The 70,905-nt window shown below is 37.9% G+C and overlaps 1 long non-coding RNA gene across 1 annotated transcript; it reads left to right on the plus strand.

Annotated features, from left to right (window-relative positions):
* Positions 1–45,619: 45,619 nt before the first annotated feature.
* On the plus strand, positions 45,620–56,469 carry LOC106147956. Its single transcript, XR_001233000.1, has 3 exons — positions 45,620–45,708; positions 51,611–51,754; positions 56,383–56,469. It is a non-coding gene; the product is annotated as an uncharacterized LOC106147956 (long non-coding RNA).
* Positions 56,470–70,905: the final 14,436 nt, after the last annotated feature.

Genomic DNA, 70,905 nt, shown 5'->3' on the forward strand with positions numbered 1-70,905 from the left:
GATTTGAAAGATTTGTCATGCTGGATAAAAGTCAACTACCTCCTTTTCATGGAACTACAACACTGTTTTAAAGAAGCAGTAGTAATACCCATCGCTTACTTTTAAATATGAGTATGCATGCATATAATATGCATATATATAATATTTGATTATAAAAAATGGGGAGTGACCTGGTATACTAAATGCAAAGAAAGCTCTTAGGACCTTCTAATGGGAGAAATCATAGCAGAAATGTTTACCTCCTTTGCATCAGGGAAAATCTAATGAAAATAACCAGAGGTGGCCCTAATTTTAACATCCTTACTGAAGAGACAGATTTTCCATTGCAGTGGCTCTTAGAGAAAACCAAGGGTATGGGGAGAAGGACATGCTATGATTTTCCAGCCTACCCTTGGTTCTCACCTTCTGAGGGATTTTTCTCAGATGTTGCATATCCCGAGTGTGGTGTCTATGTCAGGGAGACTGATCTACATAGTGTAATGTGAAAGCAAGCAGGCATGCTCCATTTTACAGGCTGGACAGACACTAGCCAACTCTGGTGGACAGCAGCCTAGAGCATGGCCTGCGACTCCATCCACAGTGGAAGGATGAAAGAGCAGATACAGTGATTAAAACTTAGGCTCTACGTATGACAGAACTAAGACCAAGGCCGGAGTCACCATCTAACTGGCTGAGTGGCCCACAATCCTCTTCTCTGAAGTGGAAAAAAATAAATAGAATCAATCTTGGGGTAGTGTGAGTTCCTTGCACAAAAAGATCCACTACAGAGTAAGGGGAAAGCAGATGGTGGTGGTATGAAATCTAATACAAGGGAGGGAAGAAGTAGAATGAGGATACCAAGTGTTCCTTCACTGAAGTCACCCATACTTTCACAGCAGTTGAAAAAATAGGTGTACAAATATAGCCACACACATTAACCAGTTAACTGTCTTTCTACAAATGGAACTTGTGGCCAAGGTACAAGACACCACTGAACTGAACTGACTTCAATTGTCCTCCAGCAAGCTTTAATCATGAATTAAATAAAAAATGAAATAAGCCTTCCAGTTTCAAAAAGATTTCCCCCAAACATCTGGTCTGTCTCCCTTTCATGTGGCAGAAATCAAGAGTCTATAGAGAAATAATTTTCACCACCTCACTCAACAAATTTCAGCACCTAATAATCTTTACTTCAAAAAAATAAAAAATCTAGTTGGTATTTCAGTGACTATTTCAAGTGTTTAATGGAGTTCTTTTTTCTATTGGCCTTTCTTCCTTTAACCAAATACCGAGTCAGTAAATTGAATTATTAATGAGAAAAATGCATACTATTACGAGAAGTTAGAGTTCTATACAAAATATCCTATCTTGATTTGAGACTGAGGATGTGAATTTAAGTTCCAACTTTCTCATCACAGTTTAGATGACTCTCACAGAAAGGTAGTAAGGAAAGCTTCCTATTGTGTCCTCTGTGGCTCTGCTTGGCTTCCTTGTCCTCAGCCCAGCTGCACATTAGAATTACCCTGGGAGGATTTTTAAAATTCTAACGTCTGGGCCCCACCAGAGATTCTGAGTTAACTGACCTGGGGTGTGGTTTGTCATCGGTTTGTTCTTCCAAGTTCCCAGGGGACTCTAGGAGAGTTAACAATCAGTAGACTCTGTGGAATTATATATGCATAAGCCATGAAATACTCCTTTTCCTTTCTTGTCCTTTAGTTTCTCAATTTAGGAATTTTTAAAAGATTATGATTATGAGCATGATTTCTTCTGTTCAGGATTCTTAAGTGATTGCATAATTGTTCTGTCTTCTTGTTGAATGATTTTGAGAGGAGATGATATAGTGAGTCCTACATATAGTCTCATAACTGTATTTGGGAATAATTTTGTTCAGCAGCTAATGAACATTTTTTTTGCTGTCAACCAAATAAAAAGGCAAAAATTTCTAAGAAAGCAATTAATGAGCACTTTTCACCTTTCCTGGAAAGATGCCTTCTTGGTTTGCAGGGACACCACTAGTCTCCCAGGCATCTGTGCCTGAATCTCACTATCTCTACCACAGTGCCTTCAAGTGGGCGATAATGAGCTCATTTTATTTTCTGTTTATAAATGAAAATACCCCAGTTGGTAGGAGAGGAGTTGGGTAATTAATACATCCTCTCTATGCCAGTGACTAGCATCTGTGGTCAGCCCTCTCCAAGAGCCTTTGTCCCTGTTATATCTGGAATGTCCAGGTTTCTGCCTCTCCATTCTATCCACTGAAATTTCATTTAATAAATAGTCATGAGGCACTTAGCATGTACCAGGGACTGTTTTAAGACTGTGGACCTGTGGCCGGTTCTTTCTTACAGATTATACTTCAGAAACAGAGATACAGAAAACACAACAAATTAATAAAAAAGAAAATAAAAACTGAACAGAACAGAGAATTTACCATGTTGCAGTCATGAATTCCATAGGATACACTTCAGTAAATCCTGATCTATTATTTGTGTCTGAGTAAAGTTTCCTCCTCTCTGGTTTTTATAGCTCTAAAATGACTTAGCTATTATCTCCCAAGAAATAGTTCATTTCTCCCTTACCAACAAATTCCTATAGAATGAGAACTAGCCTAACAGTTTTTAGGATTTCATTTATTGCATGATTACTCAGAATATTACCTTTTTAAATTCAGTTGACAAATGTCTTCATATTTCCTATGAACCTGCTCTTGCTTGTTAAGTGTCCTCTCTTGCTTCTTTGTCACTCTCTGTCGGCTTTGACTAATTTTTTTCATATTCCAGTTTTTATACCCTCCACAAGTATTTTGCGGCTCCTTCCATTAACTTAGATATTCTTTCTCTTAACTCAGCCTCTAAATTCAGTTTGCCTTGTGTCATTTTCTTTTTCAAATTTGGGTGACAAATCTGGTGATTCCCCAAAATTAGAACTGGGGGAAAATGCTACTTTCAACTCTGCTGACACACTAAGTATCTTTCAGTCATTTCTTGAACATTTAACTGTATTCTCAGAGCTCTATAATAAACAAGCTTATAAAAACGAATGAGATATTCTCCTTTTCTAAGAAGATGACTAAGGTCTGCAGTCCATTGATTAAACAAAAAAATTCTTACAAGTGGACAATTATAAAACATAACTGAATTGTTTAAACTCTTTCAGAACTTTTACTCACCCAACTTTAGATGGAGCCCTTCTATTGAATTGCTGATTTAACTTTGCATGCTCTTTTCTGCATGGTCATAACACACCATCAATAATTTCTAGTTTTACTTTATTGAAAATAAACTGAGAATGTAACCGCACTGTGCAAAGAGCTGGGTACTGAGATCATTTAGATTTTTGTGATTTTTTTTCTCAGTCTTTCAGTTGTCTTCTAAATATCCCTTTTCACAGTACATGTTTTAGCATCTTATTTTTAGAGTATCTGCAATGTATTTGAAGTCACCCATACTGGTATTGATTTGTGCGTTTGTTTATAGGATCCTGGGGATAGAATTCAGAGCCACTGGCAGGAGAGGCAAGCACTTTACCACTCAACTACACCCCTGGCTTCAAAGTATTTAAATAAGTTTTCAAGAAACAGCAACTCTCTTTCATTCCAGTCTTAATATTTCATCCATGTAATATATTTAATTCAATTACATATTTTAGAAGATCAAGTACAGCAAAGATAATCAAGTTAGACTTATTGTGAAGAAGGACAGAGCCAACAACAGGAATATGAGAGGGAGCTCTCCTGGCCGGCTGCAGAAGTTCAGTGAGCCATTTGTGTGTCTCAGCAAGAAGCACAGGCAGTACGGAATGCTCTGGTTAACTTCTCAGGTTACTTAAGAGATCTGCTTCTATTCTATTATATTATTATAGTACAATAGAAATAGTTTAATATTGCTTATGTAAAAGTGTCACTGTATATCTCTAAGGGATCCTTTCTTGTTATCCTTGAAGATTGTTTTGCTTTGGAACCTTTTTTCTTTTTTTTTTTTTTTTTTTTTTTTTTTTGGTCCTTGGTTATTTTAACTTACATTTTAAAATAGCTAATATAATTGCACAGTTCAATATTTCTAAAGTAAAACAAACATGAAAACTATCTCTAATATGCCGATCCCTAGACATCTAGCTTCCTTTCCCAGGGGCAACTGTTACCAGGATCTCCATGTAGATGAATCCTTATAAAGACTTTTAAAACGCATATAAAAACATATAATCACATACAATCTTTTTATTCTTTTGTACAAAAGTACAAACTGCTAGTATACCAGTTTTAGGATGAGTGTTGATACACTCTTCCTTCACCCCCTGGGATAAAATTTACATCAAACAAATCAAAACTTGTCAGATGCTCTTGTTTAGCTGACTAAGCCCCCAGCAGATGGCCAGATTTGGTCCCTTGCTACAATATCTTGATTCTGTGCCAGTTTTATAACATATATCAAAAACACATCATCTGTTTCCTCTCTGAGGCCAGTTCAGCATCATTTGCTTCTTTTATCCATTTGCAAGCAGGCTAGTATAATTCTGTGGATTTCCCTAAAGGTATAGCTCTTATACTACATATATATTTATTTTCTTTCCTTTCTATGAAAATTTTAAATATTATTTATTTAGTTGGTGCATAGGATAAACTATTTCATGATAATATATCCACCAAGTCTTGGTTTTAGCACTTTAGGTTATACATATACATGCATGTTGCAGTGGGAATCATTTTATTTACAACCCATGTGCTTTACATTCATATTGGTATTTGAATTTCTGAGTAACATTTTCTGCCTTCTAATGATTTTCTCGTGGGAATCACTGAGAATCTCCTTCAGACTTACTTTTCTTTCTATGTTCTATTTATTCTCCTACAAATAAATGAACCTTATGACTTTATCTTGGAATTTATTTTGCTTCCTCTGTGTGTTCATTGTGCAGCCTTCTTGAACAGATCAGGTAATCTCTGAAAAAATACATTTGTTCTTCCTGATCTTTTAAAAATACACATTGCTTCTTCAGCGAGTCCATTATTCCAGAATATCAGGTCACAACTTAGGTATCACAGCCAGGTCATTGACATTAATTGAACTGTCAGTAGTTCCCCTCACAGAATCTTCTCTATCTTTCAAATTTCCTACTCCAGTGAAAAGAAATAACAGAAACATTACCTGCCCTCCATTATTTTCCTGCCTAGGAGTTCGAAATCCCTAGAGACATCTGTCAGTGCCTTTTTTCTGTTCAAGAATAAACAGCATGTCAATTTTCCAGCTTCAATAATCAATTTGTTAATTTATTCAACAAATATTTATGTAGTACTTGAGATATGGATTATTAAAATTAATTTCTTGATTGTTACCTAAAATGAATGACATTTTACAGTAACCTATACTGTAAATTTTACAGCAATTGAATATTCTGTGGATATCTTGTCCGTGAATTAAATTGATAACTATTACATTAAGTTATGTTATAAAGATATGTGAGGAAGATAAGTTTGATGGGTGGCAGAGTAGTGAAAGCAAGGGAAAGGTTCATAGGAAAGAAAACATGGTATATTAGAAAAAAGTAGGCACTTGCCAGGCATGCAAGGGAGAAAATACATACAAATCAGATTTAGCGTGAAAGCATGCAAGTGTGAACATATATAAAACCTAAAGCATGGCAGTATCAGTAGCAATTAAGAGGTGAATGCAGAACTGAGAGATGATTTACAGTTAGAATTTGTAAGATTTGTTGACCATTAGGATGTGCAACAAAATGAGAGCTACGTAGAATGTAAGAATGATTGAGTTCTGCTGATGGATAAATGGATGGATGGCAAGCCTGAGAAAAGCCACTGGGGCAGAGATGCCCTATGAGCTGTGAGAAATACCTTTGTGAACCTAAGGGACAAGGCTGGACAAAGCGTAAGATAAGCAATTGTTAAGGTCATTCAAGTACGGTTTGCTGTAGACTGAGACATTCCTGAGAGGTGAATAAATGAGGCAAGTTGTCTTAAAGGTTCTTCCAAATAAAAAGCAAAACTGCAAATGACTTTTTAAATCTATTCATCTGTCTTAAAAGACCAATAACAGGAAGCTATATGGCAATAGTAATAGAAAACATCAGTAGAAATAGAATAGTAATAGAAAAATAACAGAAGGACAACTAAATATAGTAATAAAAACATATATTTCAATGCCATGTAAAATGTGCTTTCAGTCAAGAACTCCAGCTCCAGTACTTGTTACCTATAATCCTTATTCTGAACCAATCTTTTCAACCCATTCTGACAATAACCCATCAGCCAGATACACTCCCTGTCCCTTAGACAAAGGCTAAAATCAATACTAAGAATCTACAGATACCTCCAACTAACCTGACCAAATCATTGCATCCACTCATTTAACTCATGGTCTGCAACTTCCAGTTAGAGCTATGGTGGTGAACTAGCAAGTGGCTACTTCAGTTGAATATTTACACTGGATATTCAAAAATACCAAAGGAAAAAATGAGAAAATATGACATGATTTTTTTCTTATTATTAACAGACTACTTAATTACCCTATAAACTGGCTGCAAAGGCTGTTATTTAGCATTTTGAGTTTTTTGCTGAATCTAATATCAACTAAGGAAGTTTAATATGTCTTCAACTTGCCATTCTGTTAGTTGGGGGGAGGACTGCTGTCTTTTCGAAATTTTAATATAACTATAAAAGTGGCCTAATTCATGAAGATGAAAACATTTTTAAGAGGCTGTCCGGAAATTGCAACATAACACCAAAACCCATATGGGGGAGAAGGAATTTAAGCAGAGCAGCATTGTGAAACGCTGTGTTGAAAGTAAACAGGTCTGGGTTTCATGAGGGAATCAGCCACAGAGGAGAGGCTGGTCTGAATGCATGCAGTTCCCTTTGGCCATGTAGGAAAATTGCCAGGGGTGTGAGTAAAGTTGAACTTTCAGATTCCTTATCCTTCTCTCCTGTTGCCATGGGCGTATTTAACCTGTTGGAACTTTTATTCATACTGTTTCTATGCCCATGCCCATTCATAAAACAAAACTGAAGACATTCTGATACAAGCTACCTAAAGGCAGTACATTAATTGAAAATTATATCACCAGTACCCAGGCCAACATCTGACTCAGTAGAGCTGATAATGTATTTGTTGGTTAAAGGAATGCATTGTGTTATCTGTGCCCAATTTGATTCAATTGCCACAGGCTTCAGCTGTCTCAAGAATTACTTTTCCACGTGCGGAGAAAATCAACAGGTGTAATAATAACAATAGTGTAATGGTTGCCTATAAGAAACGCAAGTAACCATGAGTTCCAAAAGAAGGCAGCACATGGACTGAACTTTTAATGACAAGTAGAAGTGAACCAAGAACGTAGCATGTATGAAGGCATGAAATTAGGGGAAACCATGGGATGTTGAGGGAGCTGCACATAGCACTCTAAAAGTAGATATTGACATCATGAGATGAGATCCACAGACTACACAGAGGTAAAATCATGAATGCTGTGGTACCATCCTAAAGAGCTTGACTGTCCCTTGAGTTCTCTACATGGCACTTGAAACATTCTAATATAGAATGGTATTTCCATAATATAAAAAGCTCTCCAGCAACCCAATTGAAAATACACTGAAGGGAGAGCAAGAAGAAAGGTAGAAAGGCCAGGGGAGGCTGTTGTACACGTAAGGAAGGAAACAATATCTGAACTATGGAAGACAAAGAGGAGGTTTATTTCAAAATATCCTAACCAGATAGGAGGAGATTACCACAACCCTCCAGGGAAAAATGTTTTTGTCCTGAACCAAGACTGTGGGAGCAGAGAAGAGGGGGCAAGGTCTCAGAAATTTGATCTCTCTCAATTTCTATACAGCATGCCTATTGTTTTGAATTTCTCCTTAGAATCTAAGATATATGAGTAAAAACTTGTTAGCTTTCTGGTCCCCTGAGCTGGGTAAATATTGTCTAGTGTTGTTTTCGTTTGTGGTTATCTGAGATTAAGATCTAAATATAAGCGCTTTCTTAAAAACACGTCTCTTATCAAGTGTTACCTGGAAATACATGCTTGAAAAGAAAATAATGATCCGTTTGAACCTTAGTGACTAAACCATAACTTCATGGATGAAGGCAGGTGATAGAAGAGTTTGAAGCACGATCCAGTTAGAGTTAAATCGTTTCGCTGTGCTCAGAATGCTTCTGTGCCTTCCCATCTTGCTGCGAACAGAAGTCAGTCTTTACCATGACCCACACACCCAGAACAGGCTCCAAACATTTTGACCTCAGTTCTTCCGTTCTCATGTCTTGTCCTCCTCACCAACACTGGACAGCCGTGCTGGTCTCCTGCTCCTGAGCTCCCCAGGCAGGCTCATCTTTGGGGCAGTGCTCATCTTTGGGGCAGTGCTCATCTAGTTTCCCCAGGGATGTTCCTAGCTCACTGTCTTACTTCCTTCAGGTTTTTTTTCTTCCTGTGATCACTGTATTTAGAAATAATATACCTCTCCAGCTCAATACTCTCTTCCCAGTATGTACTATTCCCTAGCACCACATGTAACAAACTACCTTTTACTTTATTATCCATCTTCCACAACTACAAAAATAAGTTCCACAAAGGCAGAAATTTGTAATGTTTTGTTATATTTCTAGTGCCTCAAACAGTGTCAGGCACCTGAAACTCGGTAACTGCTGAATGAATGAACTGCTGGTTCAGTGGGACTCAACCATATAATCATGGTGATCCAAAGACCTCGCTGACTGACCCGCAAAATCATTACCATAGAAGGAATCTTGCAGTTTGTTACTGCTTTTTTCCACCAGGAAGCCTCTGGCAAAGTCAGACATAATCTGAACTGTTTCCGTCAACACAGAATTTTGTATAAAGCATTACAATTAGGGCTTGGTATATAAGAATAATTTATACCTAGGGTTCACTGACATTGATTATTGAGTTGTGTTAAGTTCTTTAGCATAATATGGAATCTGCACCCTGCTACTGTGTCTGGTAGCATCAAAATGTACCTTGTTCATTACTGTGGAGAAAGGATTTTGTGAAAATCATTCCACTGCCTTCAGTTCTGTACTTATACATCCTAATATTCGCTTCAAGGTGACCATATCAACCAAAACAATTGTCAGAATTAGCAAAGCTAAATTATTGGGTGATGCATCCAAAGACTTTTAACTGTCTTAATTTTTGGAAGATTTTTGTTGCCATATCATTTTGTAAAACATAAATGATTGCCTCTTGTAAAAAAAAAAATGAATACATATACAGAGTTTAAAAGGACAGTTTGGCCAGTCACGGTGGTGCACACCTGTAATCCCAGCACTTGGGAGGCTGAGGCAGGAAGATTATTGCAAGTTGAAAACCAGCCGGGGCTACAAAGTGAGCTCAAGGCCAGCCTGAACTGCATAGTGAGACCCTGTCTCAAAAAGACAAAAAAATAAAAAATAAAAATAAAAGAACAGTTTTTACTTTAGCCTGCTTCCCAATTCATTCTCCACACCAAAGTTAGTAGTTTGGCATGTATTTTTTCCATCTCTCTTTCTATCAATTTATGTAAATATGAATACTTCAGTTTAAGTCCTAGAAAGTTATAATTCATATATATGCATACTTGTAAAGTACTCTCCTCATCTAATAATATGTTTTGGACTTTGTCCCACATCAGTATACACTGACTTCAGTCATCCCATATTTAGGGCTACTCTATTTTCCTGGGTTACTTATTAATAGCCCTATCTTTCACTATTAAAAGTAGCCTTGTTTAAACAGTAAATTATATAATCCCCTAAAGTAAAGCTATTGCTTAGTAAATTTACAGCAACTTAAATAATCACAACTTTTGCAATCATGTTATAAACATTTAGACAGAACCTTTTTATGATAGTGAAAACGACTGCAACAAACATGAATTTTCGTACAAGTGTATGACTGTATTTATAGGATCAATTTTGCAAGTCTTATGAGGTATATACATTTAATTTTTAAAATTACTTCCAAACTGTTCTCAATAAAGGTATACATTTTATACTTTCATTGGTAACACCAATGTCTTCATATGTTTGTAATCAACTCTAGATATCTTATATTTACTTGGCCAACTGAATGGAAAATATATCTCATTAGCATATGTAGTAAAATTGCACTGCTTACACTTGAGATTGAATATTTTTTCATATTAGTTCATCTTTTTACCCATTTTAATGTTTTTCTTATTAATTTGTAACTATTATTTTACATTAAATGTAATATGTAGGCTGTATTTCTCCTTGTATTTCACCTGCTTTTCAAATAACAAGAACTAATGTACTAATGTACTAATAGCAAAAGTACACCCACAGTTTTAATATTCACCAAAAATGGTTAAAATGCATAGCTCAAAGCAAAGTGTCAGATTTTATCTTCCAAAGTCATATATATATATAGATATGGATACCATCTCTATGAATCTATATGCACATATCTGTATCTATGTATCTATATGTATACATCTATATCTATATAGAGATAGACAGGTAGATATTACATCCCAACCATAAACAAGTATTATGATCAATAGACAGAAATAAGCTACTAGTGAATACAATGTAAATCATTTTATCTGTATAGACCATATGCCAAGATCTCTTTTTATTTTTAAATAAACATTTTATTTACAATTTTGAGTACTACAAATATTTGTTTAATGTGACTAACTCTAGCTCCTACACATAAAATATTACCTCTTCAAGAAAACAAAATTTAATCAGTTTTTTACATTTTTTATGCTTTGACAACACCTAATTTTATTACCAACAAATTTCATCAGGGTTAACTTTTGCCTCAAGGTCACAATGGATTGCACATGTGTCATCCTAGCACAGAACTGACACCTAGAGTGTTACTCATCTTATTTTTTCAATAATTCATGAAGAAAGGGAGATAACAAGCTTTCTCATCTGGAGAAAATGTTTAATGATTTCCAGAGGGATTGTGCACAAGCACTTGAAAAAAATTTATTTAACAATCTATGGACAAAAAGATTTTCCCCAAACACTTTCATAAATGAATGCATGCTCATGCTATTTGTCACAGTGGGCTGTCAAATAATTTCTTTCACTTTTTTTTTTTTTTGGTAGTATAAAAGGGTTATTTAATGAGACATCTCTTCTCTGAATAAATGCACTTTATTTATTAACAAAAATTAAAAGCAATGAGAATTACAATTAAGAAGGTAGCATTTATCTTTTAGATGCAATAGGATTTTTGCTTCATCAAAATCCCATTGCAAATAATGGGAGTTCAAATTGTATTTTGGTATTTTATAAACACCTGGTTGATATCTAATGAGGGCTCATCATTTCCGTACACAGCTCCTTTTAACCGGTGACTAAAGGCCAAATCTGCACTGTTGAAATGAAATGAGAGACCGGCAACCGGAAATAATTGATCTTTCCCTGGCTGAGGTCAAAGTAATACGCTGTGACAAACTAACAGAGCTAAAAATTTCAGACCTGTCAATTTACAGACATATTCTTGACTTCAAAACCCTTAGACGAAATAACACCTTGTTCTATCCTTTATCCACTCTTCTGTCCACCTTGCAAAAAGATCATCAGCAGTAATTTATAACATCCTTTTTATATTCCCAACATTCTCCCCAGGAGTTCACTAATGACAGTCCAAGTGTGAGGAATAAAACTCGGCTTTCCTGCCACTTGACTGTGTGCAATTGTTCTAATTCCCTGGGCTCAGATTCAAGTTGTAATTATTATATAAGATGTGGTCGGAAAGGCAATATGTTGCTAGCTCATTCTTCTGAGTATTTGAAGGCATTGTTATTTTAGCAGGAGCTGTGAACAGTAATTGGGGTCTATCTTTTAAAAAGACTTGAGTGAAAAAATTTAAAAAGCAAAGACCCCTTTTTAATCCCCTGGAATAGTGATGGTGAACCTCTTAGTGCCTCCAATGATACAAACAGCCTGCTGTGGCACACATGCCATAGGTTTGCCAGCACTGCCCTAGAGTAATAAATCATTAGTCGGGGGCTGGGGATTTAGCTCAGCGGCAAAGCGCCTGCCTGGCAAGCGCAAGGTCGTGAGTTCAGTTCCCGGTACCGGAGAAAAAGCGAAAAACAAAACAAAAACAAAACAAAAACAAAACAAAAAAAAATCATTAGTCACATCCTACCCTACCCCAATTGATAGAACTCTGCCTGTCTTCTGCCACATGTGATCACTATTTCTAGAATGCATCTAAAAAAACTTATTCACAAATTTTAAATCAAGATATTGATTCAAGGTTTTTAATAGTCTCTAATTAAGATGAAACTTTGGCATCCTTCAGTGGTTTTCTTCATACTACTTATTAATAGCTGAATATTGAAACAGGAACCAGTGGACTGGATGGCTTTTCCTACATGCCATCTGCTGATACTGAGAAAGGAAATGTCCTAATTCTGCCCTTCCTTGATGACAGTGCATGAGCCTGTTAATCATTTAGGCAAATCAGCTCACCGTCACTGCCCACAGTTCTTGCAAGGGCTTTGGAACTGGAGAAAATTGAATTAAATTAAATTTCAATTTTACTACTTATTAATTATGTGACCTGGGCAAACTTGCTCCACTCTCCAAGTCTCATAAAAAATGAGATAATAATCTTCACCCCAAAAGTTATTATGAGAATAAAATGTTAACTGTTCAGCAGAGTGCCTGTTTTTTAAGTATTCAAAAATGATACTGTTGTCTTTTCTTTCGTAGACCATTTTACAACAAATGATGGTCATCCACCATTTCTTTCAAAACTGTGGTAGAAATTTAACTTTCATACCAATTTGTGCATATGAAATTAGGAAACACTTTAAAACCCAATTAGTTAGGGGATCTTTTACAATGGAGTACTTTTACATATTATTGGTGGAAGTACATACAGGTATGCTCCTTTTGAAAAGTAACTAGGCAAAATATCTCAAGTCTTGAACATATTCATATACTTCAGATGAGTATTTCTTTTCTTAAAAATTCATATTGTTTTAATCATAAAGTTGTTGACTGGATAGTTACATATAATAATATCAAAAGTCAGAATCAACTTCTATATTCACTAGTTATGAACAATGTTTCCTAAACAGGCACAAAGAAAAGACACAGCAGTAAATTTTCTGGGTTTTTCTTTTGCTAGAAAAGCAGTAATCTGCAAGCATCAGAAGAGATCAAATGCAAAACTAAAAACAAAACCAAAAAAGCCCCTTCTTCAGCCAGTTCTCTCAAACCAAAGGACTACAAAAAGTCAGAAAACTTTCATGTATTAACCACCCAACCAAATAACACGACTAAACAGGAAAAACAGTCTCACCACTGCCAGCCCTGCCAGCAGAGGCTGAGTGGAATTAGAAGCGACAGCACATCTCGGCCAGCTTTGACAGGCACACTCCAACCAGGGAGCCAAGATGTTCATGCCTCCTTTCTCACAGTGTGATAAGAGGTCGCAGGGACGTCTGGGCTTGCACCCTCGCCTGCGGGAAATAATGAGATGAGCTCATGGGGTTGTATGAGCTTCCACTGCCATGGGGTGGTCTGAGGCAATTCCTCTCCATTACAGTGTTGGTGAGGACCAAAAGGGGAGCAGTAATGCCTGAGGAAAGGGTCCTCTCTCATAGGCGGAGTGATGTCACAGTGGCCCAGGGGGAAGCCCAAGTCCAGTTTCTACCTATGAGCTATGAGATCCCATCCCCAGGTGACAACGGAGTCTGAGTGACGAATCTAGAGGTGACCACCATCTGTCATTACGGAAGTGGCTTCTCACCCCCTTATCTTGCTGGAATAGTGTGACACAAAGTCTCCTAAACCAGATTTAAACAAGGTCCAGAGTCCCACAGTGACACACTCTAAACATCTAGGATATAATCAAAGTTGCTCACCATACAAAGAAGCAGGGAAGTCTGAACATGAATAAGAAAAACAATCGATAGATGCCAACCGTGAGATACACAAACGCTGGAAATATCTGACAAGGATTTTATAGCAGCCACCAGAAAAGGGCTCCCACAAATATGAACATGTTTAAAAAAAACTGAAAATTTTAAAAAATAGAAAGTTTCTACAAAGATGAAGAGATGTTATATAAAAGAACCAAATGGAAATTTTAGAACTGACTAACGCAGTGATCTAAAAAGAATAATGATTCAGTATATAGAATCAATGGAGATTGAAGAGTACATGAATAGTAAACCTGAAGACATAACAGTAGAAATAACCTAATCTGAACGAGAGAGAGAAAACCCTGAAAAAATAAGTAAATACATTGACTCTCTGTGAGATGATTTTAAAAGATTTAAATTTACGTCGTTAGAATACTAAAAGGTCACAGCTAAGAAAGCAGTTTTAGAAAATCTCTGAAAATCTCCCAAATTTGGTAAAGTACATACATATTCAAGACTTGGGGAAAATCTCAAATAGAAATATACAATTCCACATCCAGGCGTATCATGGTCAAACTTTTGAAAACTAAAAAATGGAACAAAATTGTAAGGTGAAAAAGAGACAAATTAAATGCTCCTTTAAAAAAAAATAATCCAGATGACAGAATTTCTCACTGGAAACAATTTAGGCTTGCAGAAAGTAGTACAACTTTTTTTAAGTACGAAAATAAAAAAAAAAAATTAAAACAAGATTTCTATGTTCAGCAAAAATATCCTTCAGTAATGAAGAACTTCAGACATCATTAGATGAAGGAAAACAAACAGAATATGTTACCAGCACACTAAATGTAGAAGAACAGCTAAAGGTAGTTCCTGAAACAGAAAGAAAGTAATAAAAGGGCTCTTGTAGCATCTGAAAGGAAGAGCAAAAGAAAGTAAAAGTAACATGCAACAGACTTTTCTTCATTTTTCTAAATTGTGTTTGACTGTTGAAGCAACAATAGTAATATTGTTTTATTCCTTTTTATTAGTACATGCTTTGTGATACATAATAAATTCATTCATTGTGGGGAATTAGTGCATATATATATTGCATCTTGATCCTTTTTACTTCCCCTTTTCCTCTTCCTCCCATTTTCCCTCCTACCCTGGTGTAAGATAGATAGATAACAGATAGATAGATAGACAGACAGACAGACAGGAAGACATAGATGAGAAAGAGAGAGAGAGATACAAAAGAATGAACAAAACTTATTTGGTGAGGTCAGTATAACCTTGACACCAAAACTCAGTGAAGATAGTGTATGAAAAATAACTGGTAACCAATAGCTTTTATGAATATAGAAATGAAAATCCTCAGCAAAACACTAACAAACCAAGTATCACAACATATCAAAAGGGATTTTATACCACGAACAGGCAGGAATGCAAAAGGTGGTCTAACAAGAAAAATAAGTGAGGTAGTAGACCATGTTAACAGAATAAAAGATAAAAATCATATCATCTCAATAGATGCATGAAAGCATTTGACAAAATCTAGCATAAAAAATTCAACAAACTAGGAATAGGAGAGAACTTCTTTAAAGTTATATAAGAGAAACCAAACACCAATATCTTAATGGTAAGATAATGCTGCTTCCCTAGGATTAGAAACAAGGTAAGCATGCCCTATCTTGCCACTTCTAGCAGTGTTCTACTGGGAATCTAGACGGCACCCTTACATAAGAAAGGAACTTAAAGAAGTGCATCTTGAAGAGGAAATAAAATATCTACAGTTCTAAAAATTTTTTTTAAATTGACCCTAAAACTCATATGGAAATGTATGGAACCCAGAAGTGTCAAACAATTTGGAACTAGAACAACAAAGTTGAAAGATTCAAACTTCTTGATTTTGAGGCTCACTACAAAGCTACATTAATCAAGACTGTGTGGTTCTCACATAAAGAGAGACATCTAGATCAATGCAAAAAAATGACAGTCTAAAACGAATTTATACAGTCAGTTATTTTTTGGCATGGGAGCCAAGACAATTCAATGGGGGAAAAAACAGTCCTTTTAACAAGTGGCGTTAAAGAACCAGATATCTACATACAAAAGAAGGAAGTTAGATGCCTTCCTCGTATACACAGAGATTAACCCCAACATGATTACAGACCTGAATTTAAGAGCTAAAACTACAAAAGTCTTAGAGAAAATACAGGAGGAGTAACTATTCATGATACTGATTTACATGAAGGCTTTTTTGATATGAACCAAAAACATATGAGAAAAAGAAAAAATAAATAAATTGGAATTCATCAAAATTAAAAACTCCTGTGCTACAGATAATGCCATCAAAAATTTAAAGGGCAATCCACAGACTTGGAGAGCATATTAACAAATAGTATACTTGCTAAAGGATTTGTATTCAGGATGTACACATATACACATATATTTGTATCTTACAACTCAATGATGAAAAGGTAAAAAAAAAATAGAAATAAGACAAGGATCTATGTAGATTTTTCTCCAAAGAACATGTAGACATGGCCAATGACTACATGAAGAGATGTGCAGCATCATTAGTCGTTACAGAAATGCAAATCAAAACAACTACACTAGGATAGCTAAAACCATAAGATGTCGTAATGATAACATCCTCATAGGTGCTATTCATTTAACAGTAAATCAACTTTCAAATAGCAGAAAATAACAAGCTGTTCATGTTTTAGAATTGAAACCTTCACACATTGTTGTGGAGAAAGTAAAATGGTACAAACAGCCGTTAGGAAAACTTTTCCAGTTCCTCAAAACAGTAAACAGAGTTACAACAAAGCCCAGCAGTTCCATTTTTAGGTATAAACTCAAGAGAAATAAAACCATACACCATCACAAAAACATGTACACAATAGCTATATAATAAAAAAGTGAAAACAATCCAACTATCAGTCAACACATAAATTGATAAATAAAATACAATATACTCATACAATGGGGTACTAGTTACTTACAAGAAGGAAGAACTGACACATGCCACAGATACATGAGCCTTGAAAACATGACGCTAAGTGAAAGAAAACAATCACAAAAAGTCATATTTTGTTGATTCCATTTATTTGAAATGTCCGTAAGAAACAAATCCAGAGAGACAGCAAAAGATTAATAGTTACATAGTGTAGAGTGGGAGAAATGCTGAAGGGAAATAAGAGAAATGGGAAGTAATTGTTAATGGGTATGGCATTTCCTTGGTGACTAAGTACTCTACTCTGATTGTGGTGACAGTTGTATAACTCTGTTAACACACTAAAAACCACTGAAATGTCTGTTTTAAGTGGATTAATTGTTTGATGTGAATTTCTCAACAAAGCTGTTAAGACTTCCATTAAAAATAAGAACAAATTTTTAATGACATAGGTAAATTATTTGTGATAATGTTAAGCAAAAGAGCTGAAGCAAAATTATCTGTGTTTGTTCACCTATATGTAAAGTATATGGACTGAAGTAACTCTGGGAAGAAATATGTCAAACTAACTGTGATTGGTTCTTTTTACACTTTTATATTCTGTCTAAAATTTCCATAAGTATAATTGCTTTAATCAAAAATAAAAATTTTAAGACAAAAATAACAATTATAGCACTTATTTTCTGAAATTTGGTTAACAGTGAATTAATTTGTCTATTAAGATATTCATTTGCATGTTTTCTATTTTTCTGTGTAATTCATCTTTTACCTTCTTAATTGGCAAGAAGAACTCCATGAGTAATACTCAATTTTTTGTTTCTCATTTCTCACATAGCATCTGCTAAGGTCACTTGTAGCTAGTGAATAATTCACAATGTTGCTAACTTATTAGACAGCAGACTCCAATATATCAAGATTTTAAGCCGGGCATGGTGGCACACGCCTGCAATCCCAGCACTTGGGAAGCTCAGGCAGGAGGATCGCTGTGAGTAGAAGACCAGCCTGGGCTACAAAGTAAATTCAAGGCCAGCCTGAACTACACAGTGAGACCCTGTCTCAAAAAGACAAAAAAAAAAAAAAAGATTTTAGAATAAGACTCACTGCATGCACTTAAGCACAGTATTTCCAATTCCATGAAATAGAGTACGGGAATAGTCAGATCCAACAATAGACTACTCAAAAAATATAGTTTTTCTATTATATTGAATTCCAGGTATTTTCATTTGTACAATTTGCATCAAATGTTATATTAGAAAAAAAAATTTACATGGGAGTACACATGATTTTTTAACTAACTTCTCTCTAGGCCAAAGATACAGTTGAGGCAGTTAGAGATCCAAGTGATATGGGAGCCTGAGAAATGACATTTAAAGAAGCTGTAATGGTAACAGTAACTAACATTAGGGAACATTTGCTCTATGGCAGACACAGTTCCAGGCACTTTGTGTTCATTCCTTCATTAAATTCTCCCAGCAATTCTGAAAGATAAGTATGACCATTAGAACCCTTTTATAGATAATATAACAGAGGCTTACAAAGTTCATGCTCACTTAATTTAAACACACAACATTAACAAATATCAGACCAAGATTCAAACCTAAATTTGTCTGATTCCAGAAACCGAACTTTTAGACCACGAAGCCCTATATCTTCATGTTGCCAAGAACATACTGTCTCTGAAAATCACACAGTTCAATCAATTCTATCCTTCCTGGAATAAAACTGCTTAAAGATTTAGAGACGTCACCCTTTGAATTACAATGACTTACAAGCAAGGGATAGCTTTCCTCCATTTTGTTGCCAATGAAAAGACACTTTGTTGCCAATGAAAAGATACATTTTGAAAAGACACTTTCCCTAAATTTCGCTATGCTTTGTGATGATGTTGGACTTGGAAAGGCAGTCCTACCCCCTCCCGGTCCGGAAGTAACCTGAACCACCTTGCTGAGCCACATTGCCCTCTAAGGAAGAGTGACCCTGGGACCTTCACTGAAGTTCAGAACACACCAAGAATAGTGCTCTGTTTAGCACTTTGCTCTCCTGATGCCAACCTTCCTGCTTTTCTTTCGTTTCTTATCAAATTCTTTCCCTTCGTGGAGTCACGCTTGGTAATTCAACTTAGCTTCCACCACAACAGAATCTGTCCTTTGGCACTGAGATAATACTTGTGACAAATAGCATCTCATTTGCCTCCCTTTTCTGGACTTTGTGACCCCCACCTTCACCAAACCATCTGTCCTTTCCCTCTGTACCTTCAGAGAGAGAGAGAGTCATCAGAGACAGAGACAGAGACAGATCTGCTAAAGGAGGCACGCCATGTTAAGAAAAGCAGGAAACCTGTAGCTCCAAGTCACATTTCTAGATCTTTAGGTATTATTTAATAGGAAGAAATCTTAGAAAGAAGAACCTGAATGAATTTGTTGACCTCTGGGAAGTACAAAGAAGCCATGCAACAGAAAGCGATCTTCAGAAATCCAGCCAATCTGAAAGTTACCTGAGAAAAAGGTCTCCAGGGAGGAAATTCTTAAACTTCTCTGCTACCCATCTCAATCACTAAACACGTACTTTCCAAGAGGAACTGTAGAAAGGAAGATGCAATGTAACACACCCAAATGAAGACGCGGGTAGGGAGGTAGCTCCCTCCAGAGGAAATCAGTTTAGGATTTGTTAGCGGTGTTTGTTGAAGAACAAGGAAGTGGAAGAAGAGAAGAAAGCAATGGAGGAAATGGAAAGAACAAGGAGGAAATGACTAAACTTGGTGAGGAAGAAAATACTTCAGATGTTGAAATTCCATTAATTCCATTAATGTTTCAAGCCAGATTAGAATGTTCACCTTTTCCCTTTTGCTCAACTATTATCTCTTGATTCTTGAAATCTTATCTCTTCTCTCAGATCTCATTGATGAGTGCTCCCTGTGGTATTTGTAGTCTGTTGTTACAGACTTTGATTCTCCTTGTTTTAACTTCAGCCAGTGCTCACTGCCTGGTCCATTCCTCAGCTTGCTCTCTACATCCTAGGTGCTCACTGCCTGACAGGGTTTGCACAAGTACAGCTCCTATCCCACCGCCCACCCTGCTAACAAACCTATGATATCTACACAGCCTAGCAGCAAGGCCTTCCACAAATCTAACATCAGTGTACACTTCCAGTCTACCTCATTTTTCAGTTCTTTGCTTCTTATTAATAACATACAGCATATGTTAGATGCATCTATGAAAATGCCAAAACTACACTGAACATGTTGTAAAATTAATATGTACTGATAAATATATATATATATATATATACATATATAAGACAAAATGTAAAAAAAAATTTTAAATAACACATGGCAGTAAACGTTGAAGTTTTGAAGGCAAACATTCTGCAGTTGCAGTCATTAGGGACATGTCTTGCTATGTAAGAAGAGTTGTGAAAGAAACACAAGAATAGCCCTTTCCAGAGAAACAGAGTATAACAGAGGGGAAATTCCTTCATCAAGAAATTTAGAATTCCACTGCAGATGATCTAGCATTCAGACACTTTCTACAGAGAAGGAACCCTAACACCATAGCATATAAATCACTTAGGAGGTGACATTAGGGGCTGAATAAAAGTGATATTTTTCACTATGCTTTGTACCAGTATTGATGAGTGAAGTAATATGTTCCAACCCAATTTTACCCCTTCACAATCCTCTTTGAGTCTGATTCATGCAAGGTTGGACACATTCACTTGCTTCTTAAAGGAGCAAATTTGGCTAGACAGGAAATAGGTGGTTCTGATCATACTCAACTAGGTTACTGCTGTCACGAAGTCGGCCTCCAAAGAGGCCTTTCAACAGGGTTCCAAAGAGGCTTTCAAAGTAATGGAGGAGGGGGAGTGGCCCATTGAGCCAGCATTTGCATGAGTCCTAAGAGGTCTTGCTTTCCAAAGCATGTTAGATCTCTTCTCCGAGTAGTCAGTAAGGAAATTTATTCTGATGAACACAAACAGGCATTTTCTACAACCACCATTATTTATAGTTGTAAATGTGGTATGAAATACACTGCTTCAACTCAGCTGATTTAACATTACCTATTTCCATAATGAGTATTCAAAAAGATAAATCAATAGACCTTCCAGTAGAACATCTAATAGGTTTTAATAACAGAGGGGCTTCTTTAATTATTTGAACTAAAATCAAAATTGAGGAGTGAAAATTATAGCCTCTTTCTCTGCAGGGTACTCAATTTTTATTAGTTTAGATAAACAAGACATTATATCTGATCTGAAAAGTAATAACTCAAAAAAAGGAAATATATAGGCTTGTTTTTCCTTCAAATGTAGATATATACTTGCAACATGAAGAAACTGATTGCTGGTCTGGCTTGTTTTGCACTGATAATAAAATAAGAAAATAAGAATCTTTTGTACCAATATAATTCACCTTACCCCATAAATATCATCACATACTTTCATTTTGGAGCTAAAGCAAGAAAGGACAAAAGATCAGGGGTTTTTTTCCTTCTTTATTTACTTCTTACATATCTCTAAGCCAGTTCAAAATGTTTTTCCAAAATATTTAGTTTTAAATCATTTGTTCTCACAGAGATTAAAAAATAGTTGTTTGAACTAAAGTCAAACTCATTTGTATACATGGACACACTCATTATCTTTACCATGTGGTTTTATGTTTTTTTTTTTTAAAACCAGGCATCTCTTCTCATGTAATATGAATATTATTAATAAGCTACAAGGAGAGGAGTCCCTACAACTCAGATGGGCAGTGATAGTGCTGACTGAATTTCCCCCTTCTGCTGCAAATTTTTCTGACAGAGCTTGTGCTTTGATGTGCTTTTGTTTACTATTTCCCCTTCCTACAACCATAAATCACTGTGACTTGAAAGCATGGACTGGTGCTTTTTCTGGAAGTTCCTAACCATAATTAATTACAAAGGGTAGCAAATAAAACACACCAAAATATCCCTATGTGTTTAATGGCCATCTCTTGAGATATGAATCACACTCTTCTGGGTTTGATCATTTTTCTTAAACAGAGACAGTATCTAACTGTACACATTATAGGTGCTCGTGAAATATCTGTTGGGTGACTGACCAAATAAACACGTCACTACCACGGTAGCCGTACTTGTACTAGAAAGAGAAGGGTGGAACAAACCCAACTGTGTGCCTTTCCCTGATTAAATGAAAACTAAACTCCAGGGCTGGGGATTTAGCTCAGTGGCAAAAGCTCCTGCCTGGCAAGCGCAAGGTCATGAGTTCGGTTCCCGGTACCGGAGAAAAACCAAAGGAAAAAAAAAAAAGAAAACTAAACTCCTGCGGAAGTAGTTTGACTTCTAATATGACCAAACAGCATCATTTTCAGTGAACTTTACTTTCATAAATCACAAACTGAAAAAGAAAGCAAAGTCTGAAATTTCTTAGAAGTCTTTTATTATTCTTATGAAGGATGAATGACTACACTTTTCAGAGTTGAAGGTTTTTGGGAATGTTGTTTTGTTTTAATATTAAAATGCATTCTCTGCTGGCCCTTAAAGGTTGATACTTCCCTAGGGATCTATCTTTGGCCCACCTCCCCACCATTCTTCCTGTTCTGACTGCATGATGATATTCACTCCCATGGTTTTAATTTCCATTTATGTGGATAGAATTTCTCAATCATTATCTCCAACATCAGTCTTGCATTGAGCTCCAAGTCTATGTATCCATCTGCCTAGTGGATATCTATGTTTGAATATCCCTTACTTTTCCAAAGGCAAAACTTCCAAAAATTCACTTTCACTTCTCTCACAGCAAAACAAAACACAACAATGATAACAAAAAGCTGGCTAAATCTCTTACTCAATTAGTAGCATTTCCATATACTTAGTCATATAAGACAAAAACCTGATGCATGCTGGAATCAGAACACTACAGCCTATGGATTTATTTTCACAACTGGAATTTTATTGGACGATAGAAACTCCCACTCATTTTGCCTACGGCGGTCTCACATTTCAATGTCAGAGTTTAGTAGCACAGAGGCCAGATGGCCCACAAAGATCTGGCCCTTGACAAAAATAGGACTGCCAATCCTTGATAGAGTATTCTCTTTTCAGATAGCAAAAACTACTTATTTTTGCCTCCTGGATTATTTCTCAGTTATCCCTGCAACCTCTTAAATGTGTGCTTTCAGGATCTCTAAACTGGACCAGCAACAAACAACCCCTTGCTTCATCCGCCATCAGAGAGATACACCTAAGAAATACATATTACTGGAAGATAACTTTTCACATCTAACATTTTGCATGTCTTGTGAAAGAGGTGCTGAAGGTTTTTGTTCCAGACTATCTTCTCAAGAATATTTGTATAAGAAAACAGTGTTAGAAGATATAATAGCTCCCTTCAGATTTGTTTGCTGTCCAGAATGGGAAAGATAATATCTCCCTGAAGGCCAAAGTTTGACCAGGTTTGCATACACCTACTTACAAAATATTGGTGAATTCTTCAATTCAGGATTTCTGGACTGTGATGTAAACCCACTGCGTACACAGCATCCTCCTAAGCATAGCTTCCTATTGCCCACGTGGAACTCAGAGAGCAATGTGAACAAAAATGAACTTGAATTTATGCTGCCTGTTGTGTCCTGAATAAGTAAGTCTTTTGTCTCTGACCCAGGAGTTTTGTGTCTTCTACAAGTATCAGTGAAACTAGAGGCCTCTAACTGGTTAGTTTGTAAGAAAGCTAAAATCTCAGAACATTCACAGTGCCTGATATTCACTCCTTTCTTATTTCTTTCCATTACATAGACTCAATTCCATGTTCTTTAACCCAGGTTCCAAGGCGGTCCGTGACCTGAACGCACTTGTTCCACACATCACATTACCTGTTGTTTCCCACTCACCGTGTTCACTCATGTTTCCAGCAGTTCATAGCTCGCCAATTAGCACATCCTAATCTGTGTCCTCCCACCTTTGCCCTCTGTGAATTGCCCTCTAGTCTCCCCAACCGCATTTCTCCTTTTCCTCTTTCCCACCTCAGTCTTCCTTAGCCGTAAACCTCCTTTTCAAGCCTGAAGCACAGTTCAGGCATTTTCTCCTGCTAAGAGCATCCATCCACAGCTAACTTCAGGGCTCCTCCCTCCAGGTTCTTACAGCTTCCTGAGGAAACTCCATCGCAACCATTGCCATGATTTCAAATGTGTTCATGGTGTGTGCCTGTCTCCCTCGCAGCCACTGAGTCCCTCAAATTAAAATGCATTTTCTCCCTCATCTTGGTGTCCTCAGTACCTCTTTCAATGCCAGCACCTGTTGATGCTTAGAAAACATTTGCTGAATGATCTGAACTGAAATAACTTAAACTGATGCATTGGTCTTCAGTTCTCACTTTGGAAAAAATGAAAAACTGAAAAAAAAATATTCACTTATATTCTTAAAATAAGAAAATTGCTTTCCTGCTTCCTTTTTAAACATTATTTTTTTCCTTTTAAAATATGATTCATTAAGACATAAGGCCTTCCAAGGAGCTAGGGATTTAATAAAATGTGCTAGAGAGATTTGATATTTTTTCAAATCTGCATTGCAGCAGGTCATCCGGTACACAAAAACTTAATTTGCTCTTTTCTGAAATTTTTACTTGCTGCAAGCAGAAAGGATAATGCATCAAACTACACAAATATAACCCGTCAAATGTGATAATGAATTAATGACTATAAAAATACATATTTAGACTTCATATAAGTAGAAGGGGTTTCAGAATTTAAAATATCTTATTGAGACACTTAACTATGAAATAATAGAAAATGTTCATTATGAGAACATATTTCTCATCTTATGAATACTTTACCATTGGATAGAAAACCTAAAAGTTCTCAATTTTTTTGTTTTCTTACAAAAATCTTACAATGATTTAGCCTATCTTTTTAAGACAATAGCAAAAGCTTTCAATAAGTTTATGGCAAGAATAAAAGAGTTTATGATCCATTTCAAAGAGTACCATTAATGATACAAAAATAGAACACATTTTTGTCTATTTTCTAACATTAACATTTTATGCAAAAAAATGTTCAGGATCTTAAAAACAAATCAATTCCCTCATCATCAAAATTCTAAGCACATGGTACTCAGTAGGGGAATATGTTCAAGAAGGCTAGAAAGTAGCTTTCCAATAATGTTGACAAAGCAAGATTATTGCAATATTTGCAAAAGAGAATTGCAACAAAAGAAGAGTTTCATATTTAATTCATAAGTTTTAATTTCCCCTAAATATCAAGGGGATTAAATTCATTTGCATCCGACTTCAGTGTTAATCCTGAAGAATTTATCAGGCCCTTTCCAGCATTGTTTCAGAGCTACTTACTTGTTTTTTAGATATTCTGAGATTTTAACCTCTTGCCAGTGCCAGGAAGTTTCAGCGGGATATCCGTGTATCCAGTCCTCCATGTTTGGATCCCCAAGACAGCACAGCCAGCTTTGTTGTGAGTTGTCCTAGGCACCAGGCTGTGCTGATAGTTACAGAGGAAGGTTCTCCCAGCACAGAAAGTTGAGATTTCCTTGTATGCTGATATTTAAGTGGGTGTGGCCAATTAAGTATGAGTAAACAATACTCTAGGTATAATAACTATTAAATATTTATTGTATGAAAGTTTACTGGCTTAAGTTTTTTTATTGTTTCTTGGGAGCTTTGTTTTGTTGGTTTGGAGGCTGAACCAAGGGCCTTCTCACTGAGCTACATCCCCCATCCTTTTAATTTTTTTTTTCTAGACAGGGCCTCACTAAGTTACCTAGGGTGGGCTCAAATTTGCTATCATCTACCTTAGCGTTCCAGAGTGCTGAGATCACAGGTGTGTGCCACCACTCGCAGGTTCAGGTATGCTTCTTCCTACACACTCAGAAAACAGTGCTGGTGGTATCTGGTTATAAACTTTGGTAGCAATTGAAAATTTTGTAGATAGAAAAAAGCACTGGTGGTATCAGGTTATAAACTTTGGTAGCAAGTGAAAATTTTGTAGATAGTCTTTATTTTATAGATCACTACTCACTTCAACTACCATCTTCTTTGCTCTAAGAACAAATGACCATTTTAAGATAAAAGTTCTGGGCTTATAAGATGCTTAATATAAAAAGTTGTGCTCATGGTCATGTATCAGTTCTCCTATTTCAGACAAGAACATTAATTTTCTGACTCATTGTAGATTTCATTTTACTCTCTGCAAGAGTTTTACCATATTGCATACTATTTCCAGTATGTCAATGTTTTACACAGCTTTATTTTACAAATTTATTTTACTTTTAAATTCATGTTGCATTTGCATCTTTTAGTTGTTGGTTGGCATTACAGTGTTTTCTCCATATAGATTTAAAAAAAAAACATGCTTTTCCCTTTTTCTCTAATCTCCTTGAAGTGAATTCCACTCGTTCTAAAGAAAAGGTTTGAAAGACAAGATTAATCCCAATGCAACAATTTAAAGACCTGCAAACAGCCCATGAAAAGCTAGAAAAATAGGCGTGTTGGTTCATGTCTGTAATCCCAGCCACATGGGAAGCAGAAGCAGGTGGATTACAAGTTCAAGGCCACCCTAAGTAACTTAGCAAGCCCCTACCTCAGGAAAATTAGCAAGACCCTCTCACAAAACAAAAAAGGCTGGCAATGTAGCTCAGTAATATAGCACCTCTGGGCTTGATCCTCAGTACCACGAAACAAAACAGAAACTAGAAAAATATCCTGCTTACATATAATCAATGCAATAGATATAACAATTGGTGTTTACTTCTAACTACATTTTTGATAAAGAAAATGCAAATATAAATTAGCCCTTTGTATCTAAGAAGAAAAATGGCAATCTGTAATTAAAGACCATCTGTTTTGATGCAAATCTGAAAAAAATTAAATCTATGTCTCCTCAATAAAACAAGTAAAGCTATGGTTAACCTTTTTAAATTTTTCTTCATATAACTACATAATGGTTTATTGGTTAGTTTCTGCTGAAAATGCTGGAAAAGCTGAAAAGTAGCAATAATGTTTGATTTCTTAATGCAAGAGATTCAGTCCACATCCTGGCACCAAATCTTTGAATCTATCCAAATGTGTGTAAACTGATTCTTGCTTCTAAATGCATTTAAATCTAAGCTACCCACAGTTTGGACGTTTTCTGTCTGCATAGTAGATGATTCTTCTGTGCTGGTGAATATTCAGCTTCAGTAAAATGGACTTGATTTCTAATTTTTTAATGTTCAAACATCTTATGTTCTAAAATTCTCCAGAGCAAGGGGTATCATTTTCATTGGTAGTTTTTTTCATGGTTTTACAAGCCTCAAAATCCGGAGAGCTTTCTTAAATCTATTCTTAATCATTTCTGCAGTAATAACGGAGGCCTTTTACTGTCATATATACAGGAAATGCAGTTCAGAATTTGGGAGAGAGCACAAGTTGTAACAGGTAGAAATGAATGGAAGGAGAAATACTAGCAGTGTTCTGAGAAGCAGAAACTAATTATCTGTTGCTATTAAATTGAAAGTGATATATGCTAATGAAAACAGCAAATCTAGATGTGTCACAAATATGAGGACTGAAGATATAAAAAACCAGAAGAGAAGCCCTTCCAACCAGGTTGCAGTGTGAGATGTCACCACTTTCAGAACAAAGTGAACTTCCAAAGAAATGGGTGACTCCACTGCTGTCCTAGTGGGAAGCTGTTTTGTGAAAGAACAAAAAGAAAGCTGTTGATATTCCAGCAATGTCTTTGCTGCCACATACAGGGAGGATTCACTTGATTGGAAGGATGGGTGTGAGAGTAGAAGTTTTCATTCTTTCTATATCAGCATAGAGTATTTCATGGTGTGATTCACCATCCATATTTGCACATTTATATTCGCAGTTTTACTATAAATGTACCTTAAATTCATCAGTGACTGTTTCTGAGGAGTGGCACTGTAGATAGTGGGATGATACAGGACTTTAACTTTTTAATTTGTATAATTCTGCATTGCTTATTCTTATGCACATGTATTACTTTTCAATATAGATTTTCCTTTGTAATTCATAAATAGGACTATAATACACCACATAATTTGAAAAAGAAAAAATGAAATCTGTCCTAGCTATCCATGCTAAGAATTAATTTATGATTAGCTATGCCCTTGAGAGAAGTTTTAATAACTAAATCCTCTTTTAGATGTTTAGTGGGTCTTTCTCCAGAATAAATCATTCTAGGGTGAAATTCCAATGCAATATGGAGAATAAAAACACAGCCCAGCACTTGGCCTAATCATTGCCTGTCAAAGGATATATGATCCCAGCCCAGGGCTCGCCAGTTTCCCTATGGGTGTGCCATATTCATGAGCCTTGGGGACTTCATTCAGTTTCTGTATTTGCAATTCCCAGTAGGACATAATGAATGGAAAACACATATGAATGAGCAGAAAGCCTAAAAGACTCATGATATATATTTAAGGTACAAGTTCAGGTAGGAATTAAAGTTGGTGTGAGCAGCTTAGTTCTATCTTGGCACCCCCTTCCAAATCCCTTAACTTGTCAAGCAAATACCACCCTCACAGCTCCCATTTTGGTGCCAGGCATGCTGCTAGGTATTTCATACACATCTCATCTATAGCGTGTCTAAGATCTAATTCACCAGACTCATTCTTCACCAAATGTTGTAGGCTGACTTCTCCAGAAAACAGATCCTAATCTAAGAAATGCGGATGCAGGATATTACATACAGCCCTTTGGGGATTAATACTTGTAGAGCTGTAGAGGAAGCAAAACTTGGCAGAAGGAGGAAATGGAGCTGCAATGGTGTCTCAGCAGAGCTTCATCCAGTCATCCAGATGGCCTAGAGCTCGGATCACCTGGAATGGGAACTTCCATCCTGGAAGCTGGATCTGAGCAGGGCCTCTTGGTAGTCAATACATAATATTGAAATATAGCACCCCTCTCTACAATATGTTGGCATTTATGGGAAGAAATTGTCTGAGCCCCTTGTTGTAGTCGCCTCATTTGTACACTCTTAATATGCGACCATCCATAAGTGTTCTCTAATGCGCAAGTGCATTCTACTTTATTCAGTTCAATGGTGATGTGCTGAGTACCCATGATATACAAACCAATTTCCTTGACCTAGTGATACAAGAGTGGGTAAGGCACAGTGCATAAGTACAATAACCAGGACATCAAAGTGCGTATGATGTTTTACTCTGCGTCCACTTCTGTGCATCTCATTTAATCCTCTAGCAGTATCTCAGTTAAATTCTATTTTTATCCCATTTTGCAGCTGGGGGAACTTAAGATTATAGGAGTTTCCACAAAAAAAATTCAGAAGGAGGCTTCTGACATTGTAATAAATGACATCATTCTGTACTGAATGTAGAAAATAAGAAGAGCAGTAGACTGAGGCCTAAACCTCAGGGAAAGGCGAACAGAAGTGACAAAGGAAGAGAAGATAAAAGGGTGGAAGATAAAGGAGGAATGTACACTGTCGGGAGGAGAAGGGGAAGGCAGGAGGGGAGGGAAGAGGAGTTGAGTTTCTGGTGTCACAGGCGTAAGACAACCTAGATAAGTACTGGAAAGTGTCTGTGGAATTTGGCCGCATGTGAGTCACTGCTGACCTTTCCCGGTGTGCTGCTTGGAAGTGCACAGGGTGGGGATCTGATCACCTTGAGTTGGAAAGGTGAATGGGAAGTAAAGGAGTAAGTTATGCAGTGCTAAGAATTCATTCAAGAAGGTAAAGGAAAATGACTGCAAAACAGGAGATTAGTGTCAAGAGATGTTGTGATTTATTTTTCTTTCTAACATTTTCTAGGCAATTAATACATGTCAGGCACTAGGGGGACAAAAATGATAGAAATATGGTTCTTGTCTTCAAGGGAATCATGCTCTAGTGCAGAAAACAGAAATAAGAACAGTCATGCTAGCTAGGCGTGGTGTCACACAGTTGTAATCCCAGCACTCAGGAGTCTGAGGCAGGAGCATCACTGTGAGTTTGAGACCAGACTGGGCTATGTAGTAGTTCAAGGCTAGCATGAACTACATAGTGAAACCATGCCTCACTTCCCCATCCCACCCCTCAAAAAGGAATAATCACAGTAAAAAGAAATGAGCACAGAAATAGCTATGTCACCAAAGAACCACGGAAAGGGAGGTGAAAGCCCTGACTTTGCTTGGAAGTCAAGGATTAGGGGTGATGAGCTGTTAGAGCTTTCAACGATACAAGCAGCCGTCTGCAGCACACGTGCCATAGTTTTGCCACCACTGAATTAAAAGACCAACAGATGATCAGCAGAAAACTGAACAGCTATGGAACAATGTGGAGACTCGTCAAGAGGGGCACATTTGTGGAAATGAATGTTCAGTGTGGCTTAGTGCACGAAACTGGTGAAAACAAGTTTCAACCCTGGAAAGGTAAGACTGAGTTCTAATCACAAAGGGCTTTGCATGCCACATTAGGAAATTTGAGCATTTTCTGCTTGCTAAGTGATGAGAAAGCTTATGGAAGAGCTTTAAGTCATACCGGTACAAAGAGCTGGGTTTTACATATTTGTAAGAGGAAAGGAGACTGGCTAGGAGAAAGTAACTCAGAAGTCGAGGAGACCGGGTATGAGATCACTGTACTAATTTGGGTCATTTATGATGGAAAAATGACTTAAACACCAAAGATGAGAATGAAGAGCATGGAGAGATTTAGAAAACGGCAAGAGGTAGAATTCACAGAACATGCTTGTACAGATGGGGGAGAGGAGAAAGGCAAAGGCTGGTGAAAGGGAAAGTCCAGTAAAATATCATCACAGACATCTGAATTAGTGGCTGGACAAATGTTGTTAATAATTAATTAAAATGTAGAAGCTAAAATCACACAGTTAAATGGGCTTGACTTTGACATGCTTGTGTAAACTGGCCAAATATTCAGTGCAATATGGATGTGTAGGGTCAGAGAAAGGGTAGAATTATGGGATGGATATTCAGCTGATGGTTGTTAGAAAAGAACAAACACAGGGAGGAGAACATACTAAAGACAGAACCTTGGAGATATGCATTTAAGGAGTTGCAGAAGCAGAGAGATTTTGGATCACCAGTGTGGGAAAGAACAGACAGATGTGGCCAACAGAAAGTATAAGATTATTAAGTGGCATTGGCACCAGCGTATGGCAGGAAACACTTTTGGAGGTATTCTGCCCAGAGAGTAGTATGACTGTGTCTAGCAATATTAAGTGACCCGGAGGGATAGGCGCATTGTACCATGATGAAAGGTTTGCTGCTCACAGAGTCAGGAGGAAGAAGTGTCGAGTCAGAAGGGTGCAGCTGAGAAAGCAGGTGAGTTTAGATTGCACAACATAGGATGTCAAAGTGGGGAAAACTGGGCATTCTAGGAATAAAAGCAGACTGCAAAGGGACTGGAACTCTCGATCGTGTTGAAAAGTAAGCACTGTGGTAAAGGTAAGAAAGAATGGAAGGATCTGGGCTTCTTCCCAGCAGCTATGGGCTGGTGATGGAATGGAGGTACAAGATTCCAGGGGCCCAGCTGCTCCAGGGAGGACAACTTAGACTTCAGCTTTCTAAGGGGAGCAGAGATACACATGCTTACAGTGGAGAAGATTCATGAGCTCTCACAGTATAGAAGCACATGCCTTGAATGTGCCTTACATATTTCCTCGAAGTGCCAAGCACAGATGGGTTTTCACTTTGTTGTAAAAACAATATAACTACATTTTAGAAAACAGTGGGGGGGAATTACTCATATTCCCACCACCTACACAACTTATGTTCTCAGGTGGTTGTGTTCCCTCCCACATGATCCACACAGTTGGAGTCATGGTTTGTATGTGATTGTCTATCCTTTTATTTTAACATTATAATATAAGCACTTTTCATGTTACAACATAGCTTTTGTAATTAATTTATGGGTTTCTGGTAAGTGTTTCAAATAACAACTTTGGGATACTCCAGATCACAGACCAAGATCATGTTTCAAAGGACTCTTATTAACACAACACTCACCACTAGAAACAGTTCCAAGATTTCTGTTTGTTTTGATTTTTTTCAGATTTTTTTTTTTTTGCACCTTTAATTCTAACTTAATGAGAATTTTCCTTCATGTGTTTTTGGATTCACTTTTGCCAAAAAAGACTGTAGGAGTTCAACAATGGGGTAAAGGAGTAAGGTTTTTAGAAAATTTAAATCTCTTCCAACCTGAGAAAACACAAGCGATGTTCTTTGGCCCCAGGTAGAAAAATGAGAATGCAACAAAGTATCATCACTGTATTACTTTGCACCCCAGGTAAGGATATATAGAGCATCTTTTTTTATACTTCTACAGGGAAGCAATAGCTCTTTTGTGGGAGAAGCAGAAGGGGAGACCCATCTACTGGTCATTCTTGCCCTTATTAGCTACAGATCTTGATTTTTAATTCCAAAGAACTTTGCAATATCCGTGACTTCAAAGATTGAGGAATGAAGTTGACTGAAAGAGAAGATCAACATTTGCAACATCAAGATAAGAAAAATCAAACCAGGGGTCTCTTAACAGCAAGACAAAAAAAAATGAGTCATGTCCTTGTTTATTCCTGATAATTTGGTTGAGTTTTCACCATCCTCTCTAGTTTCACACAAATCAGGGTCTTCATCTGTGATCTGGAGTATTCCAAAATTGCTGCCTGAAACACTTACTAAAAATTCATAAATTAATTATAAAAGCTATGTTGTAACATGAAAAAATGCTTGTACTATCATTTAAAACAAAAGGTTAGACAGATACGCATAAGACATGCCTGCAACTGAGTGCATTATGTGGGAGGCAACACAACCAACTGAGAACATAAGTTGTGTAGGTGGTGGGAATATGAGTAATTCCCCCCCCTCTGTTTTCTAAAATGTAGTTATATTGTTTTTACAACAAAGAGAAAACCCATCTGTGCTTGGCACTGTGAGGAAATATGTAAAGCACATTCAAGGCATGTGCTTCTATACTGTGAGAGCTCATGAATCTTCTCCACTGTAAGCATCTGTATCTCTGCTCCTCTTAGAAAGCTGAAGTCTAAGCTATCCTCCCTGGAGCAGCTGGGCCCCTGGAATCTTGTACCTCCATTCCACCACCAGCCCATAGCTGCTGGGAAGAAGCCCAGATCTTTCCATTCTTTCTTACCTTTCCCACAGTGCTTACTTTTCAACAGCATTGAGAGTTCCAGTCCCTTTGCAGTCTCCTTTTATTCCTAGAACCATGCTTTTCTCTTCAACTTTCACATCTCCAGATCTTTGGCTCATCAATCCTTTCTAGGATGACTGATATAAGTTCTTTTTACTATTTTCTTGTTTAAATTCCAAATCATTTCTTTTCCTCCACAATTATATTTGGAGAACTTCCAATATTGTAGGTAAACTAAGAGAATCCCTCTTAGAATCCAACTTTGGCACTTACTTATGGTAGAGATTGGTAATAATCGAACCTGTATCTTTTCTTACTAATGGAATTCAATTTTTTCCAGCATTATGATGTATACAACTAAAGATTATACTTCTCAAACTCCCTTAAAAATTGAAGTCACCAAAGCGATACATGCAGTGGTTATGTGGGTGTGCTTTCTAGTAACCTGTTCAAAGAGAACTGATTCATCTTTAGCTGAGGTATGCAAGCTGGAGCAGCCACCGCAATTTTATTACTATGAGGAAACATTAACAAGTCTCTGCATACTAAGAACAGTGGAACAGACACCTAGAAGGAGCCTAGGCTATTGACAACATTGCACAATTACTACGTACTTCGGGACTTCCTACTTGCAGACATTTTTCATTGTTATTGCACAGAGAATTGAACCCACAGACCTGTGCATGTTAGGAAAGCACCCCACCACTGAGATACACCCCCCAGCCTCAACATTTTAAAAAATGTATAAGAAAAAAAAACCTGTATCTTTTAATCACTGTTATCAGGTAACTGTTACTAAAAAATTGGCAATTCCTAACAGATATGCAATATCATTCATTCATTCTTACAGGTATTTGCTGATGGCCAATACTGAGTCCAGTACTATGTTAACAGATTGAGTAAAAACAATAGAAGTATAAGAATAGTTCTAGAGTACAAGAAAATCTCCATTTCTTCTACTTAAGAAAAAAATCCATCTTTAAAATGAATTATAATGGACTTCACAAAAATCGATGATAACAGTGCAGGTTATCAAAGGCGATAGAGGTGAAAAGGAGGACTTAGTGAGTGAGAAAGAAAGTGACAGGGCTTGAGTTGAACCTGAACCTCAGTAAGAATACTCACAACACACAGATCCAGCAAGGCTGCTTCTCATGCTGGGAGGAAAATCATGACCAGCATGTCAGAGAGAAAAACTAGAAACTTACGTATAGGCAGTACTACAGACCACAGCCTGACTGTACTCAGCCCCTTGTAAGAGCCGCTCTGTTCTCAAGATTTCCTCTTTCAAAACAACTTGTTTACAGCAGGCTTGGAGATTGTTGGCTGAGCTCTACAACACTGTCAGTGGCACTGAAGTTTTATTATTGGACATGCAAGCCTTCCTTCATGAGGATGTTAAAAGAATAATAACTTCATATGGAAATAAAGTTTCACAGCCCTTTGTCTGCACATTCCAAGTTGTCTCCTAATGCCTATAGCATCTTTGCTGAATGAAATCACTCCTCATGATGCACTTTCCTGGGTTTCCCTGGACCTGGTGGGAAGTGCCTGTGGCTTGCTTTGTTCAGTGACTGTGTCTCACTATGTTTTAGCCCTGTTGTGTTGTATTGGCTAATGTATCATGTTGTCACAGAAGGTTTTGTTGTGATCTTTTACAAAACAATGTTATAAATGGAATACACTCATCCTCCTATGGTCACAGTTGAGAATATACACTGGTTGTTCAGTTACTTAAGCTGCCTACGAGCAATATACAATCACTTGTGTAAGAAAGAAAAAAAAAATGCGTATAGTAAAAACTAAGGCATTTCTACATGTCCTTTTCCTGTCCTCTACAGATCCTGACATGTCTCTGAGCCTTTGGTTAACTGACCCTTCTCAATACTTTCTTTTCCCATGACTCAGTTCCTGTCTCTTCTAGTCTTTAATAATGTTAAATTGTGTTTCTCGGATTTCTTCCACAGCCGTTTAGTATTTTGGTACAAGGCTAATCTTTCAGTAACTCAATTCTTTGAATAAAGGCCTTAACTTGCAAAATATTTTAGCCTGTTTTGGTTTCAACAGCCTGACACGACTTTCTAAAACCTGGTACTGTTTAAGAAAAAGGCAAAATCACAGGCAGTATGCTGGGAATGGTTGAGACTACACTTACACAGTCTATGGAAGAAATTTTGTCGGGAGGCTCTTGGGGGATGGGAGAAAGTGCATTTTAATTCATTTCTGCTCCAAGATAAGAGTGTAGTACCCTTGCACTCACTTTGTTTTGTCCCTCACCTAGCAGTGGTAGCAAAGATAAGAGTCTTTCTCTAATTTGCAGGCATCAAGCCTAATGTTTTCATTGTGAAGTGTAATCATTTAGATAATGACACCCATCAAAACACAGACACGAAAGATTCTTAAGTCATCAGGTAAGTTTACCAGCGGCAATTTTAGGTGTGATGGAAAAATTCTATAAGGAACATTCACAGGCAAACTCACTGGAGTTTGCACAATGACATTATGCAGCTGTACAATGCATATTCTTATCTGAGATCCTACAACACATGAAAAGTTAACTATCCTATTCTAATTGGAGCCCCTACCAGCTGTGAGAGAAAAATTCACCATTTTCTACCAAGAAGATTAGAGGCTGTTTCTAGCCAGGCAAAAACCAGTCATTAAAGTGTTCTAGTTAAATAAAGACTGTGTATTACTGTGGATGTATAAGCAATTAGCGCCTGCCACCACACACAGAGCACATAAATCTTATCCTAGGGGAAATGTGGGCAGGCGCACACGTAAAATCCACACCTAAACTCATTTCACGGCCTTTCAAGGCTAATATTTGCCCCAAAACACCTCAAATGAGATCAAGGAACTTCAATCGCTTTTCAAGTATTTTCTACATGAATTTTGGATATGGACAGAGAGTTTCAAATCAATGTTTTCTCACTCACTGGCTGTAGATCATGGGCAATTCACATAAACTCTGGGGTCAGTAGTTTTAGCAACTATAGCCCTCAAAACATATCAATATTGCTATAAGTAAAACTAATCACCATGTTTTTCCAAACACACACACACACACACACACACACACACACAGGATGGGAGTGGGGGTGGAAAGAGAGATGAAGATAGATGAAGAAAATGGTGTAATAATACTTTGTTGTTGAGTAAGAGGAGATCTACAGAGACAAGTTTCTAATATGTTACTGTTTTGTCATTCTAGATATAATGCACATTCCAACCTTACCTGGGCTCTGGTTTTTATGTCAGGAGTCAGCTTGCATTCAGAAGGATATAATGCTCTAACATCCCAGAGATTGGACGTGAGGTTTTCTTGCAGGGAGAGAGGGGCTGACTGTCCATCAGTCATATTTGCTCTCAGAGACTGGCCAGTCTGAATTTCCCTGGCTGAGCTACTGCTGCAACTTTTTGCAAGAGCTTTGGTGATCCAGCTGTAGGGTGAAAAGAAGTAGAACCTGTGAAGGAGGGAGAGCAGGCAAACATTTTCTCCCTCATTCCTAATTACTTGCTATTATACATGACATTATTAGCTTTTCCAAAGCAAAGAAATATTGCTGAGAACAAAGTAGAAAGCTCCCTTCTTAACATACTATGTTGGATGCTTGTCATTTCAATATACCTCTGAGGGGCTAGCATAGCTATATGGTGCACTGCCCCCTTTTAGATCTGAGCTCTTGCTTTCTCTGTTGCTGGAAGAGTTGCTTAGTGAGGATTCACTGTCAGTTCATTCCCATGCACTGCCCTCAGTCCAAGGGCTCTGCCTCCCTCTCCTAGGGCAGCCAGTATCCATTGCCTACTGGAAATGCAGGCACAGTGGCCCTGTGCTCCTCCCTGAATTCAGAAGGGCTACTCCAGCTGTAGAGAAACCTGAGGAATCTGTTGAGGCAATATGTTGTAACTGCAACACAAGTGAAGTCCTCTGTCTCCTCTGAACGGATGTTGGCTCTTCCCTGCTTCCTACACATTCTCAGAGGTGTTCCTGAGAGATCTCCCCAGTTAACTTCCTGCATGCAAATCTCCATGTAAGAACCTAAGTCAAGTAATCAGTCTATGACAGTATCCTTGGATATCAATGGGCAAGATCTGGTAGGATTGTGCTGCTAGTAAAGCTCACGACTGTCCACTAATCACATGCACAGCTCTTGAAGGACAAGGAGGAGGGGCCTGGGAGTTCTTGTTGCCAAAGTTTGACATGAAACCAGCATTTCTCATACAGGCAGTCTAGTGGACAGATTGAGCACCTAGTCTATGGAGCTAACTGGGGAAAATCTTGCCTCTTTGTCACTTGCTTGTTGTAAGAACTTGGGTGAGTCCCTTAACTTCTGTGTGATTTAGCATCCTCCTCTATATACTGAGGATTATGGTCCTATCTCAAAACTTGTTGGGAGAATGAATTAAATGAATATGTGTAAAACATTTGTATTAGTTTTATCACAAGATTTACACTCAGTATATACTAGGTTGGACAATGTATATGTGTATATAATAGTCAGCCTTTTGGCACCATAACAAAGCACCAAGGTATCTAGTTTATAAAGCAAAAACATGTATTTAGCTGACAGTTTTGAAAAGTAAAGCTCAAGATCAGTCACTCCATTGGTCTGGCCACTGGTGAAGATGGAGGATGATGACATATCATAGCAGGAGCATATGCAGGGGAAGAAATTATGTCTCAAACCAGGCCAGAAAGGATGGGCAGGGTCACACAATCCCTTTCAAAGACACAACCTCAGTAACCTAAGGATCTCCCATAAGACCCCAGCTTTTAAGTGTCCATACCACTTCTTAATACCACCACTCTATGGACCAATTATATAGCATATGGAATATATGCTATATAGTACATGAGATATATGCTATATAGCATATGAGATATATGCTATATAGCATATATGGTATATGGACCCTTGGAAGACTAATTAAACAATTAAACCGCACTCAAAACACAGCAGTGTATAGTCAGGAACATGCAGATAATCAGAGCACTTATGTCAGTTGCCATTTTAATCTACATTGTTTAAGACAGTAAATTCCTTGAGAGCAAAGGTAATATACTTAATGATTACATAAACCTTAACCCACACATTCATACCTTTTATATACATCTATGTAATTGGAAATGTACACATGTATTGTGTGTCAAATTGTCTAAAGCTGTGTTTGTGCATGGACACCTTAGGGGGAGACGCTGAGATTGCATTGATCCTGGACACAGCAACTAGAAAGGACAAGTACTGGGCTGCTACACTCACCAGTGTTCTGCACACTCCCTGCCAGCTCTGATCCTTGACTCTGACATAGCTTCTCTTGAAAAAATAAAAAGAAAAAAGAATAACCCTTTTGTCTTGCAGGGTAGTAACTCTGACATGTTATATTCATGAAAGGACTGAAACAGACATAGTAATGCCTGCTGGATATCAAAATATGAAGTTTGCATAAAGCACCTGAAGTCAGCAAGTTGGTGGATAATCATGATTTAACAAAGCTCCTAAAAAAATTCATCCATTAGAAAAATATGATATCCCTATTACACATAGCATCTCTAATGGGAACTTTTTTAACCCTTAAAGGAGACATTACAGAAATAACATAAAATTTTAAAGCTGGAGAAGACCTTAGAAGACATATAAACTCCCTCATTTTATTTCTACTTTTGGCAATACTGGGGATTGAACCCAGGGCCTTTTCTCCTCTGTGATATATCCCCATGTCTTTTTATATTTTGAAACAGTATCTCATTAAATCACTAAATTGCCCAGACTGGGCACAAGCTTGTACTTCTCTGCCTCAGACTCCCAGAGTGCTGGGATTACAGGCAGGTGCCACCACAACCAGCTTCTCTCACTTTATAAAAGAGAAAATGTTCAACATCACTGATTATTCGAGCGATGCAAATTACAACAACACTGAGACTCCATCTCACTCGAGAAAGAATGGCAGTTATTGAGAAATCAACTAATAACAAATGCTGACAGGGCTGCGGAGAAAAAGGAACCCTGCTCTCCTGTGGTTGGAATGTAGATTGGTTCCACCACCATGGAAATCAGTGTGAAGATTCCTCAAAAAACTAGGATTAGAAGTCTCATTTGACCCAGGAATTCCCTGCTGGGTATCTTACCAGAAGAATTAAAAATATCAAACCACAGTGATATATGCACACCTGTGTTTATAGCAGCACAGTTTGTAATAGTTAACTCTTGGAAACAACCCAAATGCCCACCAACTGAGGAATGGATAAAAGAAGATGTCATGGGTTTTTTTTTTACAATGGAATACCACTCAGCCATAAAGAAGGATAAACTCGAAACATTCCTTGGTAAACGAATATACCTACTAAGCACACTCTTAAGTGAAATAAATTGGTCACACCTGTAAATACCGCACAGTTTCTTTGGTGTGAGAAACCAAAAGGGTAAATAAGGACCAAAGTACATAATAGATTTTGAGAAACAGGTTGAAAACTGTTCAAAAGAAAGGGGAGCTAGGAGGAAGAAGAAGGAAAGAAAAGAAAAACACAATAAAAGAAAGATAAAATGGAAACAAAGCTTTGTAATTAGGAAAGAAAGAGGGATTGAAGGGAGGGTAGGGGATTTAAAGAAAAAAAAAAGAGGAACCAGGACAGATCATGTATATAGGTACATATTCCCTTTGATGAATGTGATCATTGTATATATCTAAATTGTACCAGTAAACCTAATAAAAAATAAGTAAATAAGGAAACCAAGACTGGGAAAAATTAAGTGACTTGCTCATGGTCATATAGAACTTTTAAATGTTTCATGAAGTTCTGAGGATAAAACAAGTATCAAAAAAACGCACTATAATACTTAATTACTTATGTACATCTTAACAACGTAATTTAAGGTGGGGCTGTAGCGAGTCCAAGGGAAATCTGAGCTTACGGTGGTGTGTAGGATGCAAAAGAGAAACCAGTTTCAGCACTGGAAAGAATGACTGGACACTCGCCAAGGGTTTTGCATTGTGTGTTTCTGGACTGGATAGGCATAGAAAGCAGAGGGGGTAAAATGCCAGCCATTGTCCATGTCAAACAATTCAGAACCCATCAAAAACTGGCTTGGGAAATGACGATGGTGTAAGCATTGTTATCCAAAACAAGGAACAATAACAATAATGAACATTAGTAGGGTGCTTTACAGATTACAAAGCATTTTCAAACACAGCCCTTTCTATCCTTACGATGGAAAACCACCAGAGGAGGCTTGTTGCTATTATTCCTGCTACTGTCTCCCAGTGAATAGATTTACACTGGCTCAGAGAATTAATTTCTCCAGGTCATATGCCTGAGCCAGGAAGCTCATACCTGAGCTACTCCCAGCTCTGGACACAGCCTCCTACTGAGAGCTCCTTATCACCACAATATGTTGGTTTGATGGTCTCTGCTGAGCTCTTCCCTCACAGTTTAGTATATAAAGTAGGTCAAAATTGAAGTCAGAAATAGGAAGCACTTCACACAGGTGGACTATCTCTCTGCCCAGAACAAGGTCAAGGTCATTAATTTAGTAGGAAAGACTTTTTATGGGACTGTATGAAGGATCACAAATGAAATTCTTTAGAGACTATCTGATTTAAGTTAATGGTCTAGACAGCATTTAGAGTATAGCTATGGAAATTCTGTGCTTATGCTTAATAAATTCAGCTTTTGTTTCCTGTGAGATAAAGATCACTTACATTCTTTCTTCAAGAACTTTCCTTGAAAGAAAAGTTAAAGGGGTTGGAGTGAGGGGCAGGGCAACTGAATAGTGATTGCCCTAGAATTTTAAATAAGAAAACAGATTGTATCAGCTGAAATCTCTTTCATGATTCAATCTCCCTGTGGCCCAACCTGCACCAGCACTAGATATTCTTACTGCCTGACCTAAGAACGGACCTCTCTAAGACACAGCCATGACAATGGCCTTCAACCATAATTTTTTACAACCCCATGAATATATAGTATATAAGAAAAAACGATCACAAAGCCAATCTACAAAGGATTATTGTGCTTGCCTGCATGAGTAACCGGAGGGGAGCATAACATTAGGAGCAGACTCTTCTTAGAGAACAGTGGGAAATCTATACAAAGATTTTAAGCAGACCTTTCAATGCAGTCCAATCTGGAACACATAATTACTTCAGGCTGACTGAAGTCAAGAAGTAAATATGTTACTCTACTCCCAGATGTAATTACAAATTACAACCTGTACCTCATCACTGCCATTGACTCAGAGACATTCTTGCTAGGTTTCTTAAAATGATGATTCCTTATTTCTGTAATTTAATGGAATTGGGAGTAAAATGGAACATTGCTATATCCCCAGGCAATTTATGATGGCAGTGACATTGGTTGGAATTTGAGGAAATTTTCTAATTAGATTCAAATATTTCCATAAGCACACACACACAAATTTCTACTCATATTGTTTCCTTTTAAAAACAGACACATAACACTAGTGTACTAAAACTCCTGGATTCCTTTTCAGAATTGTGACCTAGTGTTGGAAACTCATTTTATAAATACAATTTGAATAATTTTTACCTAAATGAATGATACTTGATGGTTCTCAAAAAGAAATTTATCTGCCACTTTCTTGTTCTTTAGGCTAGTTTCAGCTTTTCTTTGTGTATCTGTCATCTTTTCACCTAAAAAATTTGTAATTTTTGAACTTGAAGTTTTAATTCATCCATAAAAGGTTTAAATCAATAGAATTCTAGTAGTGATCCCAGATAATTCCACTGTTTGCACATTTATATTATTTAGAAAATACTTATGTATTCATGTTTTCTTTTAGGTGTTCAAGCTAGTCTTGTATCTATGACAGAGCTTATTCTCCAATACCAGTTACCATTAAAAAAAACAAACCTTCTTCAAGCCAGACATGGTGGTTCATGCCTACAATCCCAGCACTCAGGAGGCTGAGGTTGAAAGATCACTGTAAATCTGAGGCCAGCCTGGGTACAAAGTGAGTTCAAGGACAGCCTGGACTACATAGTGAAACCTTGTCTCAAAGAAAAAAAAAAGCCTTCTTCAAAGACTTCGCTCTAATCAAATGTTTGTTAATTCTTTCAATTAACTCTGTTTTTTGGGCATTCAGTTAGTTTCTGCTTCATCTTAGTTTCCATCTGCTTTCCAGGTATAGAAAGGAAGCACCTTAGACTGTAGTTTCCATAGTCTCCTCTGGAACTCTTCCAATGAATGGAGGCCATTCTGGAAATCTATCAGGAATGCTCTAGCACAGCATTATGATTTGAAAATCTTTCCTTTCCGTTCTCCATGATACATGAATTGGTCCTTACCCTTCAATATCCAGATCTAATATAATTTTCTTTTTTTTTTTTCTGATACTGGGAATCGAACTCACAACCTCACGCTTGCCAGGCAGGCACTGTGCTGCTGAGCTAAATCCCCAGCCCTTCGATATAATTTTCTATGTGTTGTCCTATTCCTATTTGAGAGTTCACCCATCCTACTTGTATGAGCAAAACCAAGGATATTTGGGAACTGGTCATCAGGAACCCTTCATTCTCAGTCTCAGAAGAGATAGAAAACAGATTGTTGGGCTTATAGAGGCGTTTTAGGGTGAATGATAGGACAGTAAGAAAAGTTTGTTGAATGTTCTTGATTCCTCATTGCACAGTTCTTTGGAGGTCAAAAAATCCTAGAGCAACCCAGTTAGATTAATACACATTTAATTGCTTTTATACATATAGGGCAATTTATGTACTCCATTTCTTCTTGAATGAGCCTGGATAGTGTTTGCTTCTTTAGGAATTTGTTAATTTCATATAAATTTTTCCTAATATATTCTTATTATTTTTTCAAAGCTAATGGCAATAGAAATCAAATCTAAGGATAGACTTATGGACTGTCCAATGATGCTTCCTTTTGCATTTGTAATATCAACCATCAATATCTCTCTCACCCTTCTCCCTCCTTCCTCCTCCTCTGTCTTTCCCATCTGCTCTGCCCAGCTACAGTTTTATCAATTTTATTGCTATTTTCAAAGAACCAGCTTTAGTTGTGTTGATTTTTAAAATAATTTTTCTATTTAGTCTTCCATTGGTTTCTGTTCTTTTTTCCATTATTTCCTTCCTTCTATTTATTTTAGGTTAAATTGACTCATGTTTCTAGTTTTGAGATCATTGATTTGAAATATTTCTTCTTTTCCAAAATAAGCATTTAGTGTTAGAAATTTCTTTAAGCACTGCTTTGGCTTCATCTTCCAAAGTATTTTCTAATTTTTATCATGATTTCTTTTTGGACTCATAGATGATTTAGAATACATTAAATTCCAAATGGTTGCGGGCTTTTCAGGTAATTTGTGTTATTGACTTGATTAATTTCTGCTCGCAAACTAGTCCTGGGTTTGAAGTTGTGACTTTGGTCTTCCTCTCTAAGTTTTGGTAGTGAGTCCTTTTAGTATCTTAGCCCTGAAATGTGCCCTCCTGCTTCATTCCCTATCTTCTATCCTCCAGCAGTTTTCATGATACTCATCTAGATGTGTCTGATACCCTATCCTCTACCTGTTCTGATAGAGGGAGTACCAACAATGGTAAATTTGAAAGTAAATCAAATAGAGATCAACTAAAAGATTACCAAAGTGCACTGAGGGTTTGAAAGTGATTAAATAATGCATGGAGTACAGTGACTGCCTCTAGAAATTCTCTGTAACTCAGGAATGGGGCACAGAAAATGTATAATGGGATTTTACACCAACTGCAGAATTAAGAGTCGGTAGAACCACAATACAAAGAGCTCTTAATTGTCAGTGAGAATGTCCTTCGGCATAACCCCCCATTTCTGAACTTGCCATTTTTTTCCATTTGCTTCTCAGTGCAGGTAGCAAAAGGTGTATGTGAAATAGCTATTCTCTTTGATACCAGAGTCACAACATAAATTCCATTCTTTATCAATGACCACGGCTTTCCACAGTGGCCTTATTGTAGCCAGTGAGGTTTATCCAAGGCACGATTATTGTTAATTGAAACTTTATCAATGACTACAAGCACATCTGTCATTGGCATGTCCTCTAGCATCCAGATAACATTAATTTACTAATTGAAATTATAATCATTGCAGCTTAAATTATTTTCCAACATTTACAGCTTAAATTCATGTTAATAATGATTTAGATATGAGAATTAAAATAAGAAAAAAACATTCTAAAAGCCCTTATTATTTTTGAGATACATCCTGCCATATTTTTAGGTGAAATGATAGATGTATAAAAATCTAAATGCAATTACTTTATTGGTAGAGAATTTTTCAATTATTCTCAAATGAAGCACACATGATAGTATTTGTTAATTTATCATACATGTGGAAAAAGAGCTCAAACAAATAGGCTTTCATGACTATATGCTCCACATATAGTCTTTAGACAAGTCATGTAACAATGCACAAACAGCTAAATTCACAAATCTTCTCATAATTGTAGTAAAGCTGTGATTGATCTTCATGTAAGGAATATCCTATAAAATACATCCTCTCGGGGCTGGGGATTTAGCTCAGCGGCAAAGCGCCTGCCTGGCAAGCACAAGGTAGTGAGTTCAATTCCCGGTACCGGAGAAAAACAAAAAACAAAAAACAAAAAAACAACAACAACAAAAAAAAAATACATCCTCTCTATGGCAGTTAGAGTCATTCTATAATCATGGGAGTTGTTTAAACAGGAATTTAAAACTCAAATCTGATTGAAGGCCAAACTGGGGCTTACACTAGGTTGACTCTTCTGTGCTTCCCACCTCTCATGAGGTCCTTCCTCATTTGTAAAATTAATATCTACTTTTATAACATTTTGAAAACAATATAACATTTGCATTTATTAATATAAATATAGCATTAATTGTATGCAAATGGTTTAAACTAGCTCAGTTCATGTCTTTAAAATTTGATGAAAAGTACTATAAAGGCACAAGGTATTTCTATGAGCACTTTTGTGGTAAAAGATTTTTAAAATCAGTAAATGAACTTGTGATGCTAAAGAAAGTGACAATAACACAATTTGCTTTTGTGGGTTATAGCTGTGAAGCTATCTGGTATCATTAGTTGAAAGAAAATTGATTCACTGCATTAAGAGTTTATGCACATCTGATTAAAAATATTTCACAGAAACGATCACAAAATACATGCCTGCGATAGACTCAGATTCCATTTTATAATCAACATGACTTAGAAATCTCAGCTAAGCCAGAAAAATAAAAAGGCAAAGCAGAAAAGAAGAGGAAAACAAACAGAAGGCTAGAGGTTGGAGTTGTACCTATTAGGAGGGATAAAAGCCCTATAATCAAAACTTCTGGTTGTTTATTATCAAACTGGCAGAGAGATGAAATTTTTTTTAAAAAAAGAAAAACTCGCCACTTCCCTTGCTGGCCATCTGTCCACAGACTGTGTACTGCGGCTGCTCCACGGAAGGAGAAATAGGTCTGGGATTAGTCCCAGGAATATTGGGTTTGTCTCAAGGGGCATTATCTCTAACGTGCCTTAGTTAGCCCTTCTTCAATCTGAGTAAGACATGATAAAGATTCGATGTACTGGATGATAAAACAGCATAAACTGACCATGAGCTTTGACGGCATGTTTAGCTGGGTTTTGTTTTGTTTCCTTTGGTTTGGTTTGGTTTGGTTTGGTTTGGTTTGGTTTGGTTTGGTTGTTTTGTTTTATGTTTTGTTCCCTCTTGCAATTCAACAGCTAGAATTCCACTTCTTTCTTCACAGGAACTAGAAAACACTAAACACTACAGTGTCTCATCTTTTGAAATGCAGCCTGAGCTGAGTGTGGTGGTGCATGCCTGCAATCCCAGCACTGGAGGGGCTGAGGTAAGGGGATCACTGCAAGTTTGAGGCCAGCCTAGGTTACTCGCCGCATTCAAGGCCAGCATGAACTATATATAGCACGACTCTGTTTCAAGAAAAAAAAGCTAGAAGTTTGTTTTGTCTGACAGTAACTGACAATGATACTGTTGTTCATTTATGTATAACTAGAAATACTGCAGTGCATCTTGCATCCCTTTCCCCTGGAGTATAACCCTGGCATGGAAATAGATCAACCTGTCACCATGGATACTGAAAAACCTAACCAAAGGACCTGAAATGTAGATTTAGATGGTGGGTAAAATTTTATTAGTATCCTGTGACTGATGCCAGCGCTGCAGGCGTCTCATTAGGAAAAGCAGCTACAGGGACGGGGAAGGTACCCCACGGATCTCAAGCTTCTTGGGTCCTACTCTCATACTGCACTGGCGCCTGCTACACAGGCTCTCTGAGGTTCTGAATCTCCTAGCTCTCTTGTCCATCCATACCAGAATCCATGACACCATTGTTGGCCCTGGCTGTTTGATTTAGCGTAATCTCTCTGATCTCTGGGAATTGACTGATTTCTCTTTTTACACAAACTAAGTATGAAAAAAATCTCTTTTGAGTTTTGCTTTGGTTTAAGAAAAATGTTTACACCAACTAGGCACAATGGTACATAATTGTAATCCCAGCTAATTGGGAAACTGAGGCAGGGGATCTCAAATTAAAGGTTGGCCTGGGCAGCACAGCAAGACCTCATCCCAAAGCCAGAAACAAAAGTGCTTACACTAGAATAGTAAGAGCAAAGAATGGATTTTAAAACAAAATTTAACTGAAATTTTTATTCTATTTTCCATTGACCAGGGACCTTGAGTAAATTATCAACCATTATTCATTCAACGTTTGCAGAGGTCTTACTGGACCAAACACTCTTAGGCAACAGGTATGCAGAGAAAAATGATAAGCATGTCTGGTTCTTAAGGTGCTCACAATGAAAAAGAGAAGGTGCATACACACACCAGTGTTTGCAGTGCTTGGTGACACTGATCAGGACTGAGGAAATGAGGGGGCACATAGAGGATTATCTATGAGATATGAGATTATAAGATTATCCAGAGAGGAAGGGTCACAGTGGGCTTCTAGGAGGAAGCAAGTTAGAGACAAGGTCTGAAGGATGAGTAGGAGAGGGCTAATTCAAGTGGGGAGAAGATAAAGAAGAAGAGGAAGAGGAAGATGCAGAAGCAGGAGAGGAGGAGCAGGGAAGAAAGGGTGAGAGGATAGTGAACTTGGAAAGAAAAAAATGTTATCTTAGCATTCTACTTGACCTGACATGAAAAACTGTCATATAATAATATAAATGACATTAATTAGCTTTTATAGTCCAAGTGTACATAAAAATACTTCTGTTGGTGTAAGTATAGAATTTTCAATAACACTTAAATGTTAACAATATTTAGCCAAATAAAATAAAAGTATTATGTCAATCTTATGACCTAGTAATTTTGCTGCTAGGTATTTACCCAAGACAAGTGAAAACAAATATTCACAGAGAGCCTGCAATAAATGTGTTCTTAGAAGTTTCACTCATAGTAGCCCAAACTCAAAACAATTCAAATGTCTATTAACAGGGAAATAAATGGTGTATATATATTCAATGCAACACTTCTCAGTGATGAAAAAGGAATAAATTATTAATATATAAAATAACACAGATAAATCTCAGGATATTCTACTGAGAAAGAAGCCAGAAATGCACAAAAGGAACACTGTGATTACATTTGTGTGAAGTGTTAGAAGAAGAAAATCTATTCCATGAAGGAAGATGTCAGTTAAGCTGTTTTCTCTGATAGGGACAGGGAGCTAAGTAGGAAGGAGCACCAGGGAAATTCTTAGGGTGATGAAAATGATAGACATGAAGGTTACACAGGTGTGTGGATTGGTTAAAATTCATTAAATTGTACAGTCAAGAATAGCGGCTGTCACTATATGTTTCTGATCTAAAATAATGAAAATAAATATTAAACTCAATTATTGGTTTGATTTCTTACAGTGGTATAAATTAGCCATTCTAAGTCCATCTACTGTAGGCTTGAGGAAAATAATGAGAGACGGGTTTCTTGTTTTTGGAGAATTCAGTAAGAATACAAAAGGAAGAGGCCAGAGCCATGTAATCCAATATGGCAGTCATTAACCACACACGGCTACTGGATCCTGGAAATGTGACTACAACAAATTGAGGACATGTTATTACGTGTCAAATACTAGATAACTAAGACTTAGTACAAAAAATAAGCTATTCCAGTAATAACTTTACATTGATTCTATGTGAAAATTATAAAATTTTGGGTATATTGGGTTAAATATATCATAGCAATGGATTCCAACTGTTTCTTATTAGTTTTTTCAACATGGCAACTAGAGAATTTATAACTACATACGTTGTTCACAGCTGTGTCCACTGGACAGTGCTGGACTATGCCTAGCTCTGTAGCATTGGTTTGGAATTGGAGATATCATATTTCAATATGTGAACTCATAGATCTATCTATGTCTATCATTTTTCTCTGAAAGGTCCTAGAAACAACAAGATACCAGTGACAACAGGCTTACCATCACCCAAATCTTGACATCTTACTGAAAAGAAACAGACATGCTACAGGGAAATGGCTGATTTCATAGACAAGGCACAGTATAGAATAAGCCTAGAGCATCTCATTTCACAAGGTGGTAAGGAATTTGCTCAAAAAAATTATAGGGTACAGCAAAATGAACAAAGGAATCATCTTTAAGGTTCTCTCACTGGCCAAATCTAAAATAACTGGAGCACCAAATTAAATGGTGGAAGTAATGGACTGACTGTATTAAACAAAATAAGAATCCATAAGTCAATGATCAAATAAATAAGTAAATCCAAAAGGAAAGTGCTTTCTGACTATAGAATGCCAACTAATTATATGTGGAAAAAAATGATGGAGATAGGAAATTACTGGACACTAAAACTAGTGGATAAAAACTAAATGAGAAACAGGATTATTTAACTAGTCTTAAAGTACCTCTTCATGTGTTAGTTACAAGGGGAAATTTTCTTTGATGTAGAAGTATAATTTTAAAAGTATACTAATAATACAATTATCCCAAATAAACCTAAAACTAATTATGCTATGTTTCTGCTTTTGTGTCTTCAAATATCACTGAAAGGATTCAACACCATTCCATTCCCCAATGATGAGGGAAAATTAGCTTAACCAAAATTTAGTTCAAAAATCACCATGACAGTCATGTGAACTATCCTTACTAACTCTTTATAAGACATGACAGAGTTTTGATATCCCAACAAAACTGGCACCAACAGACATAATTAAAAATATTATTTACAAAACAAATCAGCAAACTTGATCTTTATTTAAAGATAAATATAGGAAATTATATATTCAGAGTATAACACTTTTCATAGTTATATGTGCTATTGCAGAACTCTGCAATGGTATAATTTTAAGTAGTGCCAAAAAATATTTTGTAAACCTTACAGTGATATTTCTTAAAACACTCCACATAATTTTAAAAACAAATACATCATAAGGGGAAAAATTAACTGAAATAGGACAAATATAGGAAGTTATCTATAAAATTAGATATTCTATTCTTAAGTTCACTCAAATTACAGGAAGTAGAATTTAGTGCCCAGGTAAATAACATCTATATTAAAGAAAGAATAATGTCATTACTTGCATACACATTTTAAGGCAGAACAAGTGAAATCAAGTAACAATTACTGGCCTCTTGCTCCTTCACCACTCTGCCTCAGGGAAGGGGAACAAATTACTTAATTGGTAAATTTGAGAGTACTAAATAGATTTGCAGACCTCAACCCTGCCAACCTCTACTTGCTTGAACAATGGCTATAGTAAAGCACATGATCACATCATCTCTTGCATACCACAAGTTCTTCAAAAGGAGGCACCCACAGCAGGGAAGATGTGCCATATGGCAGGACGGATGGATAAGTCTGCCTATTTCTGAGATGAAGTACATATTAGGAAGCTCACAGTTGCTGCGCTCCTAAGCCACATTATCCCTCCAGTCTTAATCAGTAGTAAGTATCATGCTCTGATCTCCATCTGTCCTACTCCTTGTGTATCTCTTAAGTAGCTTAGAACTCAAGACCACTTTTTAGCTGTGCTGACCTTCAAAACTTATTTAAGTAGAGACATCATTTCCATTCATATTTGTCAAATCTATGAGCATCTTCTGGTTCCTCTCCTGGATGTTATCATTTTATTGATGGGGAAAGACTGTAAAGTGCCTGGCATGGGACTTGGCATTCAATTAAAGTTTATCTTCTCTTCTTATTACCTTCCTTTTAATTTAGTGATCATCTCATTATCTTCATTCCATTATTTCCTTCCAGTATGTTATCTTCTTCTCTCTTCACTGTCTTCAGTAATTTCTTATTAAATCCTTCTGCCTCTAGATATTGGCCTAAATCAACACTTCTTCAAGTGTAGCACTAGAGCCAGCAGCATCTTCTGGAAACATGTTAGAAACAGAAGTTCCAGGCCCCACCCCAGATCCACTGAATAAGAAATTCTGGGGGTGGGGCCGAGCAATTTGTGGTTAGACACACCCTCCAGGTGATTCTGATGCATATTCAAGTTTGGGAGCCAGAGATTTAAATCATGAGCAGCTTGGCTTGTTACTGCTCAGCTACTTCTGTCCTAGCCTCTTTTGTAATTACCAACCATTTGGTTAGGTCTCCGATGATCAATTGCTTAACACCAAAATGAATAATTATTCAGTCCTTAACGGATGTGAAATTAGGATCTACGGGTCTTTGTACAGATTTTCATCACTTCTTAATTATGATATCTGATTTACTGAAAATCTAGGCAACTTGGTTTGTTTAATTTATTTTACCAGGTGTTCATTTTCACAGCCATTGTATAACACAAACCACTTATGAATCTGCAAATCTTTGTTTTGTGTTTTGTTTTTTAAGGGGTAAACAATATCTTCTACCACAGGACACTACAGGTAGCACCGAAAAAAAATGGGTTTTCACAGCACTGATTTCCTAACAACTTGAAAAGCATCAAGCAATTCAATTATTCTAAAATTGTCATCCAATTTGTTTCTCTGTGGGAGAGCTAGTATTTTTATGTCAGGAAGACCATGAAATTAGCTGCTTTCTGGAGTATGTGAATTTTTCCCTATTTTTGCTGACTCTCAGGAAGAGATGGGGATGGGGAAAGCTGTGTGTTGGGGGGGTTGGTCTGAAGAACTGGGGAAGAGATGAAATTGGACCTGAGATAACAAAGATGGACCCCCAAATATGGCTAATTATTTAGCTTTCTCATTAGTTTTTCCCCCATGTTTTCAATATACTTTTAATTATACTTCAGGAAATGTTAGCTGGCACCTTGATACTTCAAATAATTGAATAGTTCAGATATTTATTAACTTCCCTACCAGAGTACCCCAAATGTTTATGCAAATTAATTTTCAACAACAAAATTTGTAAGCCTTCGTGGTTGTACTATAAACTAATATTAACGTGTAACATTATGTAGAAATGTCATTCTTCTTTGTGTCATTCTGAGGCACTGTGGGGGGAAGCAAGTCACTCATTTAAATTGTAATGAAAAGCATTTAGTTTTTATTAGTGTGTAGGAGGCCTTGTTCTCAAGGGAGTATTTCACAGTTATTATTCATTCAATCTCAGTTTCCCCGGGAGGGAGGGAAAAGGAGCCTCGTGAGCCAAAGTCAATGAGTTGAGTCATTGTTCAGCTTCATTCCAAAGGATTCCTCAGTTTCAACTAAACCTCTCAGGCTCAATTTAAGGTTCTCTGGCAAAGGCTTTTGTGATTTATTCCTCCTGACAACAGCTCAGACATCACTGATGAGCGCTCTGATCACCATCCACCTGCAGGACTCTTGGAGCCATCAAAGGAGCAAGGAGCCTCCCGGAGGAGTGAAGGCCTTCCAGGATCGAGCCGACATTCCCAGAGCCACACCCTCAGGTTGCTCCTGAGATCCACATGATATCCACCAGGATGGCCTTGTACCTTATTACGTCAATATCCCAAGGCTTTAAATGTGGTGATGGTGATGTCAGAATTTCTCTTCTTGGTTTTTATCTTCGTTGATTCTAACTTCTGTGCTTTCTTATAAAAATAGCACTTTGGCCTCATTTGATTTTTTTAGTCTTTTTCCTAATCTCTACTGCCAAGTGTGGATTTCAGGATAAGTTATTTCAACAGCTTTTTAAAATATTCACTCTACCCTTTAACTTTTCTTTAGTCTTCTGTGTTAATTCCAGCCCCTATCATCTCAACGTTTTCCCCCATCTTTATACGTAACTACTAAATTTTGGGAAAAGTTGACCATTATTTCCAATGCTCTTCCTCAGCAGTCATTTCAGATGCTCCATAGGTTGACATACAGCTTCACAAAGGATGGGCATTTGCTAACCCTCCTGATTAACCCTCCTGTGTGCCCCAGCACGGTCCCAACTCCATCGTTCCTTGACAGTCCTACCACTTTCTGTCATTACACCCTTCTCTGTAACCCCACAAGTTTTCTTTGCATATTGCCCTTCTCCTTCCTCTTTAGTGTTCAGAGGGATCAGTATCCCTTTTATATTCAACTTAGTCATCCTGCCAACCTTTTCCCCGTACTTTCATTTCCATCTCTTGAATGTTTCGGTAAGGCCTAATACCTCCTATAATAAATAACAGAAAAGCAAGCAATGAGAATTCAATTTCCTTTGCAACCCCTTCAAATTATTAGCTTCTCTTTCCTTTCTAGGCTAACCATGCTCACTCCTGGACCTCTTGAAAACTGGCCAATGTCCCCATTATGTCACAGAAATTGCTTTCTTAGAGGCCACCAATGACTTCTACCTACCATATCCACTGACCTGGCTATTCATTATTAGATTTATCTCGTATCTCTGTCTGCTTTCAAACTCATCTTGCACTCACTACCTGCTTGGCCTTTGGGAGACACACTCCTGCTCTGCCTTCGCTGCCTCCTTCAGGGAGTTTTCTCTACCACCTTACCAGAAAAAGACTTTGACTAGGTGCTTTCACCAAACATCTTCTCTCTAGTCTCTTCCTTGACTTCATCGGCTGCCGCAACTGAAACTATTACTTGGTGTGGATATTTCCAAAGTTTAAATTCTAAATGTCTATTGGATATTTTTATCTTGGATGTTCTAAAGAAAGGACTGGCAAACCTCTCTATAAGGAACAGACAGATAGGGGGTAATTTAGGCCCTGCAGGCCATATGGTCTCTGTCACAACTGCTCAACCCTATTGTAGCAGTGTGAAAGCATCCAAACACATGAGTATAGCTGCATTTAAAAAATATTGTTGATCATTTGAATTTCCTATAATTTTCATGTATTACAATGTATTCTTCTCTGGACTCAAAAAATTATTTATAAAAATCATTCTTAGCTCTGTGGAAAAACTGTTGACAGGCGGGATTTGGCCCTCGGGCCATTTACCAGTTGCTGTTCTACAGGTGTGCCCCTCCATTATTTATTTCTCCCTCTCCACTGGGATTCTGCTTCCTGGTTAGCATATTTATTTTAAAATTAAGAATTGTGTTTTGTGTGATTTCTTACAGGTAAAATTTTGTCTAGCATGAGTTTGAGGGAAACAAATATAGATACTGCATTCTTGGGGCTGGGGATTTAGCTCAGCAGCACAGCGCCTGCCTGGCAAGTGCAAGGTCGTGAGTTTGATTCCCGGTACCAGGAAAAAAAAAAAAAAAAAAAAAAAAAAAAAAAAGATACTGCATTGTCATTTTCAGATAAGGAAATGGAGGCCCAACTTAAGGTTTGTCAAGGAGTTAAGTTATGCTGAAGCCAGCCCTAGAGCTCAATTTTCTAGAATTTTCAGACCAAAATTCTAGATGGATTGGCACAAAGAAGTCAAGTGCCTATAGTGTGTGGTTTATTTTCTTTCAACATAGAAAGAGAGAAAGAGAAAACATCATGGTTCTTTTTAGATCTATGATTCATCTATTATATAGCATCCTATCTGCTACAAGCATACTTTCTTACCAGTCTGATGCCTGGTTGTGACTCTGCTTCTTAGGTTGGAAGCTAAGGACCAGTGGATGAGAGGAAACAAAGTTTACTGAAGCACTGGCAAGTTCCACAGATTCAACTTAAGGGAGAAGTAAAAATCTTTTTGTGGGTGCGGGAGAACACTAACGATTGAACCCAGGCTTTAGTACTGAGCTACCTCCCCAGATCATGTTTCATTTTAACTGGGTATTGCTAAATTGCTAAATTGCCCAGGCTGCCTCAGTCTCCCAGAATGCTGAGATTACAAATGTGCAACATAACACCCAGGCTGAAGTACAAATTTTCATATGCATAATGAAAATCGAGATGACAACTATCCCAAGAATGGTGGCACAGGAAGAGAGCTAAAGTACTTTATTGCATTAAAAAGCAAAATACATTTGCTATTGGTTCTAGTATATCAAAAGAGAATGGGTTTTTTCCCTGTAGCTAATGCTTATTTTATCTTCTCAAATGTATTCCTTAGAGTTTCTTAGAACTCATTCAGAATTCAAAATTGCCTTAAGAATATTATAATATTCAATTAGTTTTTATGAGGATATTGAGGTCACAGGTTCTTTCCAACTTCTTAAATTTTAGTCTGTGAGAAATTGTATTCATCTTTACTTTGTTCAGAGACTACATATGTGTTTTAGTCATGGACCAATTTGGTGTGGTGAATTTTAATGTCCATAATATTATGTTAATAGCTATTTTAATGAAAGAATTTTACAAAAAATCCTAAATTATAAATGCTATTCTGCTTTGTGGGGAAAAAAATTCAACAAACATACAAAAGAAATGTTCAGCATTTGTAAGAAGGGCCATTAGGTAGGACACCAATTGACCAAATGTGAGTATAAAATCGTGAACAAGTATTATGATTTTACCCTCATGCCAATTTATACTTTTTAAATGCAATGATGTTGACCTTACTTATGCTTCTTTTGTTACCGTATTAACAAGAAATCTTTGAAGAGTTTTGTTTCTTGAGGGCGTACTTCATCATAAGCAGAACTTGGTCCTAATTAAAATGGGATTATCCTGGGCTACTATATCCAAGAAATGAGCTTCTGAGATGGGTATTCTGTTACATATTTTTCTTTAATAGACACAATGAAAGGCAGAACAAATTACCCCTTTCAAATAACAGCTCTTTGGAAAATATGTGTAGCTTTGGTAAATAGATTTCTATGTTTAAATGAAAGATTAAATTAGTGCTATGCATTCCTGAATGTTTAGAGAAATTCACTGTCAGAACCAAACTAAAATAGTTTAGTATGTCTAGAGGTCTGTTTTCTAAAGAAAATTACCTTTTGCTTCTACAGTTTGACCATTTAGTACAGTGAGGTAAAATATTTTAAAACAAGGAGATAGCTTGTAAACTAGTTCTGTAGGGTGCTGTAAGAAAAAGATCCCAAAACTTCAGTGGCTCAAGGAATAATGAAGATAAATACCACATCTCACTCACATGTGGAAAGTAAAATGTTGATCTCATGTAAGTGAGACAAAAACAGGGCTTACTAGAGGCTGAGAAAAATGTCAAGGAGGAGGAAGGAACTGGAGAGAGATTGGTTAAGACATGGCTAGGAAGAAAAAGTTCTAGTGTTCTATGCCATAATAGCTTGACTATATTAATAGCAATTTTTGTACATTACAAAATAACTAGAAGGATTCTAAATGTTCATTCTCACCATAAAAAACATTATAAATACTTGAGGTGATAGTTAATTACCAAGATTTGATCTTTACACATTGTACACGTGTGTCAAAATACCACACTGTATTCCATATACTGGATATATAGGATAATTCTGTGTCAAATTAAAATAAGACATTTTCTAAAAAAAAGTTTTTCTCTTCGGTAATAGTATGATGTCTCTCAGGTAAGTGGTATAATGGCAGCTGTGCCATCTACAGTTGGTTTCTAGGGCTGCTCTGGTGGTCACCATTCCAGGATGGATGAGGAAAATGGAGAAAGTCTCTGGCTAGATGAGGAAGAGGCTCCACAAATCATTCATACTCATACTTGTGACCTGGAAAATATCAGGTCACATGGCCACACTGAGTATTACGGTCTAAATATGATCCCCAAAGCAGCAGTGTTCAGATATGGAGCCTGGAGAGGTGACTGGAGCATGAGGACACTACCGTTATCAATGGATTAAAGGATTGATGAGTAATGGCTGAATGGGTTATTAAGAAGTGGGGACAAGACAGAGAATGTAGGTCACTAGCCGATGCCTTCGAAGGGTAAATCTTGTCCTTTGCTGTTATGGCTTAGATCTAAAATACCCACCTAAAGGCTCATGTTCAGAGACAGTGCCTGCTTAGAAAGGGCAGGTCAGTGTGGCTGTGACTTGGAATGGTGTAGTTTCATCCCCAGGTCCTCCCTTCTTTCTCTGCTTCCTAACCATCATTCAGTGAACAGCTTTCCTCTGCCATGACTTTCTGTCTTGCAGCCAGCCAACCATGGACTGTACCCACTGAAATGGTGAGTTAAAATAAACCAGTCCTCTTTTAAGCTGTGGTGTTCAATATTTTGTCCGAGCAACAGAAAAATGACTAAAACTCTGACCTGTCTCCCTCTCTCTCTGCTGACTGGCTGCTATGAAATGAATAGCTCTGCTCTACCACACCCTCTCCACCATGATCTGCTTCACCTCAGGCCTAGAAACAATGGAACCAGCCAACCACTGACTGAAATTTCTGAAACTGTGAGAAGAAATAATTTTTTTCCTTTAAACTGATATTACCAGGTATTCTGTGATAGTGATGGAACTCTAGCACAGCAAACCACAAGGGAGACTGGAGAAACCAGTCTCTCCACGAGCTCAGAAAGAAGGAACAGAAATAATGGGAAACTTCACTCTCCATATGCTCTGATTTGAAAAACTATAAATAACCAACAGTGTGCAATGCAAGGTCTCTAGTCTGCCATACAAACACAATAAAATGTGAGAAATAAACAAGTTAATCTGTTTCTATTATGAAAATATTCAACAAGGTAGAAACCAAGGCAGGCCTCTCTGATTCTGTCACCACATCAAAAAGATTTGTGTTACCAAACACCCAGAGGAAAGAGCCAAGTGAAAATAAATCATGTTCTAAAAGCTGGGAAATCATTTTCTCATAGAAAAAATGTTCTGTAAATGGCCAGGTTCCAAAATTATTTCAGAAGTGCTTGTTTACCTTATGCGATACATTTGTAATGAAGAAGTAGTTGGAAGACAATGCCTGGACTATAGTACCCAAAATGGGAAAACTGTTGATTACTAAAAAAATGTTAATATAGTTTTAATAAGGAAATGAAGTTCAGTTAGAGAAGGATGTGTTAGGGTGTGAGGAGGAAATGAATACTTTAGAGTCAAAGTGAACTTTCTGGAACATCGGGACAGCGTTCTTTAATTTAAACACACACCACAAAATGTGACTTTGCTTCTTCCTCTTTCAAAGTTTATCAAAAGCCAAATGTGAAAGCTTACTAGTTATGCACTGCTGGTAGATACGGGAAACAAATTAGGAGGAAGAATATAATGACTATAAGTGTAAGAGTGGGGATTTTATAAAGCAACTAGGAAAGAGAAGAGAAAGGAAAAGCATCACATACACATCTCTGTGTGTACATGTACAGGTAAAGCAGGAGGGAAGCAGAAGGAAAGATGATGTTGGGGGAGGGGACAAAGACTGACATACGCATGATCTCTTTGAGGGAGGATGAGAGGATGAGAATAACTTTGAACTGAGCTTTTCCTGGTCTGACCACCGAAATCTGATTACAGCCTGCAATGACTACTGTGCAAGTTTCTCCTTCTAGAGGAATTCAGGGGGAAATTAACCCCTGTTTGATTTTTCTACTGGCATATAGAAAGTTTGTGGTCTAACATTAAGAAAAGGCAAATATCTCAAAATGCAAACTAGATAAATCTTTATGGCAGAAGATTCTTAAATTAGACTAGGGAAAACAAAAAGTACCTCAGGATAGGTCTCTAATGAATACGCCCCGCCTCTTTGGATCTTTTAAGCATACATTTAATTTTCTTCTTTCTAGCTGTTCTGTTTCAGTTCAACTTGATCGTTTCCCTGCTGCTTACAACATGACTTCTAAGGCTGCTTGATCTTAAGTAAAAAGGCAATTTTGAGCAGCTTGATCTGGGGGTGAGTTGCATCTTAAATACCATAGAGGGCTGTTCTCGGCAAGCCGGAATGAATGCTCACAGCTCAGTGACTGTGGAGCTCACCAAGGGATGCTGGTTTCTCTCGCTTGACAACTGCACGTCCTGTATTCAGAGATATGACATTTGGGCTCCTCCAAAATGGCCTCAAAATGCTTAAAAGCCTTCCTTGGTCTAACAGTGGCATAGGCAGCCATAAAGTTCAGCATAAGTATAGAGAAACCAGCCTTTATGGCCCAGACCTGGAACAAAGATTTCTTTAACTGCTGAATGTACAAGCACCCCCTGCAACCTGAAAATAAACAAATTCCCACATTGGCTGCAGACTATTTATTCAAATTGGGGGAGGCGGTGGTCAGAGACACTAAGACAATGCCAAATATGTTGGTACAATATTTCCCACCAATTTCTGTTATTCCAGCTTATTGCAAACTTGATTATTTTGCAAAGAGGTAAAAGTCAGTGAGACAAAAGGTGGAAATGGCAGGAAGTTTAATGAAACAAAAAAGTGGTAAAGAAGGTTTTTAACACTAATTGTTTGTATTCTGTCTCAAGTCTTAACTCTGACCCCAATTAGCTGCATTATCTTGAGCAGGTCACTAGACATCTGCAGATTTGATTCCTCGAGTGGAAAATGAAGGGATCAGATGATGTGAGCGCTATGACTCCTTCCAGCTCAGCAGGCTCTGGTTATCATGTGTTTGGCTTAGGTTTTGCCATGACAAGGAACTGAGCCTCTGATACACATGGATGGAGCACCCTATTTCAGGCCTGTGCAACACTGCATGGAACAGGCATCTCATAACCGTTCAGATTCCTCAGTTAGAGTGGGCTTGGGTTACAGTAAATATCTTGATAATCTGTTCCCAGCTCTAAAGACTTTTTGGAAAGGTTCCATATGACTTTGAAGAAAATTTTCCTACCCAATCTGGGCCGCCAAACCAACCAGACAAAGTGCCAAATGCATTCAGTCAACACCGAAACACCCTCTGAATATTACCGTCTTGCTCAGCCCTACACTGCCACCAAGAACTCTCACTTGGAACAATAATGCCAAGTCTAGACTCAGATTCTGAATAAAACACTCCATTTTTTTTTTAAACAACACATCAGAGGCCTACCTCATTAGTATTTTCATTTGCAGTAATGTCTGAGTTAGGATATTCTTCAGCAGAATGAACAAAAAACCAAACACATATAGGAATAAAATGTCTCTGGCTAATGTTCACCACCTGGGGACTAACAGCCACCTCTGGCACTGGTCCTCATCTCCAAATTATCACCGGGCATCAAGGCCCTTCTTTCCATGCTCCTAGAGGGAAGGCTGGGTTTCTGGTCTCATACCCTACTCAACATCCTACCGCAAACCACCATCTAAAGGAAAGCCCCTCGCTAAACATCAGGCCTCCAACCTGAAGCCTTCAGTTCCAGTAGGTGTGCTAAGGCTAACAGTTATTGCAATGTGGGTCTACTCCACGTCAAACACACCAAGCAAACAGACTACATGATCAAAACAGATCATGTTTAGAGATTTAAATTGTAATCATTCATGCTAATCATACACTGTATAACATTATCCTAAGAGCTTTCATAGGAAAATATTTATGTGCAAAGTAACTCTCCTAAATCACCACTTCTTCCCTTTTCTACCTGCAGAATACTACAAATGTGGTAACTAAAATCATCTGCTTTGACCAGTTCTGTCATTGGGTCTCCACTGGTTTTCATACGCACAGCATTGAGCTTGGTTGTTGACTGCCAAGATGTGGTATTATATTATTGTTAAGGTTTGTGTCTGGATGTTCCCCCACACCTCATACAGTCATGGGGGGGGTGCTTTTTGCAGTAGCTGAATCTAGAGTTTGTGATTGATTCTTGGCTAGGATTATGGGTGTGAATGCTACACCTGACCTCAGGTGGGTAGCCTGCATACAATATAAGGGGAAGAAAGAGACAGTCTTCTCCCCTGTTTGCTCTTGTGGCTTTTGCTATCTTCCCAGCCATAAACTGTTGTTCCTCTGCCATACCACCCTGCCTTGGAGCCAAATGATTTTGGACTGAAACCCCTATGAAGTGTGAGCTAAATACTTTTCCTCCCTTAATTTGGGGCATCGGGCATTTTGTCTCAGCAACAAGAGAAAAGCAACTAAGACAATTATCTTGCTTTTTAAAGTTATAATATTTTTCTAAAAACTTCTGTTTATCTTTTTATTTGTTTCTGCATAACATGTCCAGGCAGGATGAGGCCTCTTACCTAGAAGGACTTCCATAGTAAAACCATCACTGTTCTTATATTACAAAAGAGGGGAAGGAGAAGGACTTACTCTTTTGATTAATTACTGACACTTGGATTCTCATAAATGATACTTTTGTTTTAACCACCATTTCCTTAGGGATTATCAAGTGCTAAAATTAAAGCAACAACAAGACAAAATACATCTCTGCCCTAAGGAGAAAAAAGAGATTTCTTTTTCTCAGATTCTTCTCTGAAACACCCCCGGAACTGAATTGATTACCTACTTCCACCTAGAATCACTGGAGTAGTGTTCACCCACTTTTCTCAGTTTGACATGATGTCAAGACCCCAATTAGTGTGTGGGCTTCCCAGTTCTGAATGCCAAAGGCAATAAACAGGGGTCTGTTTCCTCCTAGGGTATCAATTGTTTTATTTGTTCACTTGTTATAGACTCTAGTAAGTAGTATACCTCATCAGATATTTAAAAAAACAATGCTCAGAAATTAGTACAGATGGGGGATTTAGCTCAGTGGCACAGCACTTGGCTAGCAAGCGCAAGGTCATGAGTTTGGTTCCTGGTACCGGAAATCACCCCCAACAAAAAAAAAAAAAAAGAAATTAGTACAGATGGAGTATCCCTTATGAGAAGGTCCAAAAGTCTCCCAAATCCAAAAATTTTTAAGCACCAATGTGATACCACAAAAGATGCATTCTGATGGTTACATTACACAAACTTTGTTTCCTGCACCAAAATTATTTTAAAATATTGCATAAAATTATCTTCATGCTACATACAAAAATGTACATGAAACATAACTGAATTTTATGTTTGGGTTTGGGTCGCTTCCCCAGATACTTTACTACGTATATGCAAATGTTTCCAAATCCAAAAAGTTCCAAAACCTGAAGCATTTCCATTCTCAAGTACAGTTATAGGATTCTCAAGTAATGCAGATATAATAAAGATATAGCATACTCACCTTGCATATAAATTAAATGTTAGGAGTGAAATCACAGAATGGATTATAAAATATTTAACAGAATTATATTCACTGCATATTATATTCCTAGTACAAATCTACCCTAAAGCTTTCCTAAATTGTTTTAGTTGTATTTTGAGGTATTTAGGTCATTTTTAGAAGCTAAAAGGAAACGGTTTTGCTGTGTCTCTTCTCTTCAGATGGCACTAACTATTCTAATTTGTTATTCAGTTTCAGAATGTCAGAGCTAGGTATGACATTTGAGGCTATTTTCTAAGTCCCTTTAAGTACACAATGCACCTCTAACTAGTAATCCTGTCTTCCTGGAATAAACACACCGCCTTGAGGGGTATCAGAGAGGGCAGGGGAAATGAAAGGGACTTCCACTGGCCAGCAGGATCTGCCAATCAATGCTGAGTTCAAAAGGAAAGACACTACTGTCCATATCATTGGTCCAGCTTAGGGATGTGTAGAAAGCAAAGGAACTTGCCCAAGGTCGCCAAGCTAATTTGTGAACTAGAATTCATCAGGTCATTTTCCTTGAGGACCCCTTACCTGATAAAAGACACAAAAAGCTAGAAAATGTCCTTTAAAATGCTTATAGTTTTCAAGTCACAGTTACCTTTTTCCCAATTTGCTTGGAAATTGACTTGGAAACATAGTAGTCATTCTGAAATAAAAGGGGATACTAATCTATTTTGCTAGGTGAGCGCTCCATGATGAAGCATTGTTGCTGCTGAACCTACCCAGTCCTCACACTCCACCCCTCTGGGCTGAAACTTACATAACCCAAATCCTCAACCTGAAATTCTATTTGACCTTTTCATCTTGACCCGCACCAATTCTACGCTTTGCGCACTTGCTCTGCTCTTTGACTCTTGCCTCACTCTTTATCACAGTGGCAGTGTGCAGACTTTGAAGCGGAATTTCATAGGTTTAAATCCCAGCACTGCTAACAGTGAAATCTTCAGCAAATTACTTAATGTCTCTATGCTTTGGCTTCCTAATCTATTAACATGGGTGAAAGAATAGAACCTACCTCATAAGGTTGTTTTAAGGATTAAAAGAGTTAATATGTGAGCATTTAGAACAATGCCTGGCGAGGATATAGTGAAATAGAACACTGTAATTATTTGCTTTGATGAAAGTAACTTCTCACCTAAGAGCTTCCACATACTAATTATGAGCATTAGTATAACAACAGTATCTATGTACCAGGTAGAGGTACATTTTATTTCACTTGATCTTCACATTAATATTGTTTTTATACTATCAGTATTACCCTGTACTTTTTGGAAAATTAAGGTTAGAAAACTTAAATAACTTCCTTGTGGTCATCCAGGCAGTAAAAAGCTGAGCTAAGATTTGAACCAAGATCTATGTCTCTATCTTTCCAAGCTTTCCCAGAACCCAGAGTTCTCTTAAAGTTTTGTTTTCTTTACTTACTTGTCTCCACTCTCACATAGGCCAGGAAAGCTGGTATCTCTGAAGTGAACAGCAGCAGGAAGGGGAAAGGTTGGAACAAGGACAGTGTCAGTGTCTTAATCAACTCACCCCTGAAGTCCACCATGCCACGTGGGGCCCACGTATGGTACTGCTGGAGCCCACACCTGAGCCCTGGTCAGCTGAATGCCATGTCAAGAGATGTTCTAATTCCAGCCAAAGTGGAGTATTTATCACTTTCATATGAGTAATTCCTGGGGCCATTTATTTTTGGTCCAGCTTTATTTAAGGTAAAGCAAATTTCTCTTCCAACCTCAGAATAAAATATAACCATAACCATACACACACACACACACACACACACACACACACACACACACACACACATGACTTTCTTCTTTCAGAATCTACAGTTGCCAGTAGTATCTTTCTCCATTGCTATACACCATCCATTCTCGGCTCTCTTCCATTACTCTAAAATGGTATACGCAGCAGGTCTAGGGCTGGTGAACAGCCTCGGGAGGGGAGAAGGGAGTGCTGCATTTGCTGAAGCTGCCCCATACACTGCTTTGTCCCTGCTCTGACACCATCTTTGGGACTCCTTATCTGCTTCCTTTACCCTTGACTGCACCCAGCGCAGCCCAGAGTGCTCCCCTGAAATGCAGCAATTCACCGTACAGTATGGCCTCCATTTTCCCCGGGGACCCACCAGTAGTGCCCTGCAGGGATGCCTCACTCTCACTGGGCTGCATTCGGGAAGGGGAAGGATGGGAACGACTTCTACTCAGCCAGACCCTTACTGTCCCCCGCCAAACTCACTATCATATTTAGCTGTCACATTGTTGGAAAATACCAGAGAAACTGGAGAGAGATGCCTGTTAGGTGGAGTGGTAGAAGAGCTGTATGAAGAGACGAAGTATGAGTGCAGAGGCCAGGGGAGTTAGAAATCCAGGATACTGCAAAGCATGTTCACAGAGCAAGGACAAGCAGGGAGCTCATTTCCAGAGCCAGCGGAAGACTGGCTTATGCATCTGAGGACATATGCCTCAGCCCAAGGGCCCCTTGTCTCACCCCAGACTCTCTGGATCTACCCTCAATTTTTCTTACATCCTTAGTTTCTTCCCTGTTGGACACCTTTACTCAGCCCCAGCAGCTACCAGCAGCTGCCATAAATTATAGGGAGGGGAGGGGAGACAGGGTTCCCAAGCCGCCTGCTAGAAGAGGAAGCATGTTCCTTGCATACCTAGTTGTACCCTGAATATACTGTCCCTTTGGTAGAAGGTTGTACATATTTAGCCTCTTGAATACTTTTCAGGATGATACTAAGTTGTTACAGAATTAGGAAATTCACAGGTGTCTCCTTGTGAAGTGGGTACCACTGTTCCCCTGCTTGGGTACACATCCCCAGCTGCAGTGAGCGTTGGTTGTTCTCTGATATTTTCCTTGGCTCTTGGAGGAGCAGAAGCTCTCTGGTCACCAGCCATCCACTGCCAAAGAGAGACAGCCAATGGACATGCAAAAGGCTGGCCTCCTTGCCCCAAGGGAACCAACTTCATAGTTCAATTCCTACTCTAGAGTTTCTTGCTGGATCCTGCCCAGAGTGTTCTCTGGCAGGAACCATGTCTTTGTTTAGCTTTATCCCCGGGATCCAAGCTACCTCCTTTATTCCTCTCACCCTAATCCCTGTCTTGGGCTCTGCTTCCAGGGACCCTGACCAATACATGTCATCATTCCATATGTGCGTTAGAGGCCTGTTGTTCTCATCCAAACCATCAGCTGTATCTACAGGAAAACCCAGGCTGAAATGAGAGTGGCTGGACAGGACCCCTGTCCTCGTTACTTTCTTGTTCCTGGAACACAATATCTGACACCTATAACTTAAGGAAGGAGAGGTTTATTTTGGGTCATGGTGATAGTCCAGGGTCAGCTGGCTCCAGTGCAGAAAGTGGCATGGGCATGACGAGGGGCACAGTGGAGGAGAAGCTGCTCATGTCAAGGGAACGAAGAGACAGAAAGAGAAGGCAGGAACCAGGAAGGAAAGCAGCGACCTGCCTCTGTAGAGCAGGGCCTACCTGCTAACACCAAATCAGGGGCTAACGGTCCAATCACTTCCACAAGCCCCATTTCTGAGCACATGAGGCTTTGGAGGGACAGTCCAGGAACAAACCACAACAACCCTCAAGTCAAACTTGGACACACAACCCAACTCAGTTCATAATACGACTGGGTCGAAGCCTGTATTTGCTTCTTGCTGACACAAACAGACCACAGTCTATCAAACCCAAAATGAAGATTGATTTAATCATACTGCAAGATAATTTTTTACTACAGGTTATGAATTATTACACCTATTGAAAGAAATCCCTACATGCATTTATTATTAGCTAACACATTTGTTACAATTCTTAAGAATGTGGCTGGGTGATACAAATTTTTTCATAATAATTATTCCGATCATGATACTTAAACCCCACACTTGAGAATCTGTTGTTACAGGGTTTTTTGTTTTGTTTTTGTTTTTTCCTCCATGACCTGTCAGCTTTGCTATGAGAATTCTAGATCCCTGATAAGGAGGTTCTAGTCAATCTAGCAGGGCTATAAAAGAGGTCAGATTTCCCAGTGTGCAGCTAATAAAAATATAATTAAATACATGAAGGCAAAGCAGAGCATAATTTAATCTTTCTGCTATGACTCAGAAGTCATATCAGGGTCATCATTATAAACCTCAATTATAGTACTCCAGAAGTGTAGGATTGGCGAGTGCCATTCAGGTTGAAAGAATGCTGGACAGACCGCATTTTACCGCCTGTGTTTACAAGGATGCAACTTCATAGCATCTCGTGCCTTCTCCCCTGTTTTCCCACAGTACTTTTATCTAGAGTAGGTTCTAGTAGTCCCCCCCGCCATTAATCTCAGCTAACTAAATCTATTCTTCCAGCCTACAATAAAAGGATCAAGTCTTTTTGGTTTCATGGGGTTATCCTCTCAAGTGACTTCCACCTAAAGAAGGATCCAATCATATTTTAAATCTTATTTCTGAATATGCCTGGATATATTTCTTTTGCTATAACATGTCGTGGTTTCTAGTTATAGCTTATACTTTATTTTCTTTCCCATGTTGTAATTTATTGCTTAACAAAATATATTGACCATCATCTTCCTGCCCCCTCAGCTTACTTAAAGGGTTATGATCTAGTGACTATAATTTTTAAGAAGAAACTATCATTAAATTAAAAATTTCTGTAGGTCTGAAAAGTGTTGATTGCTTCTCAAAAGACCTTTTATATTGGTTACTATAACACAATCTTTATAGACCATTTCTTTGTCAGTATGTCAATAGGACTTTCAATAGGAATGGGAAAGAATATCATAGTTATCACATAATACACACATACACTGGTGAGGAAAAGAGATAGGGTTCTTTTCTTGTTCCTTCTAAACTTCTAGTAAACAAAAGCTAAGTGATTTAGGCTGGCAGTCTCCAAATGACTCCATTTGTACAAAATGAAAAAAAATATCAGAATGAACAGAATTAAAGGAGGAGAAAATATGTATTATTTTCCTCTCAAAAAAGGAAGGCATATATATGAAGGCATATATATATATATATATATAGTCCCCTTCACTAACCTAGCTTCAAATTCTTTCTGAAAATAAGGGATGCTATCACTTCCTATGCTTAACACTACATGTACTTTCTCTTTTTTTAAAAAAAGGAAAAAACCCAAAAAATTTCTTTTAAGACCATAATCTGTCTTCCAGAGACATCACTTTCACCACAAATGAAAATGACCTGGATTATCAGATCTGAAATCTCTTCTATCCCAGCCTAGTAAATAGCTACCCATTTTTTGTCATCTTCTCTGTGAAGTCATTCTTTTCAGGCAAAATTCTTCCTTTGCTCATGTGTACACCATATATATATGTATTTGTAACACTTGGCAAATGTGTTTGAGTTTCACTAGGGACCTATTATTTTTCTCTCACATAAAAGAAATTCAAAGGTATATAGTGCAGAGTTCTTAGGATGGATCTTTTCATCTTTTTGCTGTCTTCCTTAGCATATGACTTTGGGCTTCAAGATAGTTTTGCTGCCAAAAGATTATTGCTATAGCTCCAGCTATCACATCCATATTCCTGGTAGGAATAGGGCTTGAATCAATCTTGTCAGTACCCCTATACAGCATACAAAGGAGAATTTCTGGGACTTTCACACAACACACAACTTCCACTCACAAATCATTGGCCTACTTAGTCACTACCATCTACAAAGAAGGTTATAAAATGGAACTTTTTAACTGGGCATGAAGTCAAGGTTCTGTTAGTAAGAAAGAGGGGTGAAAGGGAATTGAATAGACATAACTTGCCTCATTTTCCTTTCTTAAAGTATGTTTCCTTAGAGGGACTATGAGATCACAGAAGGCCAAGATTATGTCATGCTCATTCTTTTTTTTATTTTAAAAAATAAAAGGAAAACATATTAACAGACATCCATTTACAAAATAGGATAAGAACAATATAAACAAAACAGAGTTACAGACGAAGTTGTAGGAAGTTAACCATGGTTGTTGTACTACTTATTGATATCTTCAAAGTGGTTTCTCAGGAAAACAAATAGAGACATACAAGATTGATCAAACAAGTAATCATTAACTGTTCCTTTCTGTAGAGCAATAGGAGACAGTAGTACACCTATGTTAGCTATCCTGTATATACAGACATACATAATTTCCCCTTCTTTCGCTTCTCTTTTCCCACATCATGTTCATTTTTGTAATCCCAGTACCACAGTTTATTTCTTAAATTATGTTATTACTTTTAAAACTTAATAGTTGAAAGAATGGAACTCTCAGTTGGTTATATCATGAGAAGAGCAAAGGAAGGTATAAAGAGGAGTGTGAAGCATTATTCAATTTATATTGTTATTCATTCATCTAACTTTTATTTCAACTAATACGAGTTGAGGTCCTAGTCTGACCCAGGTAAGGCAGACCTGGGCTTGCAGAAGGGCACAAGCCAAGGCAGAGACAAGACAGCGGGGCTCTGCATGTATACACCAGTTTCAGCAAAACGTTACAAAAGACCTGGGTCACCATTTGAGAGGTCAGGAAGCTATAAGTTTATTATGGGTAAAACATAGACTTGGAGAAGTCGGGGAGAAGAGGACATGTAGAGAGAAGTAGATAATAAAGAACTCTAAATTGCATTCAGAAGTTCATAATTTATTCCTGCCAGTACTACATACTTATCAGTCATAACAAGCTTCTATTTCTACCCCCACCCCAGACTTCCTCATGAAGAATTTGCCAGTACTGACAGATTCTGACTCACTCACGATCCCTTTTGCTCGGTATGATTCTTTTTGTACTGGGATTACAAAAATGAACATGATGTGGGAAAAGAGAAGCGAAAGAAGGGCAAATTATGTAAGTATGTATACACAGGATAGCTAACATAGTTGTACTACTGTCTTCTATTGCTCTACAGAAAGGAACAGTTAATGATTACTTGTTTGATCAGTCTTGTATGTCTCTATTTGTTTTCCTGAGAAACAACTTTGAAGATATCAATAAGTAATACAACAACCTTGGTTAGTCTAGTATGTCGTCACACCTATGTTCCACTGACCTTATTGAGCACATGGCACAACCGTCTTCCCAGCACCCTCTCCAGCAGGTGTTCCCTGGTTGGCCAGTTTGGGAAATGCTGGTCTAGGCAAGTATTTCTCAAATGTGGTAAAATGATTCCACTGGATATAATAAATAAGTGGCCAGGGATTTCCAGACAGGGATTTAACCCCAGGAACTGCAGATGTAAGCTAGGCTTTCCTAGTGTCAACATCCTGGTTTCAGTTGCATGGGTCATGGGATGAATGTAGATTTAGCAGAGGTAACAAGTCATCATTTTGGCCCACTTACAGTCAAACCAGTAATCCCAGTGATGATTTGACAAGTAATGAAGCCGCTTGTCATCTCTTCCTACAAGTACTGTAATTCCATTCAGTATCTAACGTAGGGCTAGAATTATATCCATATCAATTTCTAGTTTCAAAGAGCTGTCCCCTTCACCATGAAGTAGAAGCAAACAAAGAGAGGGAGGCAGGGAAAGAGAGAGGGAGAAAGGAGAGAAGGATAGGTAGTAAGAGAGAATAAGAAGGAGAGGAGAGATAGAGGTATTCTGCTGTTGGCCTTGATGACAGAGGACAGAGCCACAAGCCAAGGGATGTAGGTGGTATACAGAGGCTGGAAAAGCAAGGAAACAGTCTCTCCTTCAATTTCCAGAAGGAACATAGCGCACACCTTGATTTTACATTTCCAACCTCAGGACTGTAAGACAGTAACTTCCAGTTTAACCACCAAGTTTGTGCTAATTTATACAGGAGGAAATTATGGCTTACATAGTAACTCACCTCCAGGGACAGTCACCTCCTGTTTGTCCCCACTGCTCTCTACATTGGTCTCTCACCTTTTGGACTCAGCCCTCTTTTGAATCCATCCTCTCAAGTTCTTTTTCTTAAAAAAATGAAATCTGATTACATCACGGGCTTTGAAGTGTATGAATACTCACCCACTCTAGTTAGGTGCTTTTCCAGGAATGTAAGTACAAACAGGAAGTAAGGGTCCTTCACAAATTCCATCAAGGACATTTGGTATAATCACATGAAAGCTTAACAGGTACATGATTACGGCTAAGAAAATGTAAAACAAATTACACTATACTCGGAAGAAAGAATGCTTTAACTAAATGAGGCTGATGCAGAGATTTCCCTGTTTATCTGGTACAGATGGAGGTAAATTCACTGACTGTGGCAACCACCAGTAAAGCATATTCTGGGTTGGAGATGAGGCCACCTCACTAGGTACCTGGATCTCAGGGAGGACTGCTCCAAAACACTGGCCAGGGTTAGTGTCAATCAATAAATTTAATCCTATTAAACCCTGGTCAAATGAGAGGTGGCTGTCACCAGTCAGTCAACTTGTTTACCTCTGGATTCGAGATAAAATTGAGGTGGGGATCTTCTTGGTGACCAACAGAGCTAGATTAAGGCCAAGCTACTCCGAATTGTAGGTTAACAATAGCCCCAGTGTTGCCTGCTATCACTCACCCTTGTTTCAGGAACTCCACAGAGGAGTAACTATCACAGCAAACAATGGAGGTAAATTCTAAAAAGAAAGGAGAGGTCAGCATTAGCAAATACCACAAAGGGCAGAAGAAGATGGAGATTAAATTTTTCCATTAGATCTGGCAGCCAGGTAGCGATTTATGCTCAGTGGAGCGAAAGGTTGAGAGGAATGAGAAATTAGGACACATTCACCTTAAGGCTAAAAACCCCCTTTGAAAAGAGTCTAATAGTTTAAGGGAGGGATGGCCCACAGATTCACCTTTAACTCACAGGGCCTTGGCTGTGTATTTGCATAGAAAACTTTTCTCCCCACATCTTCCAATTAACTTGCTTAAGTCTTACTACACACTCTCCTCAGTCTACCTGTGAGGCAGAGGAACTAACCGAGCTGTGGGGAAAAAAACAAGAAGAAACGAAGGGTCCAGCAACAAAAACTACACCAAAACTCAAAACCAAGCAGGCCCTGAGTCAGAGGAGACGTAACAAGTTACACTTCACATTTAATATCCTTGTTTTGATAAGGAGCAAGTGCCTGGGAATGAAGGGGGGAGCATTTTATAATTGGAATGTTTTCTTGCATCTCACCCATTATCTGCACCCATCTGCCTTCAAATTAATAGCTGCTGCTGAGTTGTGGGATGTGTGGGCACAAGCCTGGACCAAAATCTGAATTTTGTCCAGCGGCTAGAGTAATTGCACGACATTAAAAGGGGGGAAAAAGAGTGGAAAACAACAGGCATATCTGCACTTCCAGATGAAAGTAGCGATTTCCTCTCCTGCTTCTGTGCTATTTTTAAGTGGGGGGGGGATCTGAATCTGAGCCCAGCTCTTTCTAAACTTTTGTTACTCACATCTGATTCATTCGCGTTCTTTTCCCTGGTCTTCTGCCTCTGTCATGCTGGCTGCTAAGGGGGACGCTGAATCACAGCTACTCCAGATGAAAAGCAATTCAAACCAGTCCTTGGGGACAGAAAGGCTCTTTTTTATTTTATTTTTTTCCTTTTTCCTCTCTTTTTTTCACCCCCTTTTCAGTCTGAGGGAAAACCCTCCCACTTTCCGTGGCGACCAGAGGGCCGGCAGCGGTACGCGCCCCAGGCCGTGGGGGATTTCGCTGGCGCGGAGCCCCCGGGGAGACCCCTCCGCGCGACTCCCGCGTCTCCCGCGGCCCGAGACCCGCGCGCGCCCCCCG

This window comes from Chinchilla lanigera, unplaced genomic scaffold, assembly GCF_000276665.1.
Source record: "Chinchilla lanigera isolate Chin_1 unplaced genomic scaffold, ChiLan1.0 scaffold00012, whole genome shotgun sequence".
Classification (NCBI taxonomy): domain Eukaryota; kingdom Metazoa; phylum Chordata; class Mammalia; order Rodentia; family Chinchillidae; genus Chinchilla; species Chinchilla lanigera.